The sequence below is a fragment of the Hibiscus syriacus genome, unplaced genomic scaffold (assembly GCF_006381635.1).
Source record: "Hibiscus syriacus cultivar Baekdansim isolate YM2019G1 unplaced genomic scaffold, ASM638163v2 tig00117017_pilon, whole genome shotgun sequence".
Lineage (NCBI taxonomy): Eukaryota > Viridiplantae > Streptophyta > Magnoliopsida > Malvales > Malvaceae > Hibiscus > Hibiscus syriacus.
In genome coordinates, this window is record NW_024063526.1 from 3,770,739 (window position 1) to 3,842,827 (window position 72,089).

The 72,089-nt window shown below is 33.7% G+C and overlaps 2 protein-coding genes and 1 pseudogene across 2 annotated transcripts; 1 reads left to right on the forward strand and 2 right to left on the reverse strand.

Moving 5' to 3' along the window:
* Window positions 1-35,599: 35,599 nt before the first annotated feature.
* LOC120195707 (uncharacterized protein At5g19025-like) lies at window positions 35,600-36,871 on the forward strand. The gene has a single exon (XM_039197647.1). It carries the CDS (start codon window positions 35,921-35,923, stop codon window positions 36,632-36,634), a length of 714 nt encoding a protein of 237 aa, XP_039053578.1. The 5' UTR covers window positions 35,600-35,920; the 3' UTR covers window positions 36,635-36,871.
* Window positions 36,872-39,094: 2,223 nt separating this feature from the next.
* LOC120195715 (E3 ubiquitin-protein ligase MPSR1-like) lies at window positions 39,095-39,699 on the reverse strand. The gene has a single exon (XM_039197651.1). It carries the CDS (start codon window positions 39,605-39,607, stop codon window positions 39,161-39,163), a length of 447 nt encoding a protein of 148 aa, XP_039053582.1. The 5' UTR covers window positions 39,608-39,699; the 3' UTR covers window positions 39,095-39,160.
* An 8,547-nt stretch (window positions 39,700-48,246) lies between these two features.
* LOC120195666 lies at window positions 48,247-50,219 on the reverse strand (annotated as a pseudogene).
* Between the last annotated feature and the right edge of the window lie 21,870 nt (window positions 50,220-72,089).

Sequence of the window (72,089 nt, forward strand, 5' to 3'; positions counted from 1 at the left end):
TATTTTGCAGGCATCAAAGTTAGAATTAAAATTTCTTCTGGAACATTTGAATGACTGAATCTACAAGGATAAAAGGAACAAATTGCAGGCATCAAATGAGATAATTTATCTATTTAAGACAAGCTTCCAAAGCTGGAAAAACTCTAGAGAAAAATCTTTGTGAATGACAAAATCTACAAGGATAAAAGGAAAAAAATTCTTTGATTGTAGAATTTCTCGTAAAAAATTTGCTCGATGGAAAAAATATATGAAGTGGAGGAAGCATCTCTCTCGGAACCTGTATTCTGAATCAGGTCATCGAGCTAACGATGTAAAACAAAAGCACTTTAATGGGAGGCAACCCATTTTTATTTTTTCATTTGCTTAGTTTCATTTATTTTTATTATGGACTTGTTTTATTTTTCTTTAAATTTTTAGGTACAAATATTTTTTTTGAACTTATATGAGGTAGGTTTCGGAAATTTTAATCAAACATGTGAATTAGTTTTTAGATTTAAGAGAAGACATGTGCGATTTTAATGAAATTGCTGCCCACCCTTCACCTTTGTGCCCCCACAAAAATTTTAATGTTGGTACATCCACTGACGGCTTCTCTTCTGAATAATCCGTCACTAAACACGAGGAGTATCTTTATTCCTTCTCCTATGCTTTAATTTTACATATTGGGACAATATGCTTTAAGTGAGGGGTATAGAACGCTTGCATTAAATTATCTCTTGCTTGTTTATATGCTTGAAATTTCATTGCCTTGGTTAATTTGTTAAAATTTCTTGCTATTAATCTTGGCTCTTTCCTTGTATCATTGATTACCTTATTAGTTTGTGATCATGTTTTTATTGGAATAAGGGTGCTTGATAGTAAAGTGGTATGATTAGTATTTTTCTTTAAAATTTTACTTGATATTTCATGAGTTCGTTGGTTAATATGTCTCTTGGTTTAATACACGTTACATCTTTTTGTGATATTTGAACCTAAACGAGCATACCTTCTTATTCTTGTTCATTTGGTTGATTGAGTGTGCATGATTAATTTTGACATTCTAGAACATGTTATTAAATGCATATCGAGACTACATGTTGAACTTATTGCTTTAAGATGATTATGACACTTAGGATTAACTCACCTCTCTACCTAAATTGCATACCCATTTATATATCTGTTAGTGAACCAACTTTTTGTCTTTACCCTTTTCTTTGTTTTTACCCCAATATTAACCTGAAGCCAACTGTGTCAAGACAAGGATTGATTTGTTCCATGGATAACAAAAACATAAAAAATAAATTGATTCAAATAAGTGTTCGAATACAACAAAAAAATAGCAGAAAATAGTAGAAAAACATCAAAAAATTTTGAAAAAAAAAGGAAGAAGAAAGAAAAGTTGATTGTTTGATTAGGCTTCTTCAAATTCGTTTACTTTGTTGAATTCGTTTCTTGAACTTATATATTTTTGCATCTCATGTGTTGACATTTAAACTCAATTTTTCGGTCTTATTCCTACCCTAACCGAAGCCTAGTTACAACCTTATTAAAGACATTTTGATTAAATGCATCTTGTTCATTCTAGTAGTCGAGACTTGATTTTCTTACAAGCCTATGGTAATGTCATTATTAATCTTGGCTTTAAGTAATTTCTTTTACCCGGAACAGTTTGAGCGATAATGAGTGAATCCTTGTGAGGTATTATGTCTTGTTACATTGAAATTGATGGATAATTGGGATATCTTGGCTTTTGCTTAAACTTGTTACTAGTTGTGCCTATTTGCTTAATTGTCACCTTGTTTCTGATACTCGTTGTGATCATTGACTCGTTTGATATTATTTGGTATATTGTGAGATGAAGGATTTGTAATTTGATATTTTAGTGATTGATTAAGGCATGCTTGAGGATAAGCATTGAATAAGTGATGGGGAATTTGATGAGTGTTTTATTTTGTTAATATTTTGATGTTAATTACTTTATGTTATCTCTTTGATATTGCTAATTTGGATCATTTATGTTCAATTCTGTGCAGGACCCTATTTTAAAAAAAATAACATTTAAAGGGAAAATTCTACATATTTTTTTTGGAATCAAGGCTGGATACATAGACATGACTCTGAGCATGACAATGTCGTCATGGAAGAATCTATAGTCCAATCAACGTTAACTTCTAAAAGACAATCCAGTCAACAGAATCAAGGAAGAAGGCAAAACGGACGAAAATTCCTTGGAATTTAAGAATTACATTTGAATTCAAATATTTGGGATTTATTATTTAATTAATTAGAATTTTGGTTTGCTATTACTTAGGATTTTAATATTACTATCAATTAGAAGTTAAGTATTTGAATGTACTCAGGATTATCTTTAGGTAATTTATTTTCTTTAGGTGTTGTAATCCCATTAGGTATTTTATTTTCTTCAGTTTTTCTCAAACTATGAATACCCATCAGATGAAGCTTGACAGATGTATTGTTCTCTTGGCTTTAATTAGCTTTGTGATTTTTATAAAGATTAATTTTCTTCTTAATTTTCTTTGTTTTATTTTTTCTTTCGCACGCTAAGTAGGATTTCCATCATGCTTGGCTAAACTTCTATTTATCCAATAGTTGAGCGGCTACTCAATTCATTTAGTTAAAGTTGAAAAAGTACTTCACATATTCAGATTTCTTTCTTGATTTTCGGCAATAGTGAATGATAATTGACATTTGCTTTAAGTATCTTGACATCTTCAATCCATGAAGTGCACATTCGCTTGATCGACGTTGTGGTTTACCGTTGGAGAGAAGAATTGGCTTGTAGCAAATTCAACTGACTCATAACAAACTTAGTGTCGGTCCACTAAGGAAATCAAGATTGTGTTTGATTCTCATCGAGACACCATAATCTGAGCACTGCTTTTTCCAATACTAAAACAATATTGGCCTTAACGTCGACAGGCGACGTTAATCCAAACAAGGACTAAATTCCAAGGATTGGCTTTGGAAAATTAGTTCACCAAAGAGAAGAGTAAGTTACAAGGGTTAGGCCTTGTAGACTGTAACCGACAAGTATCCGAAGTAAAATCTATTTCAGCGATCAAAACGAATTAAGGCGAAGCGAAGCTGGAGGCTATATCTCATCATAATTGTTTTCAATTTATTTAGTTTATTTTGTTAAACCCCCTTCTTTATTTTTCTTACAGATTTCTTGGCTAAAGATCGATTCAAATCGACATTGGAAATTTCTAAATCTCCGATGATACCCTTTGTTCTCTATACTACGTTAGCTTAATTATTTGATAAAAGCTTATTTATTCGACAATTGCGACGCATGACAACAAGACTTTCCGGAAGCTAGACTATTTTCGCAATGAATATAGTCACACAGAGAATAGGAATCGTAATTCTATGGTTTCAGTTTGTATCCAGCAAGAGAAAACAATGATCAGACCTATCTGCAATTTTTGAAACTACTCTAACCTATGGATAACACTGTAACCAGTTTCTAGTGGCTACAAATCTATCCAAAAATTCAACAATGTGAGTGCCATCTTGAGCCTCATACAACCATGTGAACACCCTTTCGACGACTTTATATCGACATTACCATTTTGATTTAACGCATCTCTAAAGTTATCAATATGAGTACGTGGTTTGTATATGCCTCCATTCTTTTCATTATCGATTAGCATCTCATTAAAACCCCCTCCAACTACCAATGGCAAATGAGAGGTGTTTTCACAAGTTATCAAGCAAGATCCAAGTTTCGTGTTTCTGATTAGAATTGGATATGACGTAAATAGCAGTGAACCAAAAATGGTGTTGTTCAGTATGTACTATAATATCAATATGATTCAACGAGTAACACAAAAGTTTGACTTTTATTTCATTGTTCCAAAGCAGCATAAGCCTGGTACATTGACTATCCTAATATATTGTAAAACAATTATGCATACCTAAACGACTACGATCAATATCACTTTTAGTCTATGTTAACATAGTTTCACATGAGAAAATGATAGACATAGAACGACTGGCGAAAAAGCACCGAAGAGATTGAACTATCATGGTATTTGAGAGACCACGACAATTCCAACATAAAATATTCATGGCATCTAGCGAGGTTGACCCGCGGCCTCATTGATATCTTTTTAGTGTTCCCAGTTTCTCCAACAACATTATCGGAAGAAAGGACACTCTGGGTCGTTTCGAGTTGATTGGATTTTTTTTTTTGTAATGTGTTGTCAAATGTTTTACGAACCAATAATTATAGTGCTGAACCAATGTTACAATCATGTGGTTGACTTAAGATGAAGTTTTTCCTCAAACTCTAAGATTCAGAAATGATGAAGATTTCTTTCCACGAAGAGATGTTGAAACTTTAACAACAAGAAACTAGGGGAACCAACTAAGATTGAACGATGAATTGTTGTTAAATATCTTGACATAATATGGTTTGAAAGACCTTGTTCGAGATCTAATTAGATGTGGAGACATGAAAGGAATTAGGATAAATCCTTCTTGTGAATTGTTTCAAGACTTAAATTAGAACAGACATGGCTGATATTCTGATCAATCTCTGCTGAGTTTATCATATATATCTATATTCTACAAGAATGATATATTCACGTTGCAAAGATTATAAATTCTCTTTTTTAAAGACAAAAGCTTTATCAGATTTCTACACAAGTTCAGATAAGGAAAACTGGTGTTATCAAGAAAAATAGGGCAACAAGGTCGTAATTCTGAATGTGGCGAAAGTTACATAAATGAAATAGTTCTTCTGAAAACAAAAGAAGATATAAAGATATAAGTTGACCAGATGGTTATTCAAAAAAGGAATGAGTGAGTCAATTGAGGATTGAACCGATATTTTGCATTCATAAGAACATCATTTGCATAAAGATCATGCATTTCATTGCATTTGCATAAATACATTTTTTATAAGAAAAATGCAGGGACAAAATACCTTATGAGTATAAGGTAGTATTTAAATCAAAAATGAAGGAATTGTGTTAGGAGAGGCAAACATCTGAAGAATAGATGGACGCAATCCACAGAGGAAGCATTATTTTAGGGCATGCCCAACCAACAAGTTATTTCAAAAAATGAGAAAATTTCTCATTAATGTTCAATGAAAATTAAATCTTTCGGGTCATCTGTAAGTCTTTCGAGCATGATGATAAAAACCTTTGGGTCATCTATCAGTCTTTCGAGCCATAGAATAAGTCCTTAGGGCCATCCTCAAACCGTTGGATCATCTGTCAGTCTCTTGAGTAAGATGGTTCTTTTCAAGTCAAATCAAACTCCACAGAAGAGTAGTGGAAGTAAATCCAACCTCGAATCTGATCTTCACAGAAGAATAATGAAATTGGATTCTTATCAAGTTAGTCATTTTCAGTCTCCACGGAAGAGTAGTGAAGCACCAACAAGAACAAGAACAAAATTCGATCTCCACGGAAGAGTAATGGAACGGATTTTCAGCAAAACATGAAACCTTCACGGAAGAGTAGTGAAGAAGAAGCAGAAGCATAAGCAAAAACAAGAACAAGAACAAAATTCACTCTCCACAGAAGAATAGTGGAATGAATTTTTCAGCAAAGTATGAAGCCTTTATGAAAGAGTAATGAAGTCATGCAAATCCATCCTTCACAGAAGAGTAGTGAAGCAAATTATTTGCAAAGTCATCCTCAGCCTTCACAGAAGAGTAGTGAAGCAGGAGCAAGATCAGATCAAAATTTGATCTCCACATAAGAGTAGTGGAACGAATTCCCAGCAAAGTAAGAAGTTCACTCGACAAAAATTGTCTTTTTATCTTTACTTTATTCTTGTTTACACAAAAATAAGCAAAGAGGGGTAGCTGTCGACAGCAGTTTTCGTCCGAGTGACATTTTATATACGTTATTATAATATAATAATATTATATTATTAATATTATTATTTACAAAGTCCGAAGGCCCGGTTACAAAGCAAGGCACACATGCCCAAGTTATAAGCCTAATTGTTGGCCCGGTTACAACCCAACTCGGGCTAGGTTGAGATTTGGGTTACAATTGATTCAAGCTCAACAACCAGTTCAGGCCCAATTCCAGCAGGCCTGCGAGAAACCCATTAGCAGCTAGGGTTTCCACTAGCCATTCTAGCGTCACATAGATCCCAACCGTACGATCAGAGGCAGATCCAACAGTCACCAGTCCATCCAGTAGGAATCTTAGGGTATCATTGTAACCCTAGGATCTATTTCAGCCACCGCCTCCACTGCTTCAACTGAAGATTACCACGACGCTGTCGCCTCACTAGAAGGCTCCAGAAGATACACACCAGCCGTACACGTCGCAACCTTAGGGTGAGTCACCACCGTAGCTTCGGTGACTCACCGAAGGGCATCCTTGTAACCGATCCAAAGGATGCACAACCGAGCCCTATAAAAGGCCACCAAACCTACAAAGAAGATACAAACAGCAAGAACGATGAACACGATAGCAAACACCCACACCATAGAGCAAGAAAAAGAGAAACAGAGAGGATAACCAACAGCCAAGCAACAATACGAAAGGAATGGAAGAGAAGAGAAAGCTTACCCAACGTCGTCAGAGCACCTATGCGCCTCCACACGCCGCCGAAAAATTGAAGAGCCGAAGGTATAAACTTAGATCTACGAGACTATAAAGCTTTTTAGAGGAAACCAACGCCGGATTTGGCTATAGGGTGCTCGGATATACATTTTAGGGTAATTTGGTATTTTTCGGTCACTGTGAGTGGTGGCCGGTGACGATGGAATACAGTGGTTAACGGTGGCCGGCTCGTGACCGACCTACCTCCAGTGAGGGGTTTAGAGAAAAGAGAGATCTTCTCTCTCCTTAGAGAGAGAACCAAAAGAGGAAAATGGGAGAAATGGTCCTTAAAGACTCGTTTTGGGAGGGTATCTTTGTAATTTTAAGCATGGGTCAACTACACGCGTAATCCCTCTGGTTCTGTAAGCTTTACGATTTGGTCCCGAAATTAGGTTTTGCGTGTTTTAATTTGGTTTTCGCATCTTATATATTTATATTTTAGTCCTTATTATATTAATACATATATTTTAGGTAAAATCATATATTTAGTCCTTTATATTTTAGTAATTTATATTTTATTCCTATTCATAATAAAGGGTAAATTACATAATTAGTACATAATTATAGTATTTTTACTTTAGGATTATTATCATACATAATTGATAATTTAATTTATATGATTATAATATAATAATAGGACTAATGATATTAAATATTTAGTAATAAATTATTTGTAAATTATTTTAAGCAAATTTATCATTTACTGCAAAGACACTAATTAATAAATACTGGTACCAATTTTGGGTGTTTTGGGGTGCTAATCCTTCCCCATACGTAACCGACTCCCGAACTTATTTTTTTGGTAAGGAGACCCGAGTTGTATTTTTTTAATATTGTTTTATTAAAATAATATGATATTTTGGTGACCAATCTCACCAAATTAAAAGATTGGTGGCGACTCTACAATTTGGTTTTTCATCTGATTCAAGGAGGATAAACACTTACTTTTTCGAGACTAGTTACACCGTTTGGGGTGTACTATTTGCACTCTCCGTCGCCGGGCAGAGAAACGTCTCGACAATAGGTTAATGTCAATATTAACATGTTTTAATTGAATTAATACTTTTAAAAATGTATTCTTCTTTAACACAAATTTAAATTTTCACTAAATAAAAAGTTAAGGTACAATAAATACATAAAATTTTAATATGAAAGTTCAAAGGACTAAAAAAAATAAAATCAAAAAATTTTCTTTGATACATGATTCTGTCGGTTAAGAGTTTGTCTTTAAACGTTTAATGTTAAAAGGTTGAGAGTTTATTTTAAGCAAATATTTCATATTAATAAAAAAAAACTTTAAACATGTAATTTATTTTACATCTCATTTTTACATTATATTTGGGAAATGAAGTAACTTTAAAACTTTAATGACCCCTTTTTTCACAAACCAACCATGGTTACTGTTATATATGAGAAACCTCCTCTTTAATCTATTTAGAACTCAATTAATATTTCCCCTTTCTCACTCTATCAGAAACCAGAATAGTTTTTTACTAAAAGATTTTAAACAGAACTAACATATAAATTGGGAGAAATTATATTATATAATTAATTTCTGCCATTCGATAAAATCGTTATTAGATTATGTTCTTTCTCTCGCCTTTAATAACTGTTTGGCCGTTTAAGTCGCTTGAAAAAAAGAAAAAAAGATGTTAGTTAGGGATCTGTTGGGTGTGCTATGAGTTTGAGGAAAGTTAGTAAGGGGTCTAGAAATATTTTTTAAGATATATATGAAAATTCTTTAAAGCTCCACCAACACCGTTTAATATCACTGACAATAAATATAATTGACTATTATTAATTTAATTTATTAAATAAATATAATTGAGTATTAATAATTTAATTTATTAAATTTAAAATTTTAAAATATTCAACGTATAATTATAAATTAATTAAAATTTTAAAAACAAATTATTTAAACAATAAAAATATATTTATAGTTATTTAATTTAGAGGATGATATTTGATCAAATCGTTGTTAAAATTTTTTATAGAAAATAATTTAATTAATAATTATTTTAAATTATTTACCATTAAATTTATAACTTATTTATAATTATAAGTTAAGTCTTTTAAATTTTTATAAACTAAATTAATACTGCTCAGTTAAACGTGATAGACTCATTCACTTTATAAATTTAGAATAGATTGAAATTAAATATAAAATGGTAGGTTACTTTTTAGATTAAAAGAGATTTATTTTTAATAGTACAAAATGAATATAAGAGTTAAAAAAGTAAAAGTAAAATTATTATAAAAATTAAATAAGATAGTGGAATATGCATGACAAAAATTTAAAGAGCTAACATGACGCATCATTTTGTCGTTATTTTATAAATCATAGTCAACGGTTGAATGGTTTGACATCGTTGACGAGACATTGGTGGTACAACTTCTCTTTAACAGTTTTGTAATCAATTAAAATTAAGTGATTAATATGATAAATCAAGGTACTAGTAGTACTAATAATAATATATCCTTTCAAATATTAGTGGTTAAAATGTAAATTTACTTAAATATAAGTGATTATTTTATGCGATTTACTTATTATAATTTAGATTGAATTTAAATCAGTTTACTGAATGTTAGTTTTTTATTGGTAAGGAAGAGTAAATTTCGTGGTGATTGTAAAGGTAGTTTTTCTTTTCTTTTAGTCGGAAGTTGTGGATTATCATATGAACATGTTGTGGTTTACGTTTCTTTTTAAGGTCGTGGTTTACTTTTAGAAAAAGTAAAATTAATTAATATATGTGACACTTTATATGCCGTGATTGACTCTGCTCTTAATTTCAATGGCGCTAATATTAGACAACCTTTGTTTATAGATTTCTTTTTCAATAGGCCAATCAAGATAAAAATTTTAGGATATAGGCTATAAAAATTATTTTATGATTTACAACATTTTTCATAGTATATGGATGTAATGAGTTCCTAAAGATATTTTTTATATTCTGTCATTATTATTTAATTAATTTCTATAAAACTCATCACGTCAAGATAACGAGTTATATTAAAATAATAATATTTTTTACAATTATTTATTTTAAATAGAAAAATAAACAAAATTACAGAATTCATCACCTCGAGGTGACTAGTTGTTGTAGCCTAAAATGTAGTTGTTGTTTTTATCTTTTTAATGTGAGAAGTTCGAACGATAATACTAATATATGACTGAAAAGTTAAGCAGATTGTAATACATTTTTGTTTAAAAGAACAATGAACTATAAACATTAAATTAAATCATTAAACATTACGTTATGGAGACAAAAAACAAAGAACCGTGAACATGACATTAAGAAGAAGAAAACAACAAACTTAATATATTTCGTTAAGGACGTAAACAGAACTAACCTTACACACACCTTAAATAGTAAAGAAAATCATAAACATAGTGGTATTCGTTATGATGTTTTAATCTTCGTAATCAGTAGACTTGTTAGAAGTAATATTAAATTCATCATGCTTTTCCTTGTTGTCGTTCACATACAAATTGGAACCATGTTTCTTGGCCTCCATCATCTATGTTTGTTTCATCGTCAATTGTCTGAGTTGGTGGGATGTTCGAGCTGGAAGCAACATCCTCAACCGTACGAGCAAGGTCAAAATCAGCGAACTCTACAAACAAGTCGACATTAGACAAAGAATGATAGAAGTATGTCTTAAGCATACCAACAAGGTCGACGTCATCCCCTAGATGAAACCTTGTGCGTGATAGTGGAAATTTATAATATAACAAAGATATTCTTCTACTGCTTCCGAGTTGAACCCTTGTTTCTATATTGAACTTCAACTCGTCTAGTTGAATATTTTTTTTCGAAACACATAGTTAAAGATTTACAATAACAACACCGTTGCACGAATAGTTTTCATAATTGCAAATTTTTACTTCAAATGAGTAATTTAGCTTTCACCTCACACGTATTAATAGATTTATGAAAAGTTCGAGAACTGAAAAGTTTCTACCATGGTGCATTATTTTGCCTATGATAAATGCACCTTGTATGTTGAGTTCCTTGACACAAGACCATAAACACTTAGACTCTAATGTCATATGTGTATACGTCAAGCTTTTGGTAGAGAAAAATCCAAGAATCTTAGTTTCAATGATAGTGGCATCAATGTGGAACACATTTGGTTATATTCAATCTTACTATAAATCGTGGAAGGTGAAAAGGAAAGCTATGAAACTATTGTGCGGTGATCGAGATCAATCATATAATGAACTCCCACATCTGTTACACGCAATGAAATTTTTCATCCCTGGAACCATTGTTCACTCTTATACTTATCCTGCGACCATGTTTGATGGACATATTATCCCAGGGAAGAGAGTTTTCGGAGTCCTGTTCTAGGCTTTCAAGTCATCCATTGAAGGTTTTCGTTAATGCAAACAAATGGTTCAAGTGGATGACACTTTTCTCTATAGCGTATACAAACAAGTCCTGATGATAGTTGTTGCATAAGATGGAGACAAAAACATTTTCCCCATTGCCTTTGCCATTGTTAAAAATGAGTCCGGGGAAACGTGGATTTTTTTTGTCAAACTTACGTTCCCATGTTGTCACACAAGACGGAGTTTGTATGATCTCAGACCGTTCACCTAGGTTGTTGGCCACGATTGACAGGCCGGGAAGTATGTGGCCGCCTCACCATGCATTTCCAGTGTATTGAATACATCATATTGCATCCAAGGCTATGACGAGGTTTAAGAATAAGAAGATTAAGAAAGAGATTATCAACATGGGTAACTTATTCTTTTATTTTCCTTTATTTATATTCTCCATTTATTATTGTACTTAAATCAAACTTTTTTTCAGGATATGCTTTACCACAACCAAACTTCTGTTCAAGAATGGAAAATTTGAGGAAATATGGAGAAGAGGTTTATAAGTTTGCAGTTGAAATACCTTGAGAAAGATGGTTATAGGCATATGACGATCAAGGTTAACATTATGGTCATATGATAACCAATCTTGTCGAATGTATCAATTCAATTCTTACAGGGACTAGACATATTCAGGTAGCAAGTGTTGTTTGGGATACTTACTTTAAATTGGGTAAAGTATGGGTAGACAAAGGTGCCCAAGAAAAGGTAATGATCAACGAAGGCAAAAATTGGGCTCCAGATCTGGAGAAAACAATCAAGAAAAATCAAACACATGCAACATCATTGCATGTTCATAATTTCACCAGACTCAATTTTGATTATGTTGTTCAGGCACTTGTTCGACCACATATACGATTGTGACTTTTAAGTATCTCCCAAACGATGCATATTGACCACCAACTGTTTCTGGAGAATGGTTTTCCAATCTATAATTACGAAGGAAGATGAAGGGTCATCTTGAATCTAGTCGAATTTGTCGTAACCATTTTTCAGCGGGAACAATCGTTTAATTGTTTTAAAAACAATTTTGACTTTAATTTTAGAAAATGAGTGATTTTGGATTAATTAGAATTAAATTAAAAAGGAGTCACTATCAACCTTTGGGTTAGGTAGGTTGAACACCTAAAAAAGTCTTTTAAAAACAATTTTAAGAAAAATCATTTTTTAAGACAAAAGTTGGTATGCATTTACCAATATTCGATTAAAATGGGTTCGGGAGTCAGTTACGCATGGGGAAGGATTAGCACCCCCACAGCGCCCAAAATTGGTACTGTGTCGCTTACATATCATCATAAATTATGGAAAATATAAATCGAATATAAAGTTAAAATATGATCCTTTTATCGAAGTTTAATTTGTTTTAAATTATTAATTAAAAGAGAATATTCTTTAATAAGAAAAGAAATCTCGACATTAGCAATCCTTTGTCGGGAAACCTATTTCATCTATTTCTTATTCATAAAGGAAATTTCGCTCTCATTAAAAAAATCAAATCAAATATAAATTGACTATTGTACTTTACATAAAATAATAAAAATATATTGAATAATAAAATAATAAATATATTCACATGCACTAAAAAAATTACCAATCTTTATTAGAAAGATGAAAAATATTCAATTATGTGATAGGAGTCAAGTTATGCTCGTGAAGTTCATACATTTCTTTCGAATTGAAAAGTATATATAAAAAAATTAAGTCTACAGGTTCTGAATCAAATAAATTCACATGGACTTACACATATTAAATTGGTAAATGTAATTACAGATATAAAACACATTATACAAATACTATTACTATTATATGGCATGTATCTATAATTATACATATATATAATAGAAAGATTTCCAAATGAAACGTAAATTTAATCAATAAGCACGAAATAAATTAATTGCACTATATGTTTGTAAATTGATCTTATAAACTTTTTAAGTTACATGAAAATTAAAAAAATAAGTCATAACACAGCAAAATGCAAAGGACTGCTCTGTACAATGCTCCTAAATCGTGAGGACTAAACATAATTTACCCCAAAACTTTTTATATATATTATAATGTAAAAAGCCTAACCCTAAACTTATTCTAAACCTAATATTCAGCCATTTCTCATCTCCCTCTCTACTCTTCTTCTTCAATCAAAACCACCCTCATAGCTTCCATCTCCGCCTTCATTTTTATTAGTTTACCTCTCAAGATCTCTCACCTAGGCCTACAAACGACTGTCATGCTTGAAGGAGATCATTGTTTACCGACACTCGATGATACCCTTTACTCCGACTGCCACAGAACTTAAATAACCAAGGTAACAGAATCTCATCACTCTCTTTACTTCTTTTCTTTATTTTGTTTCGAAATTTTTGGTTTTCCTGGAATTAATCTCAACCCCCTAACTATCTAGCCACCTAAACATTCAAAACTCCCTAACACCATTCATTAACGATCCATTCTCTTTGGTCACCGTTCATGGTGGCCGATTGAACTTTAAGCCAACCTAAAACATAAACACACCTTCCTCTATATTCTACATCCAAAATACTCTGTATAACGACCCTAAAAACTAACACCTGACAATGTTATTTTCTCAATTTACAAATCTGGTGAAATGGGTAAACTACCAAGGTTAACCACTTAAGCTAATTTCTTTGGTTATTTAATAATTCAATAATGGTTGGTGGGTGAATTCCTCTGCCTTTTTTATGATTTTTGATTATTCGTGTATTTTGAAATGCATCACAAACACACACTCAATGCACAAAAATATAAATGGAATACCTCATAAAATTATCAATATTGATTTCAAAAAAGATGGGAAGACCATGCTACACATCTCTACACTTGAACATGGGGTAAGTAAGAATCCTTTTTACACACACTTTCTCGTATTTATTGCTCCTCTCTAAACAACAGTGAAGATTTTTCTCTTTGAATTCGTTTTTTCTTGTCGAGACCCCAAGATGAATTTTTTGGCCCCCCCGTATCTTTTCGAATACCCTTAATTTATCATTTATATCTTCACCAAATCTCCATGTTCGCATCTAGATTTTCTTTGCGGTTGGTATGAAAATAACAGGTTTAGGTAGTATAATTAATTTACTTGACTTTGTTTGATTGAAGCAGGTGATCTGTCACTGTGGATGATTTGTGCAAATTGACTCTGACGGTGGCGCGGCAGATGATGTGTCAAAACCCTAATCTATTTAGGGTTTTAAGTTAGGTCAGATTTTGGGTTACTGGTCTGGATCGGGTCTCCATCTGCTTCATGGGCTGCTTGGATTTATAATCTTTTGTGCTTTATTTTGTGGGTCTGCACAAAATATAAATAAACTAATTAATAATAATAATAATATTTTTGGCCCGGACAAAAATGGGTGTCTATAATATATATTTTAATCCCAATAAAAAAATGGGTGTCTACAGCTGCCCCTCTTTCCATATTCTCGTGTTAACAAGAATAGGGCAAAGATGAAAAAGACAACCAGTTTTTGTCCATTCTTCCTTCGTCGTTGGATTAAACAAGTTCTTCTCATTTTGAACTTCTTCTCTCTTGTGGATGAGTTCTTCTCATTATGAACTCTTCACTGAAAATGTTGAGTCACCTATTTTTGTGGTGGACTTGAAAGGAACAAGTTCTTCTCATTATGAACTTTCTCCTTTAAGACGAGTTATTCTCATTATGAACTCTTTTGGAAATGTCAATCCCTCTAACGAGGCGTCACTGATTCGAAATGTCGTGAATCGAGTGATAGGTCGAACAAGCTCTTCTCATTATGAACTTCTTCTCCCTCTTTTGGATGAGTTCTTCTCATTATGAACTCTCTATTGAAAATGTTGATGCGAAGTTGAACAAGTTCTTCTCATTATGAACTTCTTCTTCCTCGTTGGATGAGTTCTTCTCATTATGAACTCTCCATTGGAAATGTTGATCCATCTCTTTCTGTGATGGACTTGAAAGGAACAAGTTCTTCTCATTATGAACTTTCTCCTTTAGGACGGGTTCTTCTTATTATGAACTCTTCTGAAAAATTTCAATCCCTCAAGTGAGGTGTCACTGATTCGAAATGCCGAGAATCGAGTGATAGGTCGAACAAGCTCTTCTCATTATGAACTTTTTCTCCCTCTGTCGGATGAGTTCTTCTCGTTATAAACTCTCCATTGGAAATGTTGATCTGTTTATCTTCTCTTTGAAAATTTTCAGACCTGCAAAAGATTATCATGTGTCAGTAATAATTGTGTTTGAAGTAACCAAAGTTATTGCCCCAAAGGTTCTCGAATCTTTGTTGAGATCCATTTCTTTCAATGGTGAAAAATATGGATTGATTCTTTGCTGAAGTCGTGAAACAAAATCTTTGTTGGCTTTTTGAATTCATGTCAGAAATTTAACACTTGATGAAAATTAATAAGAAACTTGTTTTAAGAGAAGCTCTATAGAGTGAGATAAATTTTGTTTCGAAGGAAAATTGTCTCAAGCAAGACGAAGTAAGTTTTAAGAAAAACCATCTCAAGTGAGATTCAATTTCTTGTTTCAAGGGAAAGCTGTCTCAAGCGAGACAAAATTGGTTTTAAGAAAAACCATCTTAAAGGAGACAAAACTTTATTTTAAGAGAAACTGTCTCAAGAGAGACAAAAAAATTTCAAGGGAAACGTGCTCAAAATTTTGTGTTTCAAGATAAACTATCTCAAGGAAGACAAAATTTTTTCAAGGGAAACTGTCTCAAGAGAGACAATTTTTTTTTTGTTTTGAGGGAAATTGTCTCAAGAGAGACAAAAAAATTTTGTTTCGAGGGAAACTATCTCAAGCGAGATAAAATCTTTTGTTTCGAGGAAAAACAATCTCAATCGAGATAAAATCTTCTGTTTCAAGGAAAAAAAATCTCAAGCGAGATAAAATCTTCTGTTTCAAGGAAAAACAATCTTGAGCGAGATAAAATATTATGTTTCAAGGAAAAACAATCTTGAGCGAGATAAAATCTTCTGTTTCTAGGAAAAACCATCTTGAGCGAGATAAAATCTTCTGTTTCAAGGAAAAACAATCTTGAGCGAGATAAAATCTTCTGTTTCAAGGAAAAATAATCTTGAGCGAGATAAAATCTTATGTTTCAAGGAAAAACAATCTTGAGCGAGATAAAATCTTCTGTTTCAAGGAAAAACAAGCTTGAGTGAGATAAACTCTTATGTTTCAAGGAAAAACAATCTTGAGCGAGATAAAATCTTCTGTTTCAAGGAAAAACAATCTTGAGTGAGATAAAATTTCTGTTTCAAGGAAAAACTATCTTGAGTGAGATAAAATCTTCTGTTTCAAGAAAACTATCTTGAGTGAGATAAAATCTTCTGTTTCAAGGAAAAATAATCTTGAGTGAGATAAAATCTTCTGTTTCAAGGAAAAACAATCTTGAGTGAGATAAAATCTTTCATATTAAATGAGACTGTCTCAAGCAAGACAAAATTTGTTTGAAAATGTTGAATCTGAAGATGATTGCTCCCTCTTGCTGAGGATGTCATGTTGTATTTTACTCTAATTTTTTCCTGAAAGATTTGCAAAAATGTAGCTGAATGCAACTATTATGAATGAATGTTTGATGCAAAGATGCAAATTCATGTAGGTGTAATGCATGACTTTTTTATATGCAAATGATGTTCTTATGAATGCAAAAAATGTAGATGAAATCTTCATTTAACTTCAAAGTGGCCATCTCGGTCTTCTTCTACTTGATCACTTCTTCCCAAAGTCTACTCAAATATTCATGTAGCAACTCATAATTTCCAACTTGCATTTTTGAAGATCCATCTAATCTTCTTCTCTCTTCTTGTCATCTTCGTTTTTTGTCTTCATTTTGGAGAAAACATTTTCTTTCTCAACTTCTTGCTATGATTAGAAATATGAATGTGTTACCCTATTTTCAGAGACTATCCGTATGACTATGCCGAACTCCGTAAAGATCAAAGGGAAAGTTGCGTCAATTCTGATTTGAGTCTTGAAACTCGACATTAGGAGGACTTATCCAATTTTCATGTCACCACATCTAATTACACATCAAATGAGGCTTGTTTTTAACAATAACCCATCTTACAACCTTAGTTGATACCACTAGTCTCTTGCTGTTAAGATTTTATCACCTCTTTCATTAAGAAATCTTCATCATATCTCACTTCTAACCTTGGGGTTGAAGAAGACAAACTTCATAAATAGAAACACCATATAATCGCAACATTCGTTCAACACCATAATCACTGGTTTGTAAAGCATTTGACAACACAATCATCATTTCCTATAGCTTCTGCTCAAATTTATCAATCAGTGATGCTCTTTGCATAGTGTTTAGAGCTTTTGTAGGACGTCACTTAAGAACAAAGCTCAGTTGGAATACAAGATGGATGCTTTAACTTTCTGTCTCATTGAAAATATTTGCTCAAATCAATGATCTTGACACATGATGATATGGGACTTCAGCATACCCCATCATTTGCTGATACGTTCAACATTACTTATTGCTGATGAACTTTCAAAATGCCCCACATGACTCATTTTTGTCTGAAATGGGCCTTCAAAATGCCCCAATATTCTATTTCTGGTTGAAATGGACTTTCAAAATATCACAACCTTTTCATGTTGGTGTGAGCCTTCAAGATACCCCACATGGATTACTCCGTCTTTTTCATGCTGATGTGAACCTTCATGATGCCCCACATGGATAATATAGACCTCAAACCTTCAAGTCAACTTTGATAATGCCCTATTTGTGGATCATTGTGGCTTTATTCGTGCTCAAATGTGTTTATTTTGAATACTCTGGTTACGGTGTTACTAAACATCAGTGTTGTCAAGTAACCTAAGAGAATGTCTTCAAGTGATCAATCATTCTAATAGAATGTCTGAGATATATACCTCTTCTGAATAAGGTGGTTATCTTCTGCTTGACTGGTTGCATTCTTGCCTTTTTGTTATGCACTGGGATATGTGCTCCTTTTGAATGAGACAATCATTGTCTTCTTATCAGGTTGCTTGATAATGTCACAAAAGAGTGTTAGAAGTTCTCTCCTCCAGCCCTCCTGATCTTTCGGACCACTTGCTTTCAAGAATGTGAAGTGCTTCATCGCTCATTATTTTTCTCAAGTAGAGGCATAACATTCCTCAACTTAATTCAAGAACCTTTCTCATTTGAGACTGTCCTGTTTGAAAATGTTTTTCCTCCTTTCTTTATCAAAGATGAAAGAATTTTGTAAAATATTGTTTCTTACAGGTTCACAATAGAATCAAATAATAAGCATGAGTTTAAATAATATCAAAAGAATTAACAACTCTTTAATGTTTTAAAGTTATAGTTCTTTGATAAGTATCAAGATTTATGGGTAAATTTCAGGCTGGCTTTCCTATTTTCTATGCTTACATATATTGAAGATACCACTCCTCTCTCATTATTTGTGAACATTTCCACATGCCTCACTTTTATGACTTGGTATTTTAACCGGATACGAACAAAATGACGCAACTAGCATAGCCAATTACTAGACCATCTGGAATACCTCTATTTCACTTCTCTAAAATCTTCCCTTTAACCAAAGCAATGCGAAAATATCGATCTAAAAATGAAAATTATGTGTGCTCATATGTAGTTGACTATAACAGGTTTTCCTTAACTCCCTTAGTCCATCTTTACCGAAACTTTTTATTTATAAAATTTTCCATGGTCTGGCTAGCTGAGATCAGCTTTATTGTAATTTTCCTTTATCGGGCTAGCTAAAGAGTTCATCTCATCACAAAGTCTTCGACTTAACAATCGCAGTGGAGCATACACCGAATTGCCAAGTAGCCGATCAAGGTCATGGTTTGAATATAATCTATTCATAAAGCCAGGGCTTTCGAGTTTCCTCTATAACCAATTGCCTTAGCGGAATTGCTCAACTTTATTGTATACATATAATATAATAAGCTAGTTGAATATTATCCATAAAGTCGGGGCTATTAACCAATTGCTCTAGAGGGACAACTTAAGCTTTATTGTATATATAATAATATAACATGGATATATAACTCTTAAGAAAAACCTGTTATAGCCTAGGTGGTTTGGTGGAAATCAGAAAATCTCATTGTTAGAGTTCAATTCCCAAGCAACTGACTTTACCTAATTGTGAAGATTTCATCATCGAACGTCATCAATAGAAAGTAATCTAGACAATTTCGCAAAGTCACACAAAAGATGCCCCATGTTGTACGCTTTTATATGTAAATACCAAGCCTTTTATCTAATTCCTTGCACTGGGGAAGGCTATCTCATATTTGTAGAAGGGTATAATGTTTGGGCATATTTCATCTGAAGTCAGGTCAAGGTCCTTGTTTTATCAATTTTCAATCTTGATAATTTGTCAAAGATATGTAACTCTAATCATAAAGAGTTTTTAATCATGTTGATATTCAAAGAACTGCAAGATTGAAAAATTGATTCAATGCTCATAACCTTAAAAGCAACAAAAATTTATTTATTACATGAAAGGCAAAGAAAGGAACAAAAATCAAGTTCAAACAAGATGCTGAAAATAGAAAGTACTACAGTGGTAAATAACAACTTCCACTTGTTTATTTATCATGCCCCATTGCTCCTATAATGTTGGGTGTGTAATTGAACCAGGCTCCTTTTCCTCATTTACCCCCCATTTATTGATCATTTCTCTTGTCAGGACTCCATTATCAATGAGCCTTTCTATCTCCTCCATCAATGGTATACACTTGTCAGTATGATGGCCCAATGCCCCTAGATGAAAATCCCAAGCACTATTCGGCTCATAGCCATAAGTAGATGGACTAGTCTTTACTCTTAAAGGCCTTGGAGTGAGGTATTGATTCTTGATTAAAGGGGATAGCAAGTTGGAAATAGGCACTTGAAAAACCTTGAGGGTTGTATTTTTCCCAAGACATCGTTTGCGACCAGTCTCGGATTACCTCTCCTTTAGCTTCTTGCTTGTCATTTCCCACACTTATCTCATTTTTTAGTGTCAAAGAGGTCTCAAAAGTTGGATCATTTATCTCTGCCTCACATATCTTGTTTTCCTTGATTTTGCTCATTCCTCTTTTTACGCCCTCTTCCGTTTACACTTCATTTATTACCTCATCAACACCATTCAGGGAGCTGAACCCAATTGTCTGACCAAAACAAACTGATTATTAACATCCTCCTCTATAACTTCATGAGTTAAAAGATCTGGGACTTGTCACTTGAAGTTGTTGTAATTCTTAATAAAGTGTCCTCGGGGCTCCGACATGATATTCAAAAAAAACTTTCTCCTTGCCATTATTATGACCATATTGAATACCTTGTGACTGATCATTGAGATGTTCATTTTGAAGGTTCAACGTTTGACCAACGTCTTGGGAGAGACATTGGTTTGAAGACATCCCTTCATAGACAGGTTTTGAGCTTCTGGGGAGCTTAGGTTTTGCATTTTCAAAGAATAACAATCCTTCCGTGATGAGGTTTTGAACTTTTAATCTCAGTGTCACACAATTTTCCATGGAGTGGCTAAACTCTCCAGAATGATAGCCGCATGAATTTTTGACACCTTGCCAATCTGGACGTAAATAAGTATTAGGCCTTGGAGGAATAGACATTAGGAGCCCACTTTCAAAAATAAAGGGTAACAAGTCCGAATATGAGATTAGAATCGGAATTAGAGGTATCATCTTCTTCTTCTTTCTGTTCTTTTTGGCTATCTTTACTGGCATTTGAACCTCCTCTATGCCTCTCTTCTTTGAGTCCAACTCCACTTTTGTATTAGAAGTTTCACCCTTAACTTTTGCTTTTCCCAGTATGATCTCTGTAGCATTTTCTGGAATCATACTTGATTTTTGGAGTTGACTTGAATTAACATATCCCTTAACAGGTTCTTGATCATTTTCTCTGCCATCGCATTTGTTGCACCACTATCATTCAGATTATCATTCGAAGTCTTCATCTTTTTTTGCATAATAGGGTCCTCTGATGATTTCTCCCCATATATTACAGTAACCATCATACTCATCAACTTGGACATTTGTTCCTTGGATTCAAATTGGAACTTCCTTGCTTCATTAATCATTTCTTGTTGAATCTTGATAAGTTGCTCTTGGAGTTTCTCGATTCTACCCACCCTTGCTACAATCTCATTCATGGTTCTTATCCTTCTATAGGAAGACCAATTTAACTCCAATTTGATTTCGAAAATTATGTCATGGAATCCTCCACGAATTATTCCCATATTTTCATGATTTAATGCATGTAAAATAGTTTGAAACAAAATGCAAATACATGATGTAAGATTTAAACTATAAATATAACTATGCAAAGATGCAAATGCAAAATGCAAAAAAATGAAAATGTAAATACAAACCTAAAAATGCAAAGATGCGAATGCAAATGCAAATGCAAAAGGTATCGATTTCCAAAAGTAATTATTCTTGGAAAGAGTTTCATTCTTCCAAAAGAACCTTCATCTTTACAAGAAAGATCAATCTATGAATGCGGTTTGGCCTTTTTATTTAGCTTCATGATTATAGTCATGATCCCAATAACTTTCTTTTCTTTCTAGAAATGACTCCAAATAGAGATGATGAGTAGTTGAACGCAACCTTTGAATTACCTTCCCTCCAATCTATATCAATCATTTAAGGATTGGAAGGTCTTTATTAAGACAGCCAATGCAAGATTTATATATCTCTCCAATCTGTCCAAGAAATCTGCAACAGCAACCTCCACGTGTGGCAAAGTCTTTGAGAATTAGACCATGTATAGCCAGAGCAAAGGTGTCTAATCTCTTATCTTCATCTATGCGCTCGAATATCACCTTCTTGAGGCAATACCACAGAAAACACTCACTTTCTCCCATTTATTGGGTGTTCTCTACTATCTAATTTTCACATGTACCAGTAATCTTTACCAGTTTACTCTTGAAGGATTGGATTTTTAGAGGTTTGGAATAAATTCTATCCACCTGGAGGTTTTCGAAATTAAATAGAACTGTATACTCCTCGATTTTTGGTGTCAAATCTTGTCTGTTGAAAGTGAAACAGCTGTACACAGGGTTCCAGAATCGGACCAAAGCCTTGAGCAACAGTTCATCTATTTTTACATAAAGGAGCTGAGTTATGATGTAATCATATTTCTTGTAAAACCTCTCTTTGGTAAGTACTCTCCAACTTTCCCAAATCTCTATCAGTTCTTGTAGATCATTCTTACGTGAGATTGACATTTGTGATCATTTGTGATATGAAACCCCCAGAAAAACTACATCCTTTTTTTGCCCTTTGTACTTCTTTAGATCAATCTAGAATTGCTGGATTGGGTTCTTCCTTATTATGAAAACTCTTTTCCATTTCAATGATCGCTCTTCTAATCTGATGATTACTTGGTTTAATTAACACCTTTCTTTTATTCATGATGATTATGCAAATGCGGAGATGCAAATGTAGATCCTAAGTGATGTAATGCAAAGAAGAACAAAAAAAATGACATACACAAAAGAATAGAAATAAATTAGTATGGGCGAAATAATCAATAAAATTAAAAGATACTATTTAAAGATAAATATAACACCTACTCAATCATGATATCTACCCGATCATGCTTTTATTAGATAGTGATCCAACCCAATCATGCTTTCTACCCAAAATAATTATTTTCAAAGAAATGATCCGAACTGCCTGGTATCTAGTTCACATGTTCTTATTCAACAGAAAATAAAAAAGGTTCAGAAACACTCCTCCTTTGTGTACACTTAATTTGGGTACCTACTGACGATCAAAGGTTCAGTATGTCTATACCTAGGGTGACCGTTCTACGGTTCACTATATGTATGGTTTTGGCTCTAACGGGAAAAAGGTACTCGAATTGTCCTTAATGTTGGTTCCCCCTTGGGCTACCAAACCCTCAATCGTGGCCAATTACAGGCTTGTGCGGATCGAGTTCAATTTGAGAGGATACATTCCCTTATGTCCATATGGAGAAACAATTTATCTCACATAGACATAAGGTATATGAACCCCAAAGATTACTTGCTAAAACTCATGCGGAGAAACAAATTATATCTCATGTAGGTTAAGCTTTCATCTCAACTTAAAAGGGAAAAAGCTCGTAAGTGAGCTTATGGTATGCAAATGCCCGTGATGTGTGTGACGAAGAACATTCAGCCCTTTGACTCAAAAGGAAAGCGACACCACTCGATAAAAACTTGGACATATCTTAAAGAAAAAATTAAAATGTTAGTATGATAATAATAAAATAAAGCAATTAAAAACTTCAATAAATGAATCGTAAGTTAACTTAAAATTTGAACTCATAATTTCCATCACAATGACAATGTATAAACGGCTTACAGCTTGACTCTCTAAAAAATCCCCAGTGGAGTCGCCAAGCTGTCGTAACAAATTTTCGACGGGAATAATCGTTTAATTGTTTTAAAAATAGTTTTGACTTTAATTTTGGAAAATGGGTGATTTTTGATTAATTAGAATTAAATTAAAAAGGAGTCGCCATCAACCTTTGGGTTAGGTAGGTCGAATACCTAAAAACGTCTTTCAAAAGCAATTTTAAGAAAAATCATTTTTTAAGGCAAAAGTTGGTATGCGTTTACCAAAATTCGATTAAAATGGGTTCGGGAGTCGGTTACACATGGGGAAGGATTAGCACCCCCACAACGCCCAAAATTGGTACTGTGTCGTTTACATATCGTCATAAATAATGGAAAATATGAATCGAATATAAAGTTAAAATATGATCCTTTTATCGAAGTTTAATTTGTTTTGAATTATTAATTAAAAGAGAAAATTTTTTAATATGAAAAGAAATCTCGACATTAGCAATCCTTTGTTGGGAAACTTATTTCATCTATTTCTTATTCATAAAGAAAATTTCACTCATTAAAAAAAATCAAATCAAATATAAATTGACTATTGTACTTTACATAAAATAATAAAAATATATTGAATAATAAAATAATAAATATATTCACATGCACCAAAAAAATTACCAATCTTTATTAGAAAGATGAAAAATATTCAATTATGTGATAGGAGTCAAGTTATGCTCGTGAAGTTCATACATTTCTTTCGAATTGAAAAGTATATATAAAAAAATTAAGTCTACAGGTTCTTAATCAAATATATTCACATGGACTTACACATATTAAATTGGTAAATGTAATTACAAGATATAAACACATTATACGAATGACTATTACTATTATATAGGCATACATATCTATATTATACATTATATATATAGATAAGATTTCCAAATGAAACGTAAATTTACACAATAATTAATAAGCACGAAATAAACTAATTGCACTATGTTTGTAAATTGAACTTATAAACTTTTTAAGTTACATGAAAACTAAAAAAATAAGTCATAACACAGCAAAATGCAAAGGACTGCTCTGTACAATGCTCCTAAATCGTGAGGACTAAACATAATTTACCCCAAAACGTTTTATATATATTCTAATGTAAAAAGCCTAACCCTAAACTTATTCTAAACCTAACATTCAGTCGTTTCTCATCTCCCTCTCTACTCTTCTTCTTCAATCAAAACCACCCTCATAGCTTCCATCTCCGCCATGATTTTTATTTGTTTACCTCTCAAGATCTCTCTCCTAGGCCTACAAACGGCTACCATGCTTGAAGGAGATCATTGTTTACCGACACTCGACGATACCCTTTACTCTGACTGCCACAGAACTCAAACAACCAAGGTATTAAAATCTCATCAATCTCTTTACTTCTTTTCTTTATTTTGTTTCGAAATTTTTGGTTTTCCTGGAACTAATCTCAACCCCCTAACTATCTATCCACCTAAATGTTCAAAACTCCCTAACACCATTCATTAACGATCCCTTCTCTTTGGTCACCGTTCATGGTGGTCGATTGAATTTTAAGCCAACCTAAAACATAAACACACCTTCCTCTCTATTCTACATCCAAAATACTCTATATAACGACATAAAAACTAACACCTGACAATGATATTTTCTCAATTTACAAATCTGGTGAAATGGGTAAACTACCAAGGTTAACCACTTAAGCTAATTTCTTTGGTTATTTAATAATTCAATAATGGTTGGTGGGTGAATTCCTCTTCCTTTATTATGATTTTCTCTTATTCGTGTATTTTGAAATGCATCACACACACACACTCAATGCACAAAAATATAAATGGAATGCCTCATAAAATTATCAATATTGATTTCGAAAAAGATGGGAAGACCCTGCTACATATCTCGACACTTGAACATGGGGTAAGCAAGAATCCTTTTTACACACACTTTTTCGTATTTATTGCTCCTCTCTAAACAACAGTGAAGATTTTTCTCTTTGAATCCATTTTTTCTTGTCGACACCCCAAGCTGAATTTTTCGGCCCCCCGTATCTGTTCGAATGCCCTTAATTTATCATTGATCTCTTCACCAAATCTCCATGGCTGCATCTGGATTTTCTTTGCAGTTGGTATGAAAATGACAGGTTTAGGTAGTATAATTAATTTGCTTGACTTTGTTTGATTGAAGCAGGTGATCTGTCACTGTGGATGATTTGTGCAAATTGACTCTGACGGTGGAGCGACAGATGATGTGTTGAAACCTTAATTTGTTTAGGGTTTCAAGTTGGGTCAGATTTTGGGTTACTAGTTTGGATCGGGTCTCCATCTGCTTCATGGGCTGCTTGGATTTATAATCTGTTGGGCTTTATTTTTTGGGTATGTACAAAATATAAATAAACTAATTAATAATAATAATAATAATTTAATATTTTTGGCCCGGACAAAAACGGGTGTTTACAATATATATTTTAATCCCAATAAAAAAATGGGTGTCTATAGAATTCATACTGATATGGATGATCCTCAACGAGAGCAAGGTCTGCTAAAACTTTTTGTCCACTGCAGAGGTGAAGGCCTTAACATGAAGCACTGTCCACATCTTCCAAAATATCAATTGGGCCGATAAAACCTTCGTAATTGTATTCCTATGTTGTCTGTTGTACTTGTTTTGGATAATTTAACAATATCAAGAACCATCTTTATTTTTTACTTTTCAGATATAATTGCAAACTAATCATAAATAATGTTTAACTAAACTCTAATTCATATATATATATAAAACATTTTTTCAACAAAATAAACAATTTTTCCTCTTCTTTTTCCTCTCAATTTTTACATTATTATTTTTCTGTTTTCATTCTTCTCGATAATTCGTTTGCTATGTCGGTTTGGTAAGTCTTCATTCTTCTTCTTCTTCTTCTTATGTTGATCAATATTCGACTTTATCAACTATTTTACCCATTCCTCATATGAATGTGAGCTTGAATCCTAATCATCAATGTTAGAGTAATCAAACCCAAAATGATCTTTCGGAAAGTTTTTGAAATATTCTTTCCACAAATGCATGATTTGGTTCTTATATAACTCTATCAACTCACTCAACTCCTATTTCTAGTGAAATTTTTTCAAAATGACCATTGGAACTTGTCACGCTAACATGACGAGTCCAACGGCTACAAACCTACTTTTTCAATTTTTTTCTAAATGGATATATATTTAAGAGAAAATAACCTCAATGACCAAAAATGACTTATAATATACGATTTTAACCAAATTTTTTTGGATTTACCAAAATGACCAACTAAATCGCAATGCGATCGATAATTCGCAACGCGATCTCCGGTATCGCAAATTAGTTTCCAGATTCGCAACGCGAACTTCGACTATCGCAATGCGAACTTGGACTATCGCAATGCGATAGTCGAAGTTCACGTTGCGATTTTCCAAATTCGACTATCGCAACGCGAACTTCGACTATCGCATTGCGATTTACATATTCGCATTGCGATAGTCCAAGTTCGCATTGCGATAGTCGAAGTTCGTGTTGCGATTTTCTCTAAAAAGATAGTATTCGTGCGGACGTGTCGAAGACACGTATTACCAGAGACGAGACGAGACGAGATGAGACGGCGGCAGCGCGCGAGAGTCCCCCTTGTTCTCTATCACTCAACAAGGAAGTGGGAAAGCCAAACCTTAAATATCATTCCCAATAGTATTTCCAATACTGTGTGGGATTGAGCATTACCAACACTTGTTTCCAATACAATGTGATTATTCAGGAAACAATTAACAATCATGCACCTTAAAACAAAATCACAACCATTGCATTAGTATTATACGATTAAATATGTCATAATTAAAAGTCAATCTACAATCAATCGCGATTATTGCAATTTTAAGCAAAACATTCAAAAATAATATCACTATTTAAGGCTCAATCCCACATAGTATTGGGAACAAGTGTTGGTAATGCTCAATCATACATAGTATTGGAAACACTATTGGGAATGGTATTTAAGGCTTGGCTTTCCCACTTCCTTGTTGAGTGATAGAGAACAAGGGGGACTCTCGCACGCCGCCGCCGCCGCCGTCCCGTCTCGTAGTCGTGGTCGTGGTCGTGGTCGTGGTAATACGTGTCTTCGACACGTCCGCGCGAATACTATCTTTTTAGAGAAAATTCTTAAGAAACAAATGCAATACCGTCATTGCGATTTTGGACTATCGCAACGAATTTGGAATAAATCGCAACACGAACTTGGACTATCGCAACGAATTTGGAATAAATCGCAACGCGAACTTCGACTATCGCAACGAACTTGGAATAAATCGCAACGCGAACTTGGACTATCGCAACGAATTTGGAATAAATCGCAACGCGAACTTCGACTATCGCAACGAACTTGGAATAAATCGCAACGCGACCTTGGACTATCGCAACGAATTTGGAATAAATCGCAACGAAATTGGAATAAAACTCGACTAGAGTAGTGGAAGAAAGAGATATATTCCAATAAAGAAGAAGAAGAAAAAGTGACGATATTCTAATAGTCAGGATCCCGACCGAAACAAAGAAGAGAATTAAAGAGTCATTGAGGAAAACACTGAATATCAAGATCTTGGGGAAAACAATCGTTTATAAGTTGTTAGAGAATAAGATATCAGCCCTATGAAAACTGGATGGTGAGTTTGGTTGCATTGATTTGGATAATTAGTATTATGCTATAAAATTCCAAAGTATGGAAGACAGACTAAAAGTCTAATTGGAGGGCCGTGAAAAATATTGGATCATTATGTTGCAATGAAAAAATGGCGTCTGAACTTTTCAATAGCAAAAGCAAGTATATCTTCCATGATGGTTTGGATACATATACCGGAACTCGCAATAGAGTATTCTTTTTTTCACAAAATCCTAATAGCTGCACCATCTCTATTCTTTCTTTTCATTCCAATCTTCGCGGCTGCATCTCTAAAGCCAATGCACGTCCCTCTCCACTACTGCATAACACCATCAACCATTCTCATTGCCTCTTCCCACTCCTACACAACCACCATGATACGCAAGAAACCTCTGAAATGAGCAACACTCTATACATTAGTCTATCACCATGCCGTAACCGTCATCCAAATCGAGATTTCACTCTGCCGCACTCTATGCTTACTTTCAAACATGAACATTTTGAGGAAGTAAATAATGAGCCTACTTTTATTATTTCATTACTGATGTACCACCCTGACTTTAACTTGGTAGGGAATTTTAACGTTGATACATCCTCCGATGGTTTGTCTTTTGAACAGTCCCAATTGCCATAATTTAATTTAAGATCGATCGCATTACATTTCCTTAGGCACAACAACCATCCCCAAGCGCGAGGCCAACATTAGACATGAGGAGTATTCTACCTCTTCTCACTTTTTTGCTTTCCTTTTTAATTTATATTGGGACCATACACTTTAAGTGAGGTGTGAAATACAATTTTTCCTTGCTTTTTCATGTGCTGAATTTTGGTATGTTTTAGTTCATATATGCTGATTTTTCCATTAAAATCTTGATTCTTTGTTGAACGTCTTTAAATACCTTGAAAGTTTCATATACATCTTTATTTGAGTTGTGATACATAAAAGTGGATAATATGACTAATGTTTTTCTTGCAAATATATGATGACATGTCATGAGCTCATTTGTTGAAAATACACTTGAGTTGATACATCTTACACATTTTGGTAAAATTTTAAGCCTTAAGAGCAATTCCTCATATTTTTGCTATTTTTTCTTCTCATGAGTGTGTCGAACTTAGCATATTGATTCTAGAATTTGCTTGTTAATTCATGTTGAAGCCAAATTTTGAATTGATGTTTTAAAATGATAAGGGTAATTAGAATTAACTCATTTCTCGTACCTTAAAAAAAACCTACCTATATGTTTTCCCCCTTAATGAGCTACTTTGAGCCTATTTTTTCTTTGTTTAACCACGTCTTAACCCGAAACTTTTATTTTTATCCCCTCTTTTACTACCATTGTCAACCATTGTCAAGGTAAGAGAAAACTATTGTTCCACACAAAAAAGAATAAGAAAAGTGAAAAACATTCGAAAAAAGGAAAAAAAGGAAAAAAGAAAAAAAAGAAAAAGAAAAAAAATATTGAAGTTTGTTTTTTGGATGTTGATTATGTGGAATTCTTTAGTGATTGGTTGAGTTTGGTTATATGTTTAATTTTTTTATGGAATTAATATCATGTGCTTTAATATCTCTTGTATTGATTATCTTGAACCTTTATATTTGTCTTTTTTATAGCCTTACCTAAGCCTCGTTACAACCTTTGTTAAGACCCTTTGAGTTTTGCATCATATTCATATATAATGGTGGAGATTTGATTCATTTGCAAGCATATGGTAATAACATGTTATGTTTTAACTTTGAGAGTTGAATGCATCCTAAAAACTTTGAGAAAATTGAATGAAACCATGTGAGAGTGTTAAGTCTTGTTGCATTTGAAATTGATGAAATAATGGGATGTTTTGATTTAGTTATAAATTTATCCTATTCATGCTCTTCCACTTGATTGTTATTTTAGTTCAAATATTTGATGTGACCTTGACTTTGTTGGTATTCTAAGATGTAAACGAGATGATGGAAGGTAGATGGAAAAGCTAGTATGTTGAATTGAGATATGCTTGAGGACAGGAATTGAATATGTGAGGGAGAATTCGATTAGTGTTGAATATTACATATTTTTTTTTGTTATTTACTTATCATATTTGATTGAATATTACTGATTTATTTTTTTGGCTTGTTTTCATTTAGGGACTTCATTGGAATTAATCAACTAAAACTAGTAGTGAAAAGGCAGAATCTGTAGGTTTTTAGTCATGGCTGGAGTCATGAGCAAGACCAGGGGCACGATGTGTTTTTATCTTGACATACCAAATGATGATGATATAATCAACAACTTTTAAAAGGTGGTCCCACATTATCTCAAAGACAAATTCAAGAGTTTATGGAAGATAAATGATTGAGAGATAATTGGAGGTTATTTAGAAGATAAAGTAGAGTTCAAACTGAGTCACTAGTTTTAAATAAATTATCTTTATCTTTTTTTTGATAAACCTTGATTTTTAATTTTAAGATATTTAGTTTAAATATTTTATCTTTATTATTATATTTTGTTTAGGAATTGGGTTTTTTTGTTTACTTAGAACTCTCATGTATAAATGTCCCTTAGGATCAACAATTGAACTCATATTGAAATTTGTATTTCTTTGGTTATTTCTATAGAAGTATTTTCTATCTTTTACTTTTCTTCTTTATTTATTTTTCCTACCAAATTGCTAACAATGATTCAATCCATGCTTAGCTAACTCCACTTAGCCTAAAGTTTTACGAAGCTCAATTCTAAATCATGAGAATTGAGTTTTATTCTTCATAAATTCGGGTAGTATTCTTCGGTTCTTTAAAAACTAGGAGTGGAAATCAACCATTCCCTTAAAGTTATAACACCTTCATATCAAAAAGTCGATGTTGGTTTGAAGGTAGTTTTGGCTTATGGTTGAGAAAACGAATTGGTTGGTTGTAGTTTGATTTATTGTGAATAACCTTAGCAGCAGACTATTAAGGGGAACCAAGATCGAGTTGAATTCTTTGTGAGATGTTATAACTCGTGTAGAGATCTTTTAAAACTCAAAGCTATTTTGGATATAATGGTGTAGACGTGGATAGACTAGTCAAGATTGAATTTCATAGATAAGCTTGAAAATTTCGGTTAATCGAAGAGAAAAGTTAGTTGCGAGGGTAGGCTCCGTTGATTGTTATTAGTGTGCATCCAAAAGATGAAAATCTATTTCAATGATTGATCGAAATTAAGTTTTACGAAGCTCAATTCTAAATCATGAGAATTGAGTTTTATTCTTCATAACTTCGGGTAGTATTCTTCGGTTCTTTAAACACTAGGAGTGGAAATCAACCATTCCCTTAAAGTTATAACACCTTCATATCAAAAAGTCGATGTTGGTTTGAAGGTAGTTTTGGCTTATGGTTGAGAAAACAAATTGGTTGGTTGTAGTTTGATTTATTGTGAATAACCTTAGCAGTAGATTATTAAGGGGAACCAAGATAGAGTTGAATTCTTTATGAGATGTTATAACTCGTGTAGAGCTCTTTTAAAACTCAAAGCTATTTTGGATATAATGGTGTAGACGTGGGTAGACTAGTAAGGATTGAATTTCATAGATAAGCTTGAAAATTTTGGTTAATCGAAGAGAAAAGTTAGTTGCGAGGGTAGGCTCCGTTGATTGTTATTAGCGTGCATCCAAAAGATGAAAATTTATTTCAATGATTGATCAAAATTAAGTTTTACGAAGCTCAATTCTAAATCATGAGAACTGAGTTTTATTCTTCATAACTTCAGGTAGTATTCTTCGGTTCTTTAAACACTAGGAGTGGAAATCAACCATTCCCTTAAAGTTATAACACCTTCATATCAAAAAGTCGATGTTGGTTTGAAGGTAGTATTGGCTTATGGTTGAGAAAACGAATTGGTTGGTTGTAGTTTGATTTATTGTGAATAACCTTAGCAGCATACTATTAAGGGGAACCAAGATCGAGTTGAATTCTTTGTGAGATGTTATAACTCGTGTAGAGCTCTTTTAAAACTCAAAGCTATTTTGGATATAATGGTGTAGACGTGGGTAGACTAGTCAGGATTGAATTTCATAGATAAGCTTAAAAATTTCGGTTAATCGAAGAGAAAAGTTAGTTGTGAGGGTAGGCTCCATTGATTGTTACTAGCATGCATCCAAAAGATGAAAATTTATTTCAATGATTGATCGAAATTAATACTAAGCAAAGTTTAAGGATATACCATCTCAATTGAATACTTCAATTATTTTAATCATTCACTTATTACTTTATTTTTACTTATTTTATTTATTTACATCAATTCCAAATTCTTCATTTTTATTATTTCAATAAAAAACAAAAGATCGAAAAAAGTAGATTAATCACTTCCTTAGTCCCTATCGATATAACTCTACTTCTCTATACTACTTTCATTATTTATTTGATATTAAAGTATTTTTATTTGGCGATTTCAATGCTTGTCACGAACCTCTAGACGTAAACATCACCGTTAACTTTTTAAGGACGAATGATCAAAACAAAACCAAAATATAATGTTAGATATGATTTTGGGAAAAATCAATTGAATAACAAATAGTTGAGATACTAAACGTGTAGTTTATACTAAAAATAAGGGAAAATGAAATGAAACCCAAAGAATAACCCATAAAACCATGAACACATGATTGAAGACATGTTTTTTTGGCCCAATACCCCAAGCGGGTAAATTATTTGGCCTAATAGGCCAACAAGGATTTTAATTTGGGATATACAGTATTTTCTACAGTAAAGGAAAAACTCGTCACGTCGACGTGATGAGTTCGCTTGAAAATATTTTTTATTGATCTTCGGTATGTGGGCCCTATGTGGACCAATATTTTAATGTTTTCACAAGGATTGAGAATTCAAAATTTTAATTTTATATTCATTAAATAATTTAAAGAAAAAAATATAAAAAACATACAAACTCGCCACGTCGAGGTGACGGGTTTGCCTTGAATTTAAAAAATATATTTGTTGCGCAATGGTCAAAGTTTGAAATTTAAATAAAAATTAACCGTCGAAACTCGTCATATCGACGTGAAGAGTTTTTCAGATATAATTTAAAAAATATTATAAAAATAATATTAAAAAAACCTTAAATAAATACAAATGATTTTATTACAAAATAAAACAATGCATAATAAAATTTATTTATACTTTCGTAGTTCTTGACGATGCCGAGGAGTGGTTGAATGAAAATGGCACGGGGCTCGTCGAGTATGTTGGGGTCGTCTGCCTTGATCGTCTCCATCTCTATCTTCGTTTGCTTCTTAAAGAGGAGGTGTTCTGAACATTACTCCACTTTGAGATGCACCTTCGAAATACGTGGTGGGCATATGATATATTTGACGTCATCATTGCCTTCATTGACTCGACTTGGTTATGTTGTTAACCATTTATAACATGATCCCATTCACCCTCAGTCAAATATGCTTGAGTGCTTTGCATTGTATCCCATGAACCTCCAACCTAATTCAGCTGAGTCTCCAAAACTAGTCCGAGATGCAAAAAATCAAAAGAAGCAGAAGCAGAAGACGAAGATGATGATGAGCTCTTGTCTTTTGTAAATTTGGTTTTTACTTGTTCCCATACTTCCCTCTTTTCCGAAGTCGATAATTATGGTTTCTTATTGTCTTCATAATTTCAGAGGTAGGGAGAAATGTCAAAAATCAAGTTCAACGGGTGTAACCTCGTAATGCATAGGGATTGATAAATGACTCTGATTCCATTGCTCAATGTAGACATCATGCTTCCTCAGCCTATTATCTTTATGCTTCCCATACATATCAATTCTATGGAGCACGTCTATATCTACTATTTGCGTAGGAATCAGTTGATGAGACCCAAATTATCATAACACTCTATATGCAGCGTGAATCTCAACAATCACAAAGTGTAGTAGAGGCGTAACGGGACACCACAACTCTGACCTTACCTGGGAGATCTCATTGCCATAATACCGGATCCAAGAAAACTGTAAACATTAATAATAAAAGTTAGTATAAATAAAGTGAAAAAATTTAATTAAATTTTAGTAATACCCAAAAATTAATATTTACCTCGTGTCGACCAGTGATATTGATTAGTAATCTCAACAAGTTGTACCTGACAACTTGGTCTCGATAATTTTATGTCATCATCTAAATAATATAAAAATAAAAATTTAAAATTTTAAAAAGAAATAAATTTTAAAATTTATTAAAAAACAATGTTAAAAAATTACCTTACAAAGAGGGAAAACTAACCGGGATTGGTGTAATTGACTTAAAAAAATAGAAACTGGTATTACACCAATGATTGTAGCAAGACTAGACAACCCACTACATATGATTTTTGACCACGATTGTAGTCTTGCAAAGTTCAAGGTATAAGAAAGATACTGAATGTGCGCCAAATTACTAGATTTATCCGGTAACAATATCCCTTCAATGAATTAACACAAATACGTTCGGGTTGTAAAAATTACTTCTACCTCGGTAGAGTCGTCCATCACATGAAATTTAGACTCCAACCAAGTGATTTGTATCTGATATCCATCTAAGACTTCTGATGGTGACAGCTTTCTCAAAACTTGGCAAACAGTTATGAATAAGTCGAAATTGTTGTGTTTTACTACTACTGCACCATTGACCGGAACACCGAGTTGGTAAGCGATATCTTCCAACGTAATTGTCACTTCACCACTCGAAAAATGGAAAGTAATCGTCTCAGGCCTCCAACGTTCTATCAGAGTTGTAAACAATGTCGGGTTCACCTTAAAACCACGCAAAAATATCGTTGGATAAAACTCGAATTGTTGCAAATATATAATAATCCACAAATGTCGATCTCTAAGAGTCATTCCTTGTTAACGAAAGCTCCATTCTTCTTTTGGACCGAGCTCGAGGGAAGAAATATAGACAACAGTCGACGTAGCATTTCTTTGCGGGTTAGATATTTTCAGAAATTTTCAAAATATTTGAATTTCTCTCAATTTTTTCTTAAGAAAACACTATAAAAAACCTAAAACTTTATTTATAACCCCAAAACTAACGATTGTAAATAACTATTTTTTTTTCCAAAAATCCCTTCAAACTCATCATCTCGAGGTGACGAATTTCATGCTGATCGTTGCAGCTACTTGTTGTGCAACGACTACAACGAATATTTTTTTTAAATTCAAAACAAACTCATCATTTCGACGTGACGAATTTATCTGATTTTTTATAATTTTTTCTTCCTTTAAATTATTTAATGAAATCTCATCTCGACGTGAAGAGTCTCCGTGAAAATATTAAAATATTGTCACACATAGGACTCACATACCTGAGATCAATAAAAAAATTTTTTTAAGTGGACTCATCACATCAACTTGACAAATTTATCTTTTACCGTAGAAAAGACCGTATATCCCAAATTAAAATCAGTGTTAGACTTATTGGCCCAAATAATTTACTCACTGGGTATTGGGAAAAAAAACCTTGAAAACACTTGAAAATAACCTAATTTCAAGCCATTCCAATTATCAACAGCCCAGCAATTTTCTTTCTTTTTCTTTAAAGGCATCTGATCTTCACCAAAAGCACAGCGTTGTATGTTAGATCAACAAGTTTTGTGATAAAATAAATAATTTTAGAAAAAATGGACTTTCCTTTGTCCCCTTTCTCTCTCCTCGTCTTCCAATAGCCGGCCTTAGATTATTTCAGTTATATTTCTATAGCTCTTGATAACTCAATCTCAAATCTCAATTTGGGATTGAAAATTTCCGACTGTTGTTTTCTTTAAGGGATTTAAACATTTGCATACTAATTGAAGGAGCACCTGATTTTCAGGTGGAGATAATAAAGTTATTTTCTTTTTGATTTCTTTGCTAGGCGGGTTTGGTCTGGATTTGGAGTTTAGGGATGAAGGAAAATTGATAAGGGTTTCAATTTTTGTTGATTGGGTTCTCTTTGTTTCTGGAGTTCGATTTCTGGGTTTGATTTGAAATGGTCTATTTGCATAGATCAATCTCGGTCTGCAACTCGGTTGACCAGGCTTCTCCTATGGCAAATTCTGGGAATTCAAGTGATTTCATGATGAACCCCAAATCATCCAAATCGTCATCATCAAGGGCCAATTTTTATAAGAAACAGAAGGTATCCAATCCTCCAAGTTGTTTGAAAATCCCATCTTGTGATAGATCAAGATATGCTGCCATTGATGTTGTTTTCTTAATTGCTGTGATTGCGGCTTTTGGATTCTTATTGTTTCCGACTATAAAATCCATATCTTTGATATTGTTTGAGTCCATTGAAGCTGCCTTTTATTTGGTTAAAGATGAAATGATGATTTCTCCGATGATATATGGATCTATAGGACTTGGTTTTTCTTGTTCAGCAATAGCTGCTTCGATTTTGCTGCTCTGTACAACTAGGAAATGTGGCAAACCTCACTGTAAAGGGCTCAGTAAGGCGACCGAATTCGATATTCAGATGGAAACTGAAGAGTGTGTTAAGAATTCAAGCACTACGCTTAAAGATGGTGTTACTAGAGGACTTTTAGAATTGCTGCACAACCGTAATAAGGAATTGGAAGCTGAGTTAAAGAGGATGGCACCGGTTAATGGAAGAGCAGTGATCGTTTTTCGAGCTAAATGTGGATGTTCGGTTGGCAGATTGGAGGTTCCGGGGCCCAAGAAGAAAAGGAAGATCAAGAAATAGGATTTCAGGATACCATAGATAGAGGAATTAAAGCAACATAGAAGTGGCCATAATGCAGAAAGGAGTGCCTTCTCAAGTTAGTTTAATCTGATACTACGTTGTCTTTAAATAAGCTTCTTATAGCAATAAGTTGTATGGATTATATATATACATTCAGTTATTAGGGGGAATATAATAACCCTTTCTTCCGTTTATTTTATTGCTATTTTACTGAAAATTATGTTCTAAAGCTTATGCGTTCTGTTATTAGATCTAGAATTTATTTTTATGTAGTTATAGATCACTGAAATTTGAAACCTGTCAGGTATTAGATTGTCATGCTTTTCTTGGGCTGTTTGATTGGTAATGTGTTATGAAAACTATTTGACCGTGATACAGATTGTAGGAGTCCGATAAGGAGTTCTAAGTTGAGCTTGTCGGATATAATCCTTGATGGATGGGCAGGCAATAAGCATTATCCAAGTCCCTAGTTTGAGTTTGATGTATGAGTCAATCTTGCAAAAATAGGGTCGCGCAAGAAGAACGAGGTCCGGGATTGGCTCTCTCATGGTAAATGAATCAGTGAAAATGAAGACTCAGACTTGGGTGTACTTAAGGGCTTAACTGCAAAGTTTTGTAAATCTTTCTTCATCTGTTTTACCCAACAGCGTTACCTGCAGTCTCAGCTTCATATTAGCACATTACAAATAACGGTAACGTGGTCTAATGAGTGTTATTGCTCATACAGTTCGTTAAGAATCTCGTGTGTAGATCTTCTAGTCTTCTGACCATAGTATTCTCAACTGAATCTTCATGTTCTATTGTAGAATATATTATTTTTTAACTTGATTGAAATTTGAATCCATGAGTATCTTATTGCATGAGTGGAGTAACTTTACTCTTATGGTTTGATACTCTTTAGTTCTCAATCTTGCATTCTTTTTGTGTGAATTACTACATCTCCAATGATAGACCACGGTGTAACAAAGCCAATTGTTATATTTGCATACGTTTTCTTTTGTCTTGTTGTTGAAGCTTTTCCCGTTAGTACTTAAAGTGCCTTTTCCTTGTTTCAAGCATATCCTGTTAAAGGAAGAATAGGTGAGATGAACAGCATGCAAAAATATAGCTAAGGTAATTTCATTTCTTCCCTTTTTATGGTTCATCACAATTATTACTCTGCAGTCCAGCCGGTTTTCATCAATTTAAGCTGTTAGCATTAGAGAATAAACCGATTTTGCTGTTTCCCAGTTTAAATTCAGTTCAACCTCATGAATTTATGTGTTGCTTTTATCTTTTCCTTTTATGTTTAAAAGAGTTAATAGTCTCTGCTAAATTAGTTATAGAACTGTCACATGGTATTAGGAATTATCTACATGAAAGCCTTTAAGAAAGTATTTGACCATTTGAGTTCAAGTCGCATAGGTTATAGAAGCAACTGAAAATGTGAAGCTTTACATTTATATCAAAGCACCCAAATACAATGTTGTAAATCCTCTAATCTTCTAGGAAAGGTAAATATTCGATGCTTATTTCCTGTATCGTTCTGATTATTTTTCTAGAAATACCCTCGATCAACTCATAACCGGATATGGATATGAACGTATGATAATCTGAAAAACATGGAGAAACCTTGAAGAAATTTGAACATTTCAGGGTTGGACGTATACCTTCTGTGTAACACAGCTTATTTCTTTATTTATTTGTAGAGTACTTTCCTCTTGAACAATTGTAGATTCTGCTTCCAATGCTTCCAATTTTTACTCTCTCTCTGTCTTCTCCTTTTGCACCAGAACTGTGCTAAAAGTTGTTGAATTGGTGAAGGTTGAGTGGAGCAAATGGAGCTGGAAGAACTGAACTAGGAGTGCCAATACATAATTGGTCAAAGTGTATATGACAATTTTTTTGATGGACAAAAATCATAAATTTTTTTTTTAATAATTTTCAATGAATGATACAAAAGGATTTTAATTTTTAACTTGGTATATGGATTACATATCAATTTTTGACCTAAATAATATAGAATTTTTTTTAGATACGAGTCCTATACTTTTGATAGAATAGAGTGCAGCTTTGATTCAAGAAATGTGTGGTATAACAACTCAATTCATGATATACCAAGTTCAGTGAGAGCATAAATACCAAAACTGTTCATATGATTAACTTGATCTTATACAGAGCATAATTCATGGTGTAACAATTCAATTCAAAGCCAAAGCTGTTGGATCGCGTTCATTGTCGGTTAAAATTTTCAAATCCCCATGTATTATCCATTGATAATTTACTACTTTTATTTTCTAAAATTTTATAAATTGATTCATAAAATTTATCACACAACATAAAATTCTGTGTATCCAAAATTATTTATTATAGTTCATACATTCTTTTAAAGGAAACATGGTGGCATCATCTTGATCTAAGGACTGGTTTAGGAGATGGTATAGATTATTGAGAAAAAGTGATTTGGAACTTCACTCATTCAATGTAAACAAAAGAGATGAAATACTAAAACATCACAATCTCAACAACTTCAAACATTTGGAGGCTTCAGTCTTGAGCTAAAGAATCGTCATCATCAACTTGAGTCCGACCCGAAACCATCCAACCGATGGAATTAGCCAAGCTTGATACTCTCAACAGCATCTGTCTCAATTGTGGATCAATCTGCCCACCTCCCGATCCCAAACCACTACTAGCGCCTTCCTCAGGCGGCATCAAAAACCGACAAATCGGGCACGACCCATTCATCTGCAGCCACTTCTCCACACAACCCGAATGAAACACATGCTTGCATGGCATCTCGCTGTCTTCTTCATCCTCTTTAAACTCCTCCAAACAGATGGAACAATCGCCGCCCCCTTCCACTTTCATCCTCCGCATCGCTTCGATTGAAGCCTTCGAAGCGGGGACTCGCCCTCGATTGTTGTCTTCCCCGTTGCTCACGCTGCCACCGCTCCCGGAAGGCTCTTGGGTAACGCTCGGACTTTCCGCCATTGTCGGGAGATCGGAAAACGGAAAACAATACAACTTATTGATAATGAAATGAAAATCCAAGATTTTGTATATACTCGGACGATGGTGAAGAATATATTTTACAGGATTAAAAAACTCGTTTTCACCTTTTATTTAATGGCTTAAATATATAAAAGGGGTTCATGGCTGTATTTTCAGTTTAGTATCTATTTTTTACTTTGTTTCAATTTAGTGTCTAACGTTTAATTCTGTGATTTAATATGGCCAGCCGTGATGGACTATTAAGTTTATCCATTAACCCATTAAAAATGCCACCTGACATATTTTCTAATATTAAAAAATAATTTCTGAAAATAAGAAATTATTTTGTTCCAGCTTGGTGCCTAACGTTTATTTCGTTTTAATTTGGTGTCTAACATTTCTTTCTATCTCTTTCACTAAATGTAACACCCTCATATCGATATATGTGACCTAATATGAGTCGAGGTGTCACATTAAAGTCAATAGAGCGACCCACAATAAAAATAACAGAAAAATTTAAAAGTTTTATTAAAATATATAAAAATAGAAATGTAGAAAATTTTCAAATCGTAAAACATAATTCGTTCATGCATCCCATCATAAAAATTTCAAACTCAATATAAAAATCAAACGTTACCTACATGCCCCCTAATTACACTTGTACCATACTCAAAACAAAGCCGAAAGAATTCCAATTACTAAAGTCGATAGATGCACTGGATCGATCTTTTAATCTGAAATAGTGAATAACAGAGTGAGCTTTGGGAAGCTCAGTAATACAGAACTATCATGTGATGTTGAAGGACATGCAAATAAATAAAAAGCATAAACTTTTTCTTATTGATTCAGGCATCTACATGTTTTCGTGATGAGCTGAGGTTCCACTGATATTTCTTCAAGTAAAAGACATGAAGCTTACAATTCAGAGGAAAAGTTCAGAGGACCAGGTTCAGAAGATTGGAATAGAGTGTCTAGTGTGTTCCCACAAATCCAGAATAAATAAAATAATAGATTAAAAATAGTAGTATTTTATCTCAGTAAAACAAATTTTTAAAATCACTCTAATACCTTTCACCTGAACACTCCATATGTAGTCCCCCAAAACTACATCCATAAGGGCTTACTCTAAGCGCACAGTAAAAGAGCCACCCTAAGAGAGTACCTTGGGGCCTGTGGGTCTACCTAAGGGTCATCTTAGACCCATAAGGAATTACTAGCTTGATCAGAGCTGAACCTTCGTACTCCAGACTCCTACCCATACAACTATAATATCAAAATCATGATCCAATAGAATATTGTAAAGATGAAAATGTAGTTATTTAAATCACATAAATGCCCTCCACCCGGTCACCATATGCAATTCCCAAGTACTGCATCCATAAGGACATACCCTAGGCCCATTGGACCTAGGAGTTAACCTAAGAGAATGCCTTGGGGCTTGAGAGCTACCCAAGGTCACCTTAGGTCCGTAAGGAATTACCAACTTGATCAAAGCCGAACCTTCATTCTCCATAATCCTACCCAAACAATATCCAATTAATTGGTTCATATCATAAATAGTAAATTCCATGATCCATAAATCAGGTATAATTATATTTTCCAGTGGAAACAGGTAACCAAAGAGCATATATCATGTAGCCATAGTTCAGAAATAGTAAATCAGTAAATCAGTAATTTAGAATTTCGAACAGCTAAAAGACTCAATAAATCAGTAACTTCGGTCAATCATATTCAAAGACAGATAAAACAATCATATAGTACATAGGGAACACACTAGAAACTTCAGTTATTTTTCAGAGGCACCTAGTAATTATCAGGAAGGGGAACACGAGCTTCTGCAAGTTGATTGGATTTCAGAAATGAGATCCCTACTAAAAAGGGGTTTAATTGCTAAAGGATCTAAAAAGACATTCAGACATTGATGCACCAGGACCGTTTAGGATTTCAGGTGTATCAGAAAGGTATTTAGGAACCTTTACTTCAAAATAAATTAAGATTTTGGATATAACCAGAGCGATTCCATTATTTAGGCCATCAGGGGTATTTCATACACTTTGATTTCTGATGGATTCTTAGAAACTTAATCCACTAAGGGTGAAACGATAATTTACGATATTCAAGATTCATTTTGATTTATCAAAATATCGAGTCAACTCAAACTGAACAAATTCCAGCACTGCGATATATGTCACCACTCAAATCGATGCACTTCAAGAATATTTCTGATCATTTTTAGAACAATCATTGAATGGTTCTTGAGGAACTGTACGTGTTCTGATGGTATTTGTTTTATTTATGTATTGAAACAGTCTCCAACATGACCAACGTACTTGAGTCGTACTCCATAACCTTTAAGGGTGATATAATACTTAGGTTTTCTCGGTGTTTCCAGAATTATCAAATAAAATTCACTTATTTCTAGGTCATAAGGGTAGTCGGGTTATTTTTGTCTCGAGATTGCATCATTCATCTAAGATTTCATGGTATTCCAATCATTTTCTTTGATTCAATCATATATATATATATATATATCATTTCCAGTAATTTAATAATAGGGTGATTATTCCAAAATCATAAATTCTAAATTTTTATCGCCTCGGGAATTAAAATCAGTAAACAGGATGTTTCTGAACAAACCGAGTATTTATCAAGTGAATAAGTAGTCTATCAGATAAAGGATGACTTTTTAGGATTATTTTAATTATTACTGATCTTGAGGACTAGGAACCGATTTTCAGGTCTTCCAACCGATTTTTAGGTCTTCCAACCGATTTATAGGTCTTCAAAATAGTCAGGAGTTCAGTTGGCGGATTTGTAGTTCTATCAGGTCAAGAATGAATTATCTGGTTAACTCCACTATTCGGGTCAATTCCGTTATCTTTTTACTTCATAAGGGTATTTTCATAATTTACTTTCCAAACATTTTCGACATCAAAACATTTAATGATGATATTCAAAGTTTAAGGATTCCAAGATTAATTCCTTTATCTATTAATCACTAACCTTAAATTTATTTCTTATAAATCTACCAATTCCTTTGTGCAATTCAATTGAGTCTTAACCAATTTATCACTTAAAGCATATTCAGTTCGAGTCCATTCATAATCAAACATGCATAATAAACCAATCATAAACATCCATTCATTTATCTAGTATCAACATGTTCCATAAAGCATACAAATAGGTAGTAAAGTGTTACCTCGATTTTTGAACCACATCCATCGATCATTTTAACTCCATTCGATCACTCTTAAACTTTAATTCCACGTCCCATAATGTCTTGGATACATGGAAAACCCAATTACATTAGAAACATAACTTAAATGTGAAAATTCATATTGAATCGGAAGATAAAATGCCAAAAAACATCTTACTGAGTTCGAATTTCGCAAAATGGAATTTGGATTCAAACTTAGGACGTTGAAAAACATAAAATATGACTATTAAAAAATTTTGACTTCTTGGTCAAAGCCAACGGTTAAAGTCAAAGTCAACGAGTTAAATATGTTTGACTTGACTCAACCGGGTTAACTTAGTGAGTTGACTTAGTTTGACCGGTTCGGGTTGACTCAGTCAGGTCAAACAGGCCTGATTCAGACCGGGTTGAGAGGTTCGATCCACCTGGACTGTTCTAGAAGGGACCAAGGCTAAGGAAGGAGCCCCACGTACACGTGACGATATGTGACAGTGCGGGACGGTGGTGACGAGGTTAGGTCAGTTGGATGAGCACTCCAACAGCTTCAATAATGCAAGATTAATCTGTAATAGTCCAATTTCAGCCCAAAAGAATTTAAATCAACCCGATAAAACATTCGAAACCTTACCCAACTGACGGTCAATGACGAAGTAACAATATACGACGATCTCGATATGGTTTCGAGCGTACGACAGCGAGGAAGCTAACGACATAGGTAGTGAGGCAAGAAGACGGCTAGATCAGCGGTAATCGAAGGAAAACTGAGCAGTGAGGAAAGGTTTTTGGTGAACTTCTCTGGCTTTATTCACGACGATCGACGACGCTACCTGGCAAGGAGATAGAGAGGTTTTGGTCGTGAAAGGTCGCCGGTCACGCTGGTGGTGACGGTGCACATTGATGACAGACAGAACGAAGCGGATCAAGGAAGGTTGATGAGGTTAGGGAAAATTTGGGGATGGTTCAGGTTCAGGCTAGGGGTTGAAAAAAATGGGTTATCAACCATTATATAAAATATAAAATAAAATTTTATTACATCCTATTAACAATAGTTGCCTAGCTTGATTGGTAAGGGTATAGTTGGCCATGCAGGAGGTCAGGGGTTCAATACCCCTTAGCTACATATTTTCTCATTTTAAAATTTTCTATTGACTAGAAAAATGGGAAAATTCAGGGTTAAGTTATTAAAATTCCCAAATTTATGAGATTAACCCATATTTTTGCAAAATTACCTATTTTGGTCCCTTAATTAAATTAAATAAATTAAATGTATTTTATATAAAATTTGGGGCGTGACAATTCTCCTCCCCTTAAAATAATTTCTTCCTTAAAATTCACTCAAGTCACAGAAATACAGAAGTGAAACTTTCAACAATTTTTCAATATCTTCAAGTAGCTTTTACAGAAGTATGGGTCCTCTACTAATCCTTAACCAACTGAATATACATTCTAGTTAGAATTCTCCTTCATCATAATAAAAGAATCTGAACAGAATTATCATTGTGGAAATAATTTGACCTTAGCTACGAGGTTAGGTTCATAGAGCGGTAACGCATTCTAATTTTATTTCTGGAGTCTAGTCAGAATTTCTCTGATAAGTAACTCTCACATTAATCGTGAGGTATTTTACAGAATTTAGACAAACGTTACTGGTATTCTTTTTATGCATAGGTCGAGCCCTAACGTATAGAAAACTTAGCTTAACTTATTACAGAGAGGAACTCGACCTTGAAGTTTCTACTTAGAGAAGTACGATTATAGTCTAGGGGCATCTACTGACCATACATCTTATGACAGTTGATCGGCCAGTCTACCCAGAAAGATGTCTCAACCTAAGCTCTTATACCACTAAATGTAATACCCTTAGACCGATACGGGTGACCTGGACCGATCTGAGGTGTCACATTGGGGCCACTAGAGTGACTCATAATAAAAATAATAGAAAATTTTAAAAGTTTTATTAAAACATATAAAAATACAAGTGTTGAAATCTTTCAAATCATAAAACATAATTCGTTCATGAATCCCATCATAAAAGTTTTAGACTCAATATAAAAATCAAACGTGACCTATATGCCTACTAATTACACTTGTACCATACTGTAAGCAAAACCGAAAGAACTCCTACTAATGAAGTCGATAACTACACTAGATCGATCTTTTAACCTGAAATGGTGAATAATAGAGCGAGCTTTTGGAAGCTCTATAATAGAAAACTATCAGGTGACGCTGAAATACTTGCAGATAAATAATAAGCATAAAAAATTTCTTATTGATTCAAGCATCTATAAGTTTTCGTGATGAATTGAGGTTCCACTGATATTTCTTCAAGTAAAAGACAAGAAGCTTACAGTTCAAAGGATCAGGTTCAGAAGATTGTAATATGGTGTCTAGTGTGTTTTTACAAATCCAAAATAAATAAAATCATAGATTAAAAATAGTAATATTTTATTTCAGTAAAACATAATTTTAAAATCATTTTAATACCCTTCACCCGAACACTCCATATGTAGTCCCCCAAAACTACATCCATAAGGGCTTACCAGAAGCACACAAAAAAAGCGCCACCCTAAGGGAGTACCTTGAGACCTATGGGCCTACCCAAGGGTCACCTTAGGTTCATAAGGAATTACCAACTTGATAAGAGCTGAACCTTCATACAATATCCTGTAGAAATCAGATTGAGCAGTAAACTATAATATCAAAATCATGATCCAATAGAATATTGTAAAAATTACAATGTAGTTATTTAAATCACATAAATAAACTCCACCCGAACACCATATGCAATTCCCAAGAATTGCATCCATAAGGACTTACCCTAGGCCCAATGAACCTAAGAGCCAACATAAGGGAATGCCTTGGGGCATGAGAGCCTACCCATGGTCACCTTAGGTCCATAAGGAATTACCAGCTTAATCAAAGCTGAACCTCCGTATTCCATAATCCTACACAGATAATATCCCAATAATCAGTTCATATCATAAATAGTAAATTCCATGATCCATAAATCAGACATAATTATATTTTCTAGTGGAAACAGGTAACCAAAGAGCATATATCATGTAGCCATAGTTCGCAAAAAAATAAATCAATAAATCAATAATTTTGAATTTTGAACAATTAAAAGACTTAATAAATCAATAAATTTGCTAAATTACATTCGAGGACAAATAAAATAATCATATAGTATATAGGGAACACACTAGAAACTTCAGTTATTTTTTAGAGGAACGTAGTAACTATCAAGAAGGGGAACATGAGTCTCTATAAGTTGATTGGATTTTAGAAACACGATCCCTACAAAAAAGGGTTTAAATGCTAATGGATCTAAACAAACATCATAATTTAGGAACCTTTATATAAGAATAAATTAAGATTTCAGATATAACCAGATCGATTCCATTATTTAGGCCATAATTGGTATTTCGGACACTTTGATCTCTAATGGATTCTTAGTAATTTAATCCACTAAGGGTGAAATGATGATTTACGATATTCATGATTCATGTCAATTTATCAGAATATTGAGTCAACTCGCACTGAACAAATCTCAGCACTTCAAGAATATTTATGATCATCTTCAGAACCATTGTTGAATAGATCTTGAGGAACTGTATGTATTCCGATGGTATTTGTTTTATTTATGTATTGCAATAGTCTCCAACATGACTGATGTACTTGAGTCGTACTCCACAACCTTTAGGGTGATATAACACTTAGGTTTTCTCGGTGTTTCCATAATTATCAAATAATATTCACTTATTTCTAGGTCATGTGGGTAGTTAGGTCATTTTTTTACTGGAGATTACATCGATTATCTTAGTGTTCAAGGTATTCCAATCATTTTCTTTAATTCAGTCATATATATTCCAGTAATTTAATCATCGGGTGATTATTCCAAAATCATAAATTCTAATTTTTTATCGCCTCGGGAATTAAAATTAGTAAACAAGATGTTTCTGAACAAACTGAGTATTTATCAAGTGAATAAGTAGTCTATCAGAGCAAGGATGACTTTTTAGGGTTATTTTAGTTATTACTGATTTTGAGGATTATGATGTTATGTCCCTGCTATAGAAGAAGAATAATCGAAGGAAATTGAGGAAATGGAGATTAAAGAAGAGAAGAAAAGGGATTCAATAAAACTGAAAATTCATTCATTCATTTCATGCCTTCAGGCCTACCTAAAACATTGCTTATATATTTACATTGTACCAACCATTTACCAGCTATCAATACATCTGTCTCTAATAGTTAGATTCCCTTGCAGGTATTGTTGGGTGTTGTTGGCGTGACTTCCTTCACTGCTGGCAGTATCATTCCCCTTAATTAAAATCCCTAACCTCTCTAATGAATCCTAACCCTATTTCAATTTCCCTAATTCTATCATGACAATACCCCCTCTATGAAAGGATCCTTATCCCCAAGTATCAAAACCTAACAATTATGCCTTAAGCACAATATAGTTTACCCCAATGACGTTTTCCAACATTAAGTTATTCCACTGTAGCTGATTGTACTTCTTCTCCCTTCCAGGTACTTGTACTTTTAGAAGATTGTAGTACTCTGCCACGGTGAAGAAGTGCTTGTGCTCGGTGATGAAGGCAAGCAGAGCCTCAAATGACATATTTAACAGTTCAAAATAGGTTCGGACATGATCGAGTCTCTGTTGTATAGCTTCACTATCAATTGAAGGGATAGCAATGAGGGCCTATTCTAATGCAATTAAATTCCGACATATCTGTTGAACTCCGAAAAGGTTGATCGATTTCATGTCGGCCAAAGCCTTAAGTGATGCATTTGCTGCAATACTACATATTCCATCAAATATGTACTTCTCATTCACTCCAGCAACAAAAGGTGATATTTCCTCATCCCTGCGTGTTATCTGCGCAGTAAGTGAAATAAAGAAATCATTAGGATCATCTGCATCTTGATTTTCTAGGCATTCCTTATATGTCATTTCCTGCAAGTGGAAAATTGTCTCCAACTGCATCTCAACACGCATAACTTTCCTACAATCAATTGCTAGTTTTCTGTACTCATCCGCATGGTTTAATGCTGCTAGTGGGGTTGCTTTTACAAGTATTTCAATGGAGTCCGCAACATACTCTAATGAATCACTCAGGAATGCCATCAAAACAAGTTTATTGTCATCAAGAATTAGATTCTCCTGCTTAATAGGACGTAAATTTAAGAGGAGTTCACATAGTTCTGATTCAATTTCCATACGTTCTGAATCAGAAACAATAGTTCCCATATTTGACTGACCCAGTGCATTTGGTAAGCACACACTAGTAGGATCAAGTTGCATCAATTTATCAATATCATGCCTTCCAATGACCGTATAACTCTGCTTCTCAAGAACTTTCTCGAGCAATTCCCTTGCCATTGTAAGCACCCACTTGGTAACAATTTGTTTTGCTTTTCTGGATTTTATGTTTTCAACTTTTCAGATTGTGCCTATGATTCCTCAATGCCCTCATCAGGAGGAAAACTTTCTTCACCTCTTGGTATCTTACTCCCCTTGAACTGAGCTTCATGGCTAATGCACACAGTCAAGATAACAAATAGTAGGCATGAAGCAAGCTCTATAGAAGCACATTATTCCAAAAAGAGGGAATGCACTATTGTACGAAGTTTCGCCACAACAAGATTCTTTGAGGCAGACCTTATGATGTATCTTGTTTTTCTGGTTTGCTCCCTGTAGGGTTCAGGTGAAAAAGTTCTCTGTAGAATTGCTTCAACAGTCGCCATAAATATCTTCATGAGACATGCTTCAGAAGGACTTCCACATGGAAGGTATTCCAGGACCTTCAAAAGTGGTATGTATAGGTTCCACGATAATACGGAAGGTTACAACGAGGTTGAAACAATAATTTATGGAAGATCAACAGCCGAAGAGCTCAAGGGAATCATGCCATAAACAACTTCCCATATGGTTCATATTCTTTATTCCATCTCCGGTCCATGAGTACAAAGCATTGACGCGATCCCTTGAGCAGTAGCTTTAATAGTTTCTTCAACCGCAGAAACCTTAATCTGTTTTCTATAGCACGATATATAACCACCAGAAGGTTCATGTTGAAATTATACTCACTCAACTTGTCTAATTGGAGGAAAAAACAATGCAGGCTGTGAAAGTATGCGAAAAAGTAAAGTTGCAGCAGTATCAGCAGCAATACCCACTCTTATAGACATTGCAGTCCCAATTGCCCACAAAAAATACAAATGCATCCAATTTTGAGGAAGCCTTATACCAGTTGTATAATCTTCAGTAGCCCGAAGGAGTTCCACAAACTGCACGGTAGCATCAAGTGCATCTGTAGCCCACCATGGTGGTGCTTCTAAAAGTCAAAGAAGAAATCGTTGGGTGGCACCTGGAGTTGCAATAGCATAATACCGATGAAACAAACGTGCATATGGTTCAAGAGCTGGTAACCCAGCAACTAAATGCTCATCCAAAGCTGTTGTTGGGGAAGGAAGTAGAAGAGTAGGGACTGCAGTAGCCGTTAAACTAGCAGTCTCATAGCGTGCAACCTCTTCATCACATACACTTAAAATGACACCGATACCATTTACAACAGCTCATCTTGGAGTTGATGGTATGAGCTGAGAATGTTTTCCAGATCCACGAGAAGAAGTAGTAGTAGGTGGATTGAGGTCCCAAGTTGTATATTTTCCCATAACACCACTGCACCAATGGAAGTAATCGCTTATGATACCCAAAGGTGCTGCAAGCAATAAATCAGTAATCCAAGGAGACAAAGATCTTAAAGGCTTCCTATCTGGTTCACTATTTTGTGGTTCTATTTTATATATCGGGCAATTGCAATGAGTCAGAATTCGCAAGATCTCTCCACATGTTAGAGCCCATTGTTCAGAATACTCATTCTCACTACTTGTGCAGACTAAGGAGATGAATGATGCAAAAGGAGAGGTACTTTTATCATACACCAACGTACCATCAATGATGCCTGAAATTATTGGAAGAACAACCGCATACCCATGTTCTGGATGATGTAGGACAAAAGTTACAAAAACGTCATCAAAAAGGCGTTGCTCCTTCGATGGATAGCTACTGTAAATAAGCTCAGCAATATCCTCAGGAAATTGTTCTGATATATATTGCTTGAAATACTCAACATAAGTAGTAATTTGAATATTTGATGATGGCAATTTATCGAACACCTGAAAATCATCATGTTTTTGCTCACACTCTTTACCAGTCAGCAATTATAAAATGTGCTCCACATCTCTCTACTGCGACGCCATTTTGGATTCCAACATACTCAACCTACTGTCCTACTTCTGCCACTATTTAGGCAGTTTTGTGCCATCCGTTGCCTGCATCACCAGAGTTGTAAGTTCTGTAATCTGCTGCTGGATTGAAGAAAGATTAGGAGTTTCGACCATGGTTTGGTTCTTTGCTTCAAGCTGCCAGGAAATGATGGCTCTGAATACCAATTGTTATGTCCCTGCGATAGAAGAAGAATAATCGAAGGAAATTGAGGAAATGGAGATTAAAGAAGAGAAGAAAAGGGATTCAAGAAAACTGAAAATTCATTCATTCATTTCATGCCTTCAGCCCTACCTAAAACATTTACATTGTACCAACCATTTACCAGCTGTCAATACAGCTGTCTCTAATAGTTAGATTCCCTTACAGGTGTTGTTGGTGTGACTTCCTTAACTACTGGCAGTATCCCTCCCCTTAATTAAAATCCCTAACCTCCTCTTAATTAAAATCCCTAACCCTATTTGCAATTTCCCTAATTCTCCCCCATCTTCTCCGATTTCTATCTCTCTCATGATCATGACATATGAACTGATTTTTAGGTCTTCAAACCGATTTACAGGTCTTCCAAATCAGTCAAGAGTTCAGTTGGTGGATCTGTAGTTCTATCAGGTTAATTCCATTATTCGGGTCAATTTCATTTTCTTTTTACTTCATAAGGGTATTTTCAAAATTTCCTTTCTAAACATTTTCGACATCAAAACATTTAACGATAATATTCAAAGTTTAAGGATTTCAAGAATAATTCTTTTGCCTATTAATCACTAACCTTAAATTAATTCTTATCAATCTACCAATTCTTTTATACAATTCAATCGAGTCTTAACCAATTTATCACTAAACCGTATTCAGTTCGAGTCTATTTATAACCAGATATGCATATTATACCAATCATAAGCATCCATGCATTTATTCAGTATCAACATGTTCCATAAAACATGCAAAGAGGTAGTAAAGTATTACCTTGATTTTTGAACCACATCAGTCGATCATTTTAACTCCATTTGATCACTCTCGAACTTTAATTCCATGTCCTATAATGTCTCAGATACATGGCAAAACCAATTACATCATAAACAAAACTTAAACATGAAAAATTGTATTAAATCGGGAGATAAAATGCTGAAAAATAGCTTACAGAGTTCGAATTTGGAAAAATGGACTTCAAATTCAGACTCAAGACGTCGAAAAACATAAAATATGACTTCCAAATTTTTAACTTTTTGGTCAAAATTAACGGTTAAAGTCAAAGTCAATAAGTTGAATTTGTTCGAGTTGACTAAACCGGGTTGACTTAGTGAGTTTACTTAGTTTGACCAGTTTTGGTTGACTCACTCGGGTCAAACAGACCCGGTTTAGACCGGGTTGGGCCGATTTGGTTCACCTAGACCGTTCTAGAAAAGACCAAGGTTGGGGAAGGAGCCTCACAAGCATGCGAGGGTACGTTGCGGCATGTGACGGCGGTGACGGTCAATCAGCCGAGCACTCCTACAGATTCAACAAACCAAGATTAATTCACAATAGTCCAATTTCAACCCAAAACAATTTAAATCAACCCAATAAAATATTCGAAACCATACTCTACCGACGGTCAACGACGAAGCAATGATCCATGACAGTCTCAGTTGGGTTTAGAGTGCTCGACGGTGAGGAAGCTAACGTCTTAGGTGGTGAGGAAAGAGGATGACTAGATTGACAGTAATCGAAGGAAAACCGAGTTGCGGGGAAAGGTTTTCGACGAACTTCTCCAGCTTTATTCACGATGATCAGCGGCACTACCCGACAAGGAGATACAAGGATTTTGGTTGTGGAAGGTCACCGATCACACTAGTGGTGACGGCGCATACTGACGACTGGTGGAACGGAGTGGATCTAAGTGGGCCTTGTAGATTATATTCGACAAGTATCCGAAGTAAAATCTATTTCAATGATCGAGACAAATTAAGGCGAAGAGAAGCTAAAGGCTATCTCTTTCATAATTACTTTCAATTATTTATTTTCTTTCTTTATTGCTTTATCATTTTCAATTTATTTTGCTAAACCCCCTTTTATTTCCGTCTTCTTATAGATTTTTTTGGTTAAAGATCAATTCAAACCGACATTGGAAATTTCTTAGTCCCTACGAATTGACCATTTCTTCTCTACACTAGTTTAAAGCTTATTTATCTTAGAAAAATGCTTATTTATTTGAGAAATTACGACGTTTGTCACATAACCGTAAACATAAACAAAATTATATTTAATATATTTTCCTATAACCATTGATACAAAAAACTAGCCACCTAGATCACACAAGGACCAAATAAGGAAAAAGTTAAAAAAACCCAACCAAAATCCTTGAATAAAATAAAGATACGAACAAATTTGATTGTATTGGCAAACAAACCATATAAAGGGGATGAATCTATCCAGGAGCGACGTGAGAAAATTATCCAAGGGTGCAAAAATGCGCATCCAAATTAATTCGAGGTTCTAAAAAAGGGAAGATCAACATGATAACAAATAAGTGACATCTAGATTAGTCGTGATGATGTCAAATACATCCCTAGAAAAAAGATAAATGAAAATAACGAGCAAACACCAGAAAACTACTAAAAGATAGAGATAAACGTGCTACAAAGACAGAGATAAACAATATCACAAAGAAAAAATATTTTATTAAAAAACAAAAATAAATAAAACAAAAGACAATCAGTGGTCATCAACTAGCATAAAAATCGATATTGCAGTCGGCTAAATAAAATCAAAAAGAAAAAGTTGATTTGATCTATATAAAATGGCACAAATTTTCAAGAAAAAAAGCGAAGAGAGGGGAGTGAGGGAGAGACTAGGGTTTTCTATATGTAATAGACTTAATTTTTTTTACTTTTGTTTAGTTTTTTACTTTTGTTTAGTTAACGAGACAGAAATCTTAATATTGGTTGTCGACTGCCAATGATTATTATTTTTCTTGTTTCCTTTTCATATTATGTTTATCTTTTATTTTAATTTTAAATAAGAATCTATATCATTGTGACATGTTTTTCTCAGCTCTTGTGGATCACTTTTTCTCTATTCTTATGGCACCTGCCTTATGAATTTTGGTACATTTGTTTGCATACCTCTGTGATTGTGTTGGTGCTCGCACAAAGATCCTCATGATATTTTTTGTCTGATTGTTTTATCGGTGGTTATGTATCGTCAGATTCATTCTTTAATAAATGGTTGTTTTTCCGATATAATCAGAATTGTGTAGTGAATTAGTCTTCCAAATTGTTTGGTTCTCTTACCACTTCTTTATCACTTTGTAAAGCATCTCGTTTAACGAAGACAATTATTTTTATGAATGTTACTAGGTTTTTTCTATGTTTGATGTCATTCTCAATGGAAGGTTTAATTTTTCTTCATATTATTGGTTTTAATAATTTTGTTTTATGTATGAGTTTTTATGACTATTGTCCATAATTTTCTATTTAGGTGTGTTGTAAGTTTGATTCCTTTAATTGATTTTATTAAGAATTAAGTATACAAAAGGTGCCCAACCTATGCTCGTTTTTTCAGTTTAGTGCCTAACGTTTATTTCGTTCCAGTTTGGTGCCTAACATATCATTCTGTTACTCAAAATGAGTCAAGCCGTGACAGACCGTTAAGTTTGGCCGTTAACCCATTAAAAATTTCACATGACATTTTTTAATATTAAAAAATGATTTCTAAAAATAAGAAATTAATTAATCTATTTTAATTAATTTTTTCTTCCTTAAATGCAACACACATTTATTCTTTCTCTTTCACTCCACTATTTTTTCTGAAAAATGGATAATAGTGATGTTCTTCATGATCGACGATGAAACTGAAGGTTTTTCGTTAAAGAATATGGTTGTTGTTCTAACTACGGAAAACCCATTTTTTATCCAACCCGCAAGATAAAAGCTTGAACCATGACAGAGATTCACTCCGACGACCGTGTAAGGCGAAGAATTTCAGCTCCACAACGAATTCAGTTATTGGGACAGGAAAGGAGTTTGGGTCGGGTTAGAGGTTATGGTGGGATGATTGTGACGGACCCAATTATCTGGAAGATGAATTCAAGAAGGCATTTTGGATGAGTAAGTCAGAGCTCATTTTCTCTGAGGTCAACTACGAATACGAAGACAATGTCACATTTAGGCAAAGTGATAGAGATGCAGAAATGGATGATTAATGTTTCTGTTCATTGAAGAATCAAACCTGGAAAGCTCTAGACTCGATCAAAGAACGAGAAGGAAAGAATGGGAAGTTTATGGGTGGTGGTAAAGAATGTAGGTATTTGGATTAGGGTTGCTAGAAACTGAGACAAAGAAACAAAGATTAAGTCAATGGAAAATAGAGATAAGAAAAATGATGGATAAAATAAATATAAGAATAGATAAGGAAAAATAGAGATATGTAATGGAAAGATTAAACTTAGCCAATGGAGGTGGCGGCAATAATGGAGGAAAAAGGAAAATGGATTTGTAAAAGATGAAGATAGATGGATAAATGTCTTATCGAACCCTCCTAGTAGAAATGAAAAGGAAAACTCGATAATACGGTTCTAACCAGTCCTAATCATAATGAAAAGACAAACCGGAGTGTGAAGATCTTTCTCTCAAGAACTTGAAAAAAGCTCAAAGGAAAAGAATCTTCGAAGGCACAAGGCAATCAACTCTTCCAAAAATGTATTCACTTTGCATTATTATTCAAAGAAAATTTGTTTTGTTTACAATGGTCGGAGGAGCCTCCTTTATATATGTGAGGAGGAATCCTTGTTATAAGATGACTTTGTAATAAAAACAATAAATAAATATGTCCTAATAGCAATAAACTATAGATAATTTTTTAACTCTATTTTAATTCCACATAAAATAATAACCTAATCCTAAAAGATAATGCATCATACTTTATTAAATTATATTACAAATAATCAATAAAAAATATTGAAAATTCGTAATATTTACAAAATCTGGTATTAATCACGTACAAGATTTTCTGCATACGATGTCTTCATTATAATGGACATATCTTGAGTTATCGATATCGGATTGAGGTGATTCAAGAACCGTTAGAAAGATAAGAGAAATTCAGTTGTAACTCTAGAAGATATGTTGACCAAATAACATCAGGACCCCATTTAAAAAGCAGTCGCAAGTCTGCTACTATGTTATTCTTATTTTTCAATGCTTTTTCGTGTGGATCACTTAGAAGAGTTAGTCCATTTTCCTTTAAAGTGAACCTTGTGATGCATGTATCATAATCCCTCTATTAAAAAAGGATTCTACCTCAAATATAAAAAATCAAAGGGAGAAAAATTAAATCCTTTTAAGAATTCACTCACATTATACTTACCGAGTATATAAGCTTTGAATATTCTGGACTTTGTTCTTCTAATAGGTTCGAGTAGAAACAATAGTCCAAAGAAGCATGTGTTTTCATCAGTATAGACTCTGGTGCATATATCATTCCTCCTCTCCTCAAAAGGATTCGTCCACAAATTTGAAAATCCAAGAGAAAGAGGATTAGATGTGTGGAAAGGAAAAATTATAAAACACTTACCTAGATCAATGTGATGTGTCATTATGTTCTTTAGTAGAGGTTTCTTCCTTGATGGAATTGATTTATTGCTTTCTTGAATTCCTTTTCTATACACAAGTCTTGTAACATAGCGCTTGTGTTAAAATTCCACATGGCGCCGACCACTGTTGACTTTATTTGTAACTGATTCACATGGTTTCACTCGTGTGTAGCGACAAGGAGTGTTTAAAAACCATGTCATTTGGTTCATGAAAGCAATCCATGAAGTAACTTAAGTGTGGTTCAGGAACTAATAATCCTCGTGATGAGCTTTGTAAAATGCAAAACCTGTTTAATTGAAAAGAAAACCTATCTACAAAATAGAACTCATTAAAAGTACTTTTGAAAGAATGGGTATATATATCAGAAATATCTTAGACATCATGATATACATCTTTGATATGTTCAATTCTCAGAAAAGTAGCATGCTTTTGATAGGTAAGAATGTAACTTCTGGAGTGTATATATTCAACTATGTTTTTCTTACCTCGATCCTTTAACCACTCAAAGAATTTATGGTTATTATGGATGATAACCTTTGTCAAAAGTTTGTTTTGTTGCCAAACTTCAAGTATTTGAATATGGTCAAAAAGAAAAGGAGTAGATAAGAACATAATCAATATAGGTAATAATATACTTACATGTGGAGTGGTTTAATTCGTGTTTCATCACTGAGGTGGCACGATGACTAAGGCTTTCCTGGATGTAGCCTTTTCATAGAAAATCTAACTCTTCAATTTCTCCAAAAAATTTTGTTCGGCGAGGCATGATGGAACATTGAACTAGATCGATTTGATGTTGTTTCCCTCTTTCTGATGGTTGTCCGTCAGGTAGACCACCTAACACTTCTAAAAAATCCTAAACACACTAGAATAATCATTGTTATTATTAGAAATCTAAATAATTGATTACCTAAAGCGAACAAGGATGTAAGACTTTTTCTGAATAAGGTTCTCTTTTAATTCTTTTGTGATCACACATTGATTTTGAGTTACTCTTTTCTTCTTACAATTAGGTTCACTCATCTCCCTTGGGTCATGTTCATGGCTTTTATGGGTTGTGACCTCTTTTGTTTTTGCCTATTTTTCAGTGTCTTTTTCTTTTTCCCATCCTCCTCAGACTTTCAAGTAAATCTTTTGATTCCAATGATATAAGGCTAAGTAACTAAAGATCAGTGTCTTCTATTACAATGTTAATGGCATCATATTTATCGATGTCATTGTCTGATTCAGTATCCATGGTAGAAGGTGGAGTAGAAAATGAGGTGTAAGTAGATGAATTACCTTCGTAAGTAGATGAAGTACCTTAGTAAGTAGATGAAGGACCTTGGTAAATAGATGAAGCTCCTTGGTGACTATTGTTTATTTTGTGCTATATTTTGTGTATAAATTCTCCTTGATTGTTCATTGTTATTGCTCATTTGGGCATTTCTACTTGTTTTATATACATGACCATGGATTTTGAATATTACACTTAAAAGAATAAGTGAGAATCCGAACAAGCATCTAACGAAATTTCATATGGTCTATTCAAGCAATAAACCTCAGGGAGTATCCGAAGAACAAATTAAATTCGATAAATAATTGATCTAAACTCAATGGAATTTCACATCGAACCTTTTTCTTTATCTAGCATAGCAAAATAATGATTATTTTATTTACCTCTAAATTCGATAAATACATGGGTTGATCTAAATCGTATGTTTCTTGACTGATTTTTCCTAGCAGAAAAGGTAGGTGAATTGAGAAGAAGTATCATGGCGACTAAAAAAAGATGGAGAATCGTTTTACGATTACTGATTTAAGAAGCTTTACGCAAGTTGTCCGCAACACATATTAACCGAGGAAACGCTTCTCTAGTATTTCTACGAAGGACTGCTACCTTTAGAGATGAAAATGGTCAATGTTTCCAGTGGAGGAACTCTCATCCATATGACCGTGAATGCAACAAGGGAATTAATTTCGACGATGACAACCAACTCTCAACATTTTGCTCTACAAGTGAACCCATCAGACGGGTTCACGAGGTAAATATCTCTTCCCTTGAAAATAAAATCGATAAACTTACAAAAGTGGTTCATTATCTTATTATAGGAAAAATTGGATCTATGAGTATGTGAGATATGTGAAATGTTAGATCATCCGACGAACTACTGCCCGATGCTACAAGAAGAAAGAGGCGCACAAGTTATCAATGTAGGAAACTTTTTGGGACCTCCACATAAATCATACAACCTGTATGGAAATACTTACAATACGGGATGACGATACCATCCAAACTTCAATTATGCATAGAACCATAAGCCGACAAATCAATTGAGGCCTCCTTCACAACAATAATCGCAAAAGACATCATTAGAGGCAATAATGGAGAAGTTGGCTATTTTCCAAGAGAAACTGGTTAGTTCTCAAGAAAAATTCGAAAGCCAAACTGAAACAAATCTTTAACAATTAGATAAGCAAGCGAGTCAAGTGGCTCAAGCTATGGGGAAACTTGAGTCGTAGGGAAGACTACCATCTCAAAAAAAGTCGAATTCGCGGGAAAATGTAAGCGTTATCACCCTCCGAAGTGGAACAATTGTAGAACAACCAATCCTAGAGAAGTTAGGTACAAATTCTCAGAGAAAAACTAAAGAACAGGAATCCCAGGAGGAATAAATAACAACAGGTTGATGAGGTACATCTTCAATGCCACCTCTTTCTCTTTCTTCTCTTGAAATCGCACCACCCTTCCCATCAAGGTTGATGAGGTGTGAAAAAAGAGCCGAAGAAAGAGATATCCTTGAGGTGTTCCAGAAAGAACAAGTCAAAATACATCTCCTTGAAGTAATCCAACAAGTGTCAAGGTATTACCAATTTTTAAACGATATTTACTCCACAAAGAGGAGAAAAACTAGTCACAAAAAAGTAAATCTAGAAAAACATGTGTCAACAATATTTTAACGGAAGCACCGACCAAAAATGAATGATCAAGGTATGCTTGCTATGTTGGGACCATCGGCGCACCCCATAACGCAACGGAAATAAAACACGACAGTCTCGCCAGCAATCCAAGTACGCAAAAGTGAAATTAGGAGGAAGTGATGCGAATTCTTACAATGTGTTCCTTGAAGAACATCAAAGATAGCAGCGACTAGTGGTGATCACGAACGGTTCGAATTGTAAGCCTCAATGAAAACACATCTCGGCCTCTACTTAGTTCACCCAATTAAGAGAAAAATTTTATTTTCCCCAAAATTAGTTTTGAGAAAAATAGCTAAAGTAAAAATGGCTGCTAGACCTTACCTCACTTAAATATATCAGTTACCCTAACATATTATGAATTTTAAATTATTTCAAATTAATAAAAAATATTATTTAATTAATTCAAATTAAATATATATTAAAGACTTATAATATGAATTACAATCTTTAATGTTTATTTAAAATCTTATTTAATTATTCCGAATTAAATATCAATTAAAAGAGTTATAATCAAAATTACATTCTTTTAATGTTTACTTACTATATTCAGGATAATTAAAATCATATGTATATCAAATATACATATATTAACTCTAGATATATTTTTGTAACATACAACAAATTTTACATCTTTGCTCATTTCAATCATAGGGTGTGACCCTGTAGGTTATTGTAATGTTAGTAGTAATTGTTAGAACAATTCTAATATTACATACAATGAGTGACATCTAGCAATATATCATTGCCACCTAAGTTATAAGAAATTATGATTCGACATATCATCTTCGTGATTAACTCTTTTATGTATTACATCATTTTGTCCTTTATATCTAGAATAGGCACAAGTCATGGAATAGTCACACTTGTATATCCCATCTATTGTTTCTTGATATCTAGAGTAGACTATAATCAATGAATAATTTGTGATATCTCATATCAACTTATTCGAACATGGCCATGCAATTATAGTCTCACTCAATCAAGTAGCATGTGATATGTTTCCTATTATGTATGAAGACAAATTTTATCTTAATCATACACACCCCACTACATATATCGAGATATATCCAATAATAGTGCAACCAGTTATGGAGCATGTTTAACTGTACCAAAACATACAATAATATATGTTAGGATGACATTGATCTCAAGTCTGAGGATCATATATATAGTTATCACCATGAGTAATGTTATAACTGTTACATAATAATCCAAGACATATGCTTATGATGGGTCAATCTAATACTTTGTTCTATAACAATATAATCATGTATCAATTATGACATCTCTATGTCAATGACAACTCGTTGTCATCAATCAATAACATATTAGTCTTAAGCGTATTATTATTGTCCATGCCCATAATAATACTTGACTATGGATCTTTTAATAATGTTATTATATGAACTTTATTATATTTCAATTTATGTTAAACAAAAACATATAATTGAATATAATAGTGGCAATGCCTTTATTCAATAAAATCGGTAAATAAATGTATCATTACAATAATCGTATGATTGGTCTTTGGGCATACTCTAACAATATCCTACTAGCACTAAGACCAGTCACTCACATATCTAATACCAAGTGGCTCAGTGTGACGATCATGCCTCTGCTGTGTAAGAGGTTTCGTCAAGGGATCAACAATGTTGTCATCCGTGTGTACTCTACATATTTTCACATCTCCTCGATCTGTTATCTCTTGAATTAGATGAAAGCACCTAAGAATAGTTTTGGATTATTGATGAGATATGGGTTCCTTTACTTGTACAATGGCTCCATTATTGTCACAACGGAGTTCTACAACATTTGATATGTTGGGAATAACCCCTAGTTCAGATATGAACTCCTCGATCCAAACAACCTCTTTTGTTGCTTCACTGGCTGTAATGTATTCAGCCTCTGTTGTAAAATCAACTATTTTGTATTGCTTCAAACTTTTCCAGCTCACAGTACCTCTATTAAGACAAAACAAAAAACTTCATTGCGATCGTGAGTCATCTTGTCAGTTTGGAAGCTGGCATATAACCTTTAGCACTAAGCTCTTCCTCCACTCCATAGATAAGAAGTTTATCCTTAGTTCTTCTTAATTACTTAAGGATATTTTTAATCGTAACCCAATGATTTTCACCAGGGTTTGCTTGTTATCGGCTCATCATGCTTAAAGTATACGATCATATGGTTGAGTACATATCATGGCATACATGATAGAACTAATAGCCGAAGCATATGGAATCTTATTCATCCGTTCTCTTTCTTGTGAAGTGGAAGGACACATTTCCTTCAAAAGAGAAATGCCATGTCTCATAGGAAAAAAACATTTCTTAGATTATTTCATACTGAACCTTTTCAGTACTTTGTCTATATATGTACTTTGACTCAGACCTAGAAGTCGTCTTCATTTATCTATGTAGATCTTAACTTCTAAGATATACGCTGCCTCACGCAAATCTTTCATAGAAAAATAACTACTTAACCAAGTCTTAACAAACTATAAAGTAGGTATATCATTTTCTATGGTGAGTATGTCATCTACATACAAGATTAGGAAAGAAACAATACTCCCACTAGCCTTCTTATAAACACAAGGCTCATATTCATTTCTGATAAAACCAAATTCTTTGATTGCATCATTGAAACAAAGATTCCAGCTTCGAGAAGCTTTCTTTAGTCCATAAATAGACCTCTGTAGCTTACAAACCTTTCTAGTATTTCCTAGAGTGACAAAACCTTATAGTTGTGTCATATACACATCCTCTTCAAGTTTTCCATTAAGGAAAGCTGTTTTGACGTCCATTTGCCAGATTTCATAATCATGGAATGCAACTATTGTGAGCAAAATTCGGATGGACTTAAACATAGCTATAGGGGAGAATGTATCGTCATAGTCTACACCATGAACTTGTTGAAAACCTTTATCGACAAATCGCCCCTTGTATATTTGTACATTACTATCCATGTCGGTTTTCTTCTTGAAAACCCATTTACACCCTATAGGTTTGACCCCTTCAGGTGGTTCAACCGAAGTTCATACTTGGTTTGCTGACATGGAATTCATCTCAAATCTCATGGCTTCAAGCCATTTCTCAGAGTCTGGGCTAGACACTGCCTCTTCATAAGTTATAGGCTCATGTTGATCCATAAGAAGAACTTATCCATGTCTGGTAACGAGAAATCCAAATCTCTCAGGTGCATGGCGTTCTCTTTTGGATTTGCGCAGTGGTTGTTTTTCTAAATCTATTGAATGTTCTTCAACAACTTGTGAAACATGTTCAACTTCAAGTTCACTGATATATTGTTCTTGAACTTCTCCAGGTTCAATATTTATACCCTTCCCTTTCTTTGAGAGAAATTCTCTTTCGAGAAAAACTCATGTTCGAGAAACAAACACTTTGTTCTCGTTAGGGTTGAATAAATAATATCCCTTAGTTTCTTTAGGATATCCAACAAATATACACTTATGAGATTTATGTTCGAGCTTTGTAGATATTTGATGTTTTACATAAGCTTCACAATCCCAAATCTTCATAAAAGACATACTAGGACGTTTAATTTGAAAGCGGTTGTTTCAAGCGCATGTCCCCAAAAAGAAGTCAAAAGATCATTATGAGTCATCATCGATCGAACCATATCTAACAGTGTTCGATTCCTTTTTTCAGAAAATCTATTCCACTGTGGTGTACTAGGTGGTGTAAGCTATGAGACAATCCCACATTCTTTCAGGAGTTCATCAAACTCTGTGTTTAAGTATTCTCCACCTCGATCTGATTGATGTACCTTAGTACTCTTCCCTAGTTTATTTTGTACTTCATTTTTAAATTCCTTAAACTTTTCAAGGGCTTCAGATTTATGGTGCAAAAGATAAATATACCCATACCGACTGAAATCATCGGTGAAAGTAATGAAGAAATGGAATCCACCTCTGGCTTGTGTATTCATCGGTCCACATGCATCACTAACAATTTACCCCAATAAATGACTTGCTCGCTCACCTTTACTATTAAAAATAAGTTTTAGTCATTTTTTCCAACAAACAAGATTTGCATACATCATATTGCTCGAAAACAAATGAATCTAGGAATCCATGTTTATGGAGTTTTGATATGCGTTTCTCACTTATATGGCTAAACGACAATGCCAAAGCTAAGTTTGATTCGAGTCATTTGTTTTTGATCTTTTAGTATTTATGTTATAAATGGTGTTTTCTTGATCCAAAATATAAAGACCATTAATTGTGCCAAACCATAAAAAACATTATCGAGATAAAAAAGAAAAAAAATTATTCTTAATAATAATCTCAAAACCAATCTTGTCCAAACAAGAAATATAAATAATGTTCTTAGTCAAACTAGGCACAAAATAACAATCCTCTAAATTTAAATCTAGTCCACTAGGCAAAGATAAAACATATATCCCTATAGCTAATGCAACAACTCTTGCTCCATTTCCACTCGTAGGTCTAAGTTTTCTTTATCTAGATTCCATCTTTTTTGCAGTCCTTGTACAAAAGTACAAATATGAGAACCACAACCGGTATCTAATACCTAAGAAGTAGATGTTGACAAATTAACATCAATAGAATAAATACCTGAAGCAAACGTTCTGTTTGCTTTTGTCTTCTTGACCTCTTCAAGGTAAATATGGCAATTTATCTTCCAGTGTCCGGTCTTATCGCAATGGAAACATTTTCCTTCCTTGCTAACTCTCATTTCCCTTAGACTTTGTCGCTACCTTTTTTCCATTTCTTTGTCCTTGTGGACCATCAGAATGGGCTTAGGTCCAAAATTTTTCATGTTACTTTCAACATTTCGTAACATGCCAAGTAACTATGTCATAGTCTTGTTAATTTCATTCATGTTGAAAATAAGGACAAATTGGCTAAAGCTATCTGGAAACGATTGCAGGATAACATCGATAGCTATTTCATCTTTGAGAGAAAATCCTAACTTTTCCAACGTTTAGAAGTATCCCATCATCTTGATGACATGAGCTCCTACAGGAGTTCCCTCTGCCATTTTGCATTGAAATAGAGCTTTAGAGGTCTCATATCTCTCTTGACGTGCTTTCCCTTCATATATTTCTTTGAGATTTTGAATCATCTTATATTCAACCATGTCCTCATGTAGCTTCTGAAGCTCAGAAGTCATGGTGGCAAGCATTAGACATCCAACGTCTAACATAACATCCATATGTTTCTTGAATTTGTCTTTGTCATCTCTTAAAGCATTAGCTGCCGGTTCATCAGGAACAATTTCTTCAGTGACATATTCATTCCTTTCTTGTTTGAGAATAATTCTCAAATAACGAAACCAGTCAAGGAAGTATATGCCATTAAGCTTCTCCTTCTCAAGGAGTGATCGCAGTGATAAAGTGTTGTTTGCCATTAAATCTACAACAATGAAAATATTAAAGTAAGTAAATTTACATAATTAAAATTTATAAATAGGTCTTTATTTACAAATTACTCCTACTATTTTATTCAAAATTAAAAACTCTCTCTGTTTTAATTTCAGAAAAATTCTATGAAAATTTTTCTAGTGGGTGAGGATCCATAATACATCAATTTCCTAAATCAACTTTTCCTTTTCTTTTAGGATAGTGATTATTTAGGTAAGTAACACTTTTCTAGTTATATCTCATGTAACTCCTCCTTTTGGTGAACAACTCTTGTTCAAATCATCTCATGACTTATCCAAATACTTAACCTCTAGGTTTTTAATCCTATTAGAATAACCTAGCTAAGTTATTACCAATATCTCAACCGATGAATATCACTTGCTTATTCTTCGTGTTTAACCAAGATAGATTTATGTGCCAATGCTTTGACAAAGAACACACAATATCGATCGAAGCCTTAATGTGGGTAAATATTGGACGGTTAAGTTAACTTAGATTATAAAGAGGAGTTTGCATAAATATCTCATCATTTTTCATTTTAATATTAGGCCCTTATTGATCTCATCAATATTCATTCTTATTTTAGTATTTTTTTTCATTACCCACATAACATATATAAGTAATAAATAAAATGCAATGGTTATAGCCCAAAAATAATAACTAAGGTGGCCCATCCTAAGCCAATGTGAGAACCAAAACCCTAAAACTTAAGACTGCTCCGTAGGTATCTTCTCACCTTTAGCTCGGTCCGTTCTTCTGCTCTTTTTGAATCTTCATATGATTACAATTTAAAAGAAACTCGTTTTACATATAAGGGATATAACCATGCCTGTCAAACACCATGCAAAACAAACAAGTGTATATCCTTTTGTCCCTTATATCTAGAATAGACACAAGTCTTGGAATAGTCAAACTTGTATATCTTATCTATTTTTTCTTGATATCTAGAGTAGACTATAATTAACGAATATGTGATATCTCATATCAACTTATTCGAGCATGGCCATGTATTTCTAGTCTCACTCAATCAAGTGGCCTGTGATATGTTTCCTATTATGTAGGAATGAGAAATTCTATCTTAATCATACACACCCTACTACATATATCGAGATATATTAAATAACAGACCTTATAGTACAACCAGTTATGGAGCATGTTTAACTGTATCAAAACATACAACAATATATATTGGGATGACATTGAACTCAGGTCTTAGGATCATACATATAGTTATCACCATGAGCAATGTTATGACTGTTACATAATAATCCAAGGCATGTGCTCATGATGGGTCAATCCAATACATTGTTCTCTAACAATATAATCATGTATCAATTATGACATCTCTATGTCAATGACAACTCGTTGTCATCAATCAATAACATGTTAGTCTTAAGCGATTATTATTTTCCATACCCATAATAATACTTGACTATCGATCTTTTAATAATGTTATTATATGGACTTTATTATCTTTTAGTCTACGTTAAACACATACATATAACTGAAAATAATAGTGGTAATGCCTTTATTCAATAAAATCGGTAAATAAATGTATTATTACAATCATCATATGATTGGTCTTTGGGCATACTCTAACACACTATACCTTGTAAAATAGATAATGTTTTAATTAAACGTGCAATATGAAACTTAGGAGCTTTAATTAATGTTATGCCACTTTCTGTTTATAAAATGATCACTAACGAGCTTTTAAAGGAAACAAGAGTAACTATCCAGTTCGTTGATCGTTCTGTTATCTACCAGAATAGAGTGCTTGAAAATGTCTTGGTGAAGGTCGATGTTCTCATTTTCCTTGCAGAATTCTGCGTCATCCACATGGAAAAATATAGGATGGATACTTGTTCCGAGGTTCTTTTAGGCTGACCATTCCTAAGCACTGCTCATACAAAGATCAATATTAAGAATGGTATATTAACAATGGAGTTTGATGGTGAGGTTGTAGAGTTTGACGTTTATAAAGCGATGACATACCCATATCAGGTTGAAAAATTTAATTATGTCGATATTATTGATCCCTTAATTGATGAATTTGTTGAATATAATATTTCTTACAATTTTGGCAAGGATCATGGACTTTTTCTTAGAGAGGAAGAAAGGGAGTTTGAAAATATTTTTTCTATTAATTCTAACTTATTTGTACCTTTCTCTAAAACTAAAATGTTACCTTCTATTTTATAGGTACCTGAGATAGAATTAAAACAGTTACCGGAGCACTTTAAGTATGCCTTTTTGGGTGAAAATGCGACCTTACCAATCATCATCTCAAACAAGTTATCCGAAAAGAAAAGAAAATAAAGCATTAGTGAAAGTGTTGTGCATGCACAAAGAAGCTATAGGATGGACTATTATCGGTATTAAGGGACTTAGTCCCTTAAATTGCATGCACAAAATCAAGGTTGAAGAAGGAGCAAAGTCATCATGAGAAGGTTAACACTACTAAGTCCAACAATGATGGAAGTGGTAAAGAAAGATATTCACAAACTACTTGAAGCCGACATTATCTATCTGATATTGGATAGTAATTGAAAGTCTGATTTATATAGTTCCAAATAAAATGGGAGTTATAGTTGTCAAAAATCAAGAAGCGGAGTTACTGCCAAAAAGAGTTAAAAACAGATAATGAGTATGCATTGATTACACGAAGTTAAACACTCTCACTAGAAACTAGCATTTCCATATTCCCTTTATAGATCAAAGGTATGTTTATATAATAGGTAATGTTCTAATTAAACGTGGAATATACGAATTATGAGCTTTAATTAACGTTATGACACTTTTTGTTTATTAAATGATCAATAACGAGCCTTTGAAGGAAACAAGAGTAACTATCCAGTTAGTTGATCATTATGTTATATACTCGAAGAGAGTGCTTGAAAATGTCTTGGTGCAGGTCGACGTTCTCGTTTCCCTGCCAATTTTTATGTCATCAACATGGAAAATGATAGGATGGATACTTGTTTCGAGGTTCTTTTAGGCTGAGCATTCCTAAGCACCGCTCATATAAAGATCAATATGAAGAGTGCTACATTAAATATGGAGTTTGATGGTTAGGTCGTAGAGTTTGACGTTTATAAAGCGATGAGATACCCAAATCAAGTAGAAAGAATTAATTATATCAATATTATTCATCCCTTAATTGTTGAATTTGTTGAATCTAATCTTTCTAACAATTTTTACAGGGATCTTGGACTTTACCTCAGAGAGGAAGAAATGGAGTTTGAAAATATTTTTCTATTAATTCTAACTTATTTTTACCTTTCTCTAAATCTAAAATGTTATCTTTTATTTTGCAGGAAGATGAGATAGAATTCAAACATTTACCGGAGCACTTAAAGTATGCCTTTTAGGGCAAAAATGGTTCCTTATTTGTGATCATCTCAAACAAGTTATCCAAAGAAAAAGAAAACGCATTAGTAAAAGTGTTGCGCGCGCACAAAGAAGCCATAGGATGGAATATTTTCGACATAGAGGGACTTAGTACCTAACATTGCATGCATAAAATCAAGATTGAAGAAGGAGCAAAGTCATCACAAGAAGGTTAACGCTGACTTAATCCACCAATGATGGAAGTGGTAAAGAAATAGATTCAAAAACTTCTTCATACTGACGTGATCTATCTAATATCGAATAGTTACTGGATAAGTCTGATTTATGTAGTTCCCATGAAAATGGGAGTTGTAGTGATTGAAAATCAACAAGGGGGGTTAGTGTCGAAAAGAGTTCAAAATAGATGGTGAGTCTGCATTGATTACAAGAAGTTGAACTCTCTCACTAGAAATGACCATTTCCCTTTATAGATCAAAGATATGTTTATAAAATAGGTAATGCTTTAATTAAACGTGCAATTTGCAACTTAGGAGCTTAAATTAATGTTATGTCACTTTTTGTTTATTAAATGATCACTAACGAGCCTTAGAAGCAAATAAGAGTAACTATCCAATTAGCTGATCATTCTATTATCTACCAGGAGGGAGTACGTGAAAATGTCTCGGTGAAGGTTGATGTTCTCGTTTTCCCTATCGATTTATCTATCATCAGCATGGAAAATGATAGGATAGATACTTGTTTTTAGGTTCTTTTAGGTTGACTATTCCTAAGCACCGCTCATGTAAAGACCAATATAAAGAGTGATATATTAACAATGTAGTTGGATGGTGAGGTCGTATAGTTTGACGTTTATAAAGTGATGAAATACCCCGAATCAAGTTAAAAGAATTAATTATGAAGTATGCCTTTTTAGGTGAAAATGGTGTCTTACCAGTGATCATCTCAAACAAGTTATCCGAAGAAGAAGAAAAAGCATTAGTGAAAGAGTTGCGCGGGCACAAAGAAGCTATAGGATGTACTATTGCCAACATTAAGGGACTTAGTACCTAACATTGCATGCAAAAAATCAAGGTTTAAGAAGGAGCAAAGCCATCATGATAAGGTTAACGTCGACTTAATCCATAAATGATGAAAGTGGTAAAGAAATGGATTCAAAAACTCCTTCATACAGACATGATCTATATGATATCGAATAGTAATTGGATAAGTCTGATTTATATAGTTCCCAAGAAAATAGGAGTTGTAGTGATTGAAAATCAACAAGGGGAGTTAGTTTTGAAAAAAGTTCAAAACATATGGTGAGTCTGCATTGATTATAGGAAGTTGAACTCTCTCACTAGAAATGACCATTTCCCTTTCCCTTTATAGATCAAAGGTATGTTTATAAAATAGGTAATGTTTTAATTAAACGTGCAATGTACAACTTAAGAGTTTTAATTAACGTTGTGTCACTTTTGTTTATTAAATGATCATTAACGAGCCTTTAAAGAAACAAGAGTAACTATCCAGTTACCTAATCGTTTTGTTATCTACCAGGAGGGAGTGCTTGAAATGTCTTGGTGAAGGTCGATGTTCTAGTTTTCCCTACCGATTTATATATCATCAACATGGAAAATGATAGGATGAAAACTTGTTTTGAGATTCTTTTAGGTTGACCATTTCTTAGCACCACTCATACAAAGATCAATATGAAGAGTGGTATATTAACAATGGAGTTTGATGGTGTGGTCGTAGAGTTTGACATTTATAAAGCGATCAAATACCCGAATCAAGTTGAAAGAATTAATTATGAAGTATGCCTTTTTGGGCGAAAATGGTACCTTACCAATGATCATCTCAAACAAGTTATCCGAAGAAGAAGAAAAAGAAATGGTAAAGAAAGAGTTTTAAAAACTTCTTCATGCTGACTTGATCTATCTGATATCGACTAGTAATTGAATAAGTCTGATTATGTAGTTCCGAAGAATATGAGAGTTGTAGTGATTGAAAATCAATAAGGGGAGTTAGTGGCAAAAAGAGTTCAAAACAGATGGTGAGTCTGCATTGATTACAGGAAGTTGAACTATCTCACTAGAAATGACCTTTTCCTTTTCCCTTTATAGATCAAAGGTATGTTTATAAAATAGGTAATGTTTTAATTAAACGTGCAATGTTCAACTTAGGAGCTTTAATTAATGTTATGTCACTTTTTGTTTATTAAATGATCACTAATGAGCCTTAGAAGGATACAAGAGTAAATATCCAGTTAGTTGATCGTTCTGTTATCTACCAGAAGGGAGTGCTTGAAAATGTCTTGGTGAAGGTCGATGTTATCATTTTCCCTACCGATTTATATGTCATCAACATGGAAAATGATAAGATGGATACTTTTTTAAGGTTATTTTAAGTTGACCATTCCTAAGCACCGTTTATACAAAGATCAATATGAAGAGCGGTATATTAACAATGGAGTTTGATGGTGAGGTCATAGAGTTTGACGTTTATAAAGCGGTGAAATACCTGAATCAAGTTGAAAGAATTAATTATGTTGATATTATTGATCCCTTAATTGATGAATTTTTTGAATCTAATCTTTCTTACAATTTTTACAGGGATCTTGAACTTTGCCTCAGAAAGAAAGAAAGGGAGTTTGAAAGTATTTTTTCTATTAATTCTAACTTATTTTTACCTTTCTCTAAAACTAAAATGTTACCTTTTATTTTGCAGGCACCTGAGATAGAATTAAAATAGTTACCAGAGCACTTAAAGTATGTCTTTTTGGGCGAAAATGGTACCTTACCAGTGATCATCTCAAACAAGTTATCTGAAGAAGAAGAAAAAGTATTAGTGAAAGTGTTGCGCGCATACAAAGAAGCTATAGGATGTAATATTGCCAACAGTAAGGACTTAGTCCCTCAACTTGCATGCACAAAATCAAGTTTGAAGAAGGAGCAAAGCCATCACGAGAAGGTTAACGCCGACTAAATCCACCAATGATGGAAGTGGTAAAGAAAGATATTCAAAAGATTCCTGCTACCGAAGTGATCTATCTGATATCGAACAGTAATTAGGTAAGTCTGGTTTATGTAGTTCCAAAGAAAATTAGAGTTGCAGTGATTGAAAATCGAGAAGGGGAGTTAGTGCCGAAAATAGTTCAAAATAGATGGTGAGTCCGTATTGATTACAGGAAGTTGAACTCTCTCACTAGAAAGGATCATTTCCCTCTTCCCTTTATAGATCAAATAATTGAGAGATTAGCTGAGAAAACTCATTACTATCGCCTTTATGGTTTTTCAGGTTTTTTCCATATCCAGTGGCGTCAAAAGACCAAGTCAAATTTGTATATTGTCCGATCCCCTTTGGCTTTTATAACGCACCACCGCTTTCCATAAATGTATGTTGAGTATTTTTTTGACTATGGATAAGGGCATTGAAGTTTTTATGGATGACTTCATGGTATACAGTAATTCTTTTAGTGAATTCCTTGATAATTTAACTAATGTTCTTAAATGATGCTTAGAATTTAATCTTGTCTTGAACTATGAAAAATGACATTTTAAGGTTGATAAGGGATTAATTCTGGGACATATTATTTCATCTAATGGATTTGTCATTCATAAGGCCAAGACCGATATTATACGCTCACTACCTTACCCCACAACTGTGAGGGAGGTTTATTCTTTTATTGACCATGAAAGTTTCTACCAAAGATTTATTAAAGATTTTTCAAAGCTGGCACAATTGTTGTCTGAACTGTTACAAAAAGATAAAGTCTTTGACTTTAATCTTAAGTGCAAAGAATCGTTCGATGTACTTAAAGAAAAGTTGATCACGACACCACTCATCAAAGAACCAAATTGGGAATATGATTTTGAGCTTATGTATGACACGTCAGATATGAGCAAAGAACCACATGTTATCACCTACGCTTCACGAACTCTGGATTCGACTCAAAAAAATTACTCCACAATAGAAAATAATTAATTTCCATTTTCTTTGCTTTAGATAAATTTATATCTTATTTACTTGGAACTAAAGTAATTGTTTATCTGACCATGCAACTTTAAAGTACCTAATGAGCAAAAAGGAGGCGAAGCCAAGACTTTTCCGATGGATCCTACTTTCACAAGAATTTAATTTGGAAATTAAAGACAAGAAGGGATGCGAGAACTTAGCTGCAAATCATTTGAGTCACATTCCCCTTTATATAATTGATCCACCGCTTCGAGAAGAGTTCCTAGAGGAACATTTGATGTTGGTGCATAAGATGGTTCCATGGTTTGCAGACATGGTAAATTATTTGGCCACAGGTAAATTACCCTTAGACTTGCCTAGATTTGAAATTAATCATCTAAAGTGGGAGTCGTGATATTATATTTTGGATTATTCGTATTTATGGAAGCATTGCTCAAATTAGGTAATTAGGTGATGCATCGGTGAAGAAGATGTAAAATCTATCCTAAACTTTTGTCATTCTTATTCATGTGGTGGTCACTTTAGACCAAAGCGAAATGCCCGTAAAATTTTGGAATATGGTTTCTTTTGGCCTAATTTATTATGTGATGCTTATTTATTTTGTAAATCATGTGAGAAGTGTCAGTGTGTAGTCAATTTAAGCCGAAGGAATGAATTAACTCAAAATTCGATTCACTTCTGTGAGATTTTTATGTGTGGGGAATCAATTACATTTGTCAATTTACTTCTTCATTTGGAAATATTTATATCATT

Excerpts from the sequence above, each read along its gene's own strand:
- LOC120195707 (XM_039197647.1), top strand. The coding sequence starts at position 35,921 with ATGGTCTATTTGCATAGATCAATCTCGGTCTGCAACTCGGTTGACCAG.
- LOC120195715 (XM_039197651.1), bottom strand. The coding sequence starts at position 39,607 with ATGGCGGAAAGTCCGAGCGTTACCCAAGAGCCTTCCGGGAGCGGTGGC.